Source organism: Dasypus novemcinctus, chromosome 3, assembly GCF_030445035.2.
Source record: "Dasypus novemcinctus isolate mDasNov1 chromosome 3, mDasNov1.1.hap2, whole genome shotgun sequence".
Classification (NCBI taxonomy): domain Eukaryota; kingdom Metazoa; phylum Chordata; class Mammalia; order Cingulata; family Dasypodidae; genus Dasypus; species Dasypus novemcinctus.
The window spans coordinates 93,735,672-93,807,760 of NC_080675.1; the positions used below are offsets into that span (position 1 = coordinate 93,735,672).

Here is a 72,089-nt window from a genome sequence, read left to right on the forward strand (position 1 = left end):
TTAGTGACTTTAAGTTACCTTAATGATTCCTGTTTTGCAAAAGAATAATAGGAATCCAAAATGTGCATTGTCATCATTAATGGTTTTCTTATTTATTTTACCTGTATAGTCAGTGACAAGGTTCACTGTTATCTTAAAAATATGTAACATGAATCCACAGTTTTAATTTATTCTAACTCCTACAGATTTAGGAAGTTTTTTGATCAGAGCAGTGCTCTTTAAACAGGCATGCTGATTTACAAGAAGCATATTGCATTTCACCTTTTCATTGTTTAAACTTGCTGCAGACCTTTGGCCCCTTAAAAATGAAAACTTAAAAAAAATTATTATAAAAACTCTGAAATATGCCAAAAAAAGAGAGATTAATAGCATGAATACCCACAGTCACATCACCTAGATTTAACAATTGTTGTTTTCCATGTTTGCTATTTATTTTGCTTTAATATTATAACATAAATTACAAACATCATAATTGACTCCTAAATATTTCGTGACAATTTAAAGAATATTTTCCTATATAATCACAATACCCTTTCCATCTAATGAAGTTAACACTATTTCCTTAAAGTTATTTAATAGCCAGTCCAGAGTCATCTCTTCCTATTTACCCCCAAATATTTATTATATATTTTTTTTCAAAGAAAGATCCATTTAAAGATTATGTATTTCATTTAACTTGTAAATCTCCTTAATCTGTAATATTTCCACTTCAAATGATCTCCCCCATTTTGCTTTTACTTTATTATTTTATTATTTTATGACATTGATTATTGAAAGGCCTGGGCCTATTATCCTGTAGAATGTCTCACCTTTTAGACTCATCTAGTTGTTTCTTTGTGGATTTTTAAAATATGTTCTTTTATCTCCCTTAACTGCTGTTAGATCTAAATGTTTGATTATGTTTATTTTTTTGGCAAGAATATTTCATGAGTGATGTGTCTTGCATATTGCATTATACTAGGATGCACATAATAACTTGGTGAGGCTAAAATTAGTCACTAGGACAGGATGGTGATGACAAATACGTCTTTTCGCAGTTACATATTTCCTGTTGGAGCTAGAAAGTTATCTGAGACTAACATGTTTGAAAACTTTTTTGGGAGTTCTTGAAATAATTTTTTCTGCACAATTTATTTCTCTTTTTCTTTTTTTAAAATAGCAAATCGATTTCATAATACATATTAATAAACATACAATTCATCCGGAGTGTATAATCAATGGTATTTGCTATAATCACATAGTTGTGTGTTCATCACTTCAATCATTATTAGAACGTTTACATTATTTCAATAATAATAATAAACATAAACAGATAAACAGGAAAACTCCTCACCATCTCAATCTTTCTTTGTTTCGCCTACTGAACGTAACTGTTGTTTCTGGCTATTTATCCAAAGTGTATACTCAATGGCTCTTAAAATAATCACAATATTGTACATTCATCGTCTCAAAAATTTTAGAACAATTACTTCAAAAAGAAAGACTCCATGCCCCTTAGTATTCCTTCCTTAGACCTATATAGCCACTAATCTCCTTTCATCTTTATAAATTGATTTATATTTACATTTTATTTAAATGGACTCATACAATATGTAGGACTCTGTGTCTACTTCACTTAGTATAATTTTTTTGTCTGATATTAATATTTTGTACTATTGACCTACATTTGTTTACTTTCCAAGAAAAATGGTCTTATATATGCAACTCTAGTATATTCATATTTCAAATAATATATTTATATTTCAATTAATGTTAATAATAGGGCAATCATACAGTATTTGTCCTTTTGTGTCTGGCCTTGCTTCACTCAACATAATGTCCTCCAGGTTCATCCATGTTGTCATATGTTTCATGACTTCATTTCTTCTTACTGCTGCATAATATTACATCATCTGTATACTCCACAATTTGTTTACCATTCATCAGCTGATGGACATCTGGGTTGTTTCCAACCTTTGGCTATCATGACTAACACTGCTATGAATTTTGGTTGCATGATTTCTTTGTGTGAAGCAAGAAGCTAGTCATATTTTTTCTTTCTGTAACTGTGAATGCCCCCATTCTCCTTTATCAGAAAGAAATGTTACAAACCCATTACTATATGCTGAAAAATAGTGTATTCATCTGTCAAAAGTACCAGAAATCTGTTGGCATTTATAAAGGATATTTATTTGGGATAAAATCTCACAGTCTCAAGGCCATGGAAAGTTCAACTCAAGGTACCATAAGAAGTACTTTCTCACCAAAGTCAGCTGCCATGTGTTGAAGCAAGATGGCGGGCCATCTCTGCCAGGTTTCAGCCTTCCCTTCTGGGCTTCCTATATCAGTCTTGGTCTGGGGCTTTAACTGTTTGAGCTTTCTCCTTTCTGTCACATGGCAGGATCAAAATGTCAAAGTTTTCTCTCTTCCCACATGTCTTTTTGAGAGAGTGCCCCTTTATATGGTCCCACAAAAGGGGTGGGGACTCTACCTGAGTCTTGCCTTACTGATGTGGTTGAATCAAATTTTAACAGGTAGTTTAGTCAAGGGCCCGGTAACTGAATCAAACATAATCAAAGTGTATTATACCCAGAAAGGATTAGTTTACATACATAATGTTTCTCTTTTTGGGATTCACAGAAACAATCTTAAACTTTCTCAAATACCATCTAAAAGAGCCTTCCACCTTAGAAAATTAATAATCAAGAATGTTATGTTCCATTTCTGGACTAAAAATTGAATTTCATTAAAATTGTATCTCTGTAAATTGTTTATATCTCCTGAAAATGGTCTCCTTTGCTTCATTTTGATCATGTTGGTGTATTCCATCCTTTAAACCATAAGCCCAGTTATTTTAGACGAACTGGGAAGGAAACATAGGTATAGATTTCTTCCCTTGTGCATTGTTTTTGCTCTCCTAGACTTAAAAATAGCAATTGGACTTGGTGTGCTACCTGCCTGGCAGTTGTGACTCCAGGATGAAGGGATCATAATTAATAGATCCCTGTGCTCGTGAATCAACATATGCAGGATCAAGGGAAGAGCCAAGGAGAGCCCAGGCCTCACAAGCTCTCAGATCTGTGTTACTAACAACGATTGATCTTCTGAAGTGACCAGAAATATTACTCAGTTCCTGGAAAATAGCCTTCAAAAACACATAGTTTAAGCAGGTGGGCTTAAGGTATGCATTTGCCTTGGAATGAGGGATCTTCTTGGTGGCATTAGATCAGAAATGGAGATTTCTTGACTCTGAAATCATATTCCAATCATGCCAGGTCTTTCACTCCCTCCAAGGGCCAGCTCAAGATTCATCTCTTCCAAAAAGCTCTTCCCAGCTAACTGTACCCGAAAAAGATTTCTCTCCCACCATCTGTTTGCTTACTTGTGTATTTCTAATTAGTCCTGTTTTATATATGAAGAGTCTTCAATTTTATCACAGCACTGGGCCATTTGTCCAATGCTGCTTAATAATGACCCCTCTGGACACCCCTACTCTCTCATTCGACAGTTTTCTCAACAGAACAAGGCATATGAACTGCTAAGGTTTCAGGATTCAGTGTCAGGGTTTCATCTTGTGGAGCTTCAAGTTGTGGCCTTTAGAAATACATTTTTTCCAAAGTTGGCTCTCTGCAAGCATGTCTTACATTCCGGTGAGATAGAATTCAACCCACAACAACCACTTCTTGAGTATATGCTTTCTTTTGTACTAGGGATTAAGTTCTTTGAAGCAAAGGATTATGTCATTCATTGTACACCACTATGTGACCTGGTATCCAGGCACTCAAATTGCTGTTATTCCCATTCTCCTGACTTCTCTTGCATCACCATGGGTATATTTCATAAAAATTATTGAAATGTGTACTCGGGATGATCAATTACTGATGACTTTGGTGAAACTTTTCCACGTTCGGAAACTATTGCAGTCCAGGATTTGGAGCAAAAATCTAAAGAAGGAGCCAGAGGGAAAGGGGGCTATAAGCACATGTGTTACTTCCCCCATTACACTCAGAGGACTCTTCCTGGTCCTGAGACATGCACAGTGGTTCCTAGCTGTTAGTTTTTGCACAAAGACTTAATACATTTGAACCTCTGTGGTACGTAGTCACAGTGAAATACAGCTGTACAAAAACTCTCTTCTTGTTCCCTCTCCTTGGCATTTTGCCAGCACCACCATCTAGAATACCTCAGAAATCTCCTTTCACTGATGCTATTGTTGTGGTTAAAAGCCATAAAACTTAGCGGTACAAAATTATTACAGTCACACAACTCAATAAGGAAAACTCTAAGAACCTAAAAATTAAGTGGGTGAAGGATATGAACTGATCATTCACAAATGAAGAAAGTCAATCATTTTTTTTAAAGATTTATTTATTTTATTTATTTCTCTCCCTTCTCCGCCCCCCCCCACACAGTTGTCTGTTCGCTGTGTCTATTAGCTGCGTCTTCTTCTGTTGTTGTCAGCAGCACGGGAATCTGTGTTTCTTTTTGTTGCATCATCTTGTGTCAGCTCTCCATGTGTGCAGCGCCATTCCTGGGCAGGCTGCACTTTCTTTCATGCTGGGTGTCTCTCCTTACGGGGTGCACTCCTTGCGCATGGGGCTCCCCTATGCGGGGACTCCCCTGGGTGGCATGGCACTCCTTGCTCGCATCAACACTGCACATGGGCCAGCTCCACATGGGTCAAGGAGGCCCGGGGTTTGAACCCCAGACCTCCCATGTGGTAGACGGATGCCTTAACCAATGGGCCAAGTTTGCTTCCGAAAGTCAATCATTAATTAACAAAGTTGGAAAAATGTTTTAACCCTGTAGTAATAAAAATGTAGATATAGCATCAACAAACCATTTTTTTGACAAATATTAAAACAATTCTTTCTTGATTTTTTTCCCAGATACTCCCAATACTGGCAGGGTTGGTAAAAACATAAACGACTATATTTTTTACTGGAAATCGATTGGTCATCAACAGAAGGTAAAACTCTTCATAGCAGTTTGAGAAAATATTTCTACTTTGGGGAATTTAATATATGAAAATATTACTTATGTTTGAGTATAAAATATATTATTATATACACAGAAGAGAGAGTGCTGTTATATTTGATTCCTTATAATATCTCTCCTTTGCAATGCTTTCACTCAATTATTTTATTTTGAACAGTTAAGTACAGCTTGCTGAAGATACATTAACCTGAAATGATCTCAATCAGTGCTATTTCCTGCATGCGTATGGAAGTCAGCTGATGAAATTAGAGGAAAAGAAGACAAAATAATCACACAAAAATTTAGTAACAGTTCTTGGGATATTCCTTCAAAATTGAAATGGCTGGCTATTGTTTAAACAAGTCCTTCAAGTAAATGTTTTGTTGTAGAGAGCATGAATCTTCTTTTTATACGTTAAATGACAAAACAACACTCCTAATGTGAGGTGAATAGGTATTGTGATTAAAAAATGTTTTTAGATATAACTTCATATGTGGATTCATGATGGCACTTTATTCAAACAATTTAGACAAATGTGAGTTTGATATGTTGTGGAAATTGAGAATTTGAAAATGTGGCTCTTGTGTTGACAAATAGATAATTTAAAAAGCTTGTGAAAGATTTGAATAAAATTATTTTATGAACTATGAGAATAGAAAAAAGCAGTATTCCAAAATTAATATGTTGGTTTGTATAATATATGATTTTAATACATATTTGTGATGAAATCAATGTGTTAAAATTATAAAGTGGAGAATTTGACAATCTGATTTGTAACCCTAAGGGTTTGTGCTCTCAGGTTGGACAAATACCTTTATTTTTGATCTTCAAATTGAGGAAAATAGAGGCTTGCTTCAAATTTGCTATTTACATAAATGTGTATGTATATACACATACATATATGAAGTGTCCTTATATATATATGTATGATAATTCTAAGTAATGAAAAAATATAAGAACACAGATATTCATCTCAACAATTTTTATAATAGAAAAATTGTAGAAGCTACCTAAATGAACAATCATAAGAGAATTGATTAACTATGGTATGCTTCTAAGATTGAATATTAATGTATCTTATTAAAAGTACAAATTAGGAAAAGTATGCAATAGTATAGGAAACTGATTATATAATGTTAAAAAGGATACAAATGCATATGTGGGGTAAGATTACATATATAGAGTACATAGTAATATAGGCACTGAAAAAGAAACGGAAGAAATGTAGCAAAATATTATCTTTAGTTGCTTTTTGGTGGTGGTTTATTTTTCTTTCAATACAGAAGTCTTAATAATAGAGTATAGAACCCTTGGTAGGAAAGAAGCTCAGGCCATTGAATTCTAACTCCCACTAAGTAGACAATTGTTCCAGTGTAGACATTCACCTTGAACTTACTCTCTGACAAGGCGACTCCTTCATTGTTGAATGGATGCCACTTGTTACAAAGTGATTCCTTCTATTGAAATGAATCTTTTTTCCTATGGCTCCAATTCTGCCCTCTGCTGCAGTGTCTTTCTCCATGGTCAGATTAATATTCTCTTTGGGTGAGAGCTCCAGCTGGGCCTCTTCCTGGACACGGAAACAGAAGGGCCACTCTAGGAGACTCCAGACGAGTCTCCTTTTATGATCCACATGGAGCCTCCAACCAGATGCTTCATTTTGGGCAGAATTTCCTCAAGCTTTGAAAATTCTGCCATATTTGCTTCAGTCTTTAGCTTATGGTCAAGATCTTGGTTAAAACACAACCTTGCTCCCTCTTTCCCAGAAAAGTTCTGTTTTCATCACTACCCATTCATGTAAATTGGCTTTGGGTCATTTCTTGAGATCAGAATTTGATAGGAGGAGAAAGAAAGAATATCACAGATATAATGGAGAAGTGTGTCCAAAAAAGAAAAGGGTACAGAAATGTGAAATGGAGCCATAGATGACCTACTTTGCAGTTTGTTTACAGTTTGCAAAGAGCTGGGACCTGGCAGCCTTCCTTTGTTAATTGCCAAGACTTTGGGTCATTCTAGCCACAACTAAGTATATATATATGAATTCTGCAGGCACATTCTTTGAATTCTCAAATTTTCTTTCTTAACATTTTCTGGGGAGGTCAGGTTAACAGCACTTCAATTGATAAATACCGAGAGTCCAAAACAATATTTTCTCTGGCACTGAGGTCTTTGTTTCCTCTTCTTACACTTTGAAACTTTGTTCTTCTATTTCCTATCATTTTTAGTTCTACAAAGGAAGCAGTGCTGAGCAGGGGCCATTTTTGGGGACATAAAAGTATAAAGACTTAGAGCTAGTCAGGGAATATTCTCTTTTAGGAAGTTGTAATGCAAGGGCCTCCTCATAAGTCCTGGCACAAGCTAGGAATGATATTCTGATCAGCAGAATCCCCAACCCATTACGGTACATATGAGGAGACTCAGTGTTCTTCTGCTCATGGCTTAGAATGCTTGTCCTGTGTATGAACATCAGGTGAGACTCAGAGTTAGATGGACAAGGCCACGATATAGGAAAGGATTATGTCAAAGTTATGGGTGCATCTGCAGATTTTCCTAAAATCCATGTAAAGTTGGAATACCAAATTTCCAATCATTTCTTTATCTTTGTCTCAGGCTTCCTAAATCTTAGTGGTAACCTCAACTTTCTTAATTCTGAAAGAAAGAGATAAATCACTGGAGATGTTTAGGAGAAGTCTACCAGTCTCTCCCTTCGAGCAGGTGTGAGATGCTTGATGGGGTCCCATGTATGGGAATTTCTAAGCAGCTGATTCTCATGCCCTGCTCTGGTCGATGCCTTCTGGGTAGTTGGCAGTTGTAACCCACATCCGTTGTGAATTGGCACATTGTCATCAAGGTTTGGTTTCTGAATTGGGAAGGAACTCAAATGTTGGGTGTTAGGGGTACAGGGAACCACAGGATGTGCATATTCTAGGCCTCTGGTGCCTCCCAAGGAAGACACGTGTTTTGCATCAGGCAGCTGGTGAGCAGTTGAAGTCAGCAGTGGAAAGAGCAGTGCCCCAGCACTCAGGGCCCATCTGTCCCACCACTTCCCACCTCTCCCTTAGAATGTGGGATTTTCTGGGTTGATTAGCCTATCTGTATATGTCACATCTGACTACTAGAATCAGTGTGATGATACAAACATTTCTGAGCAGGGAGATCTTTGCTCCACAGACCAGATGGCTTGGGTTGTTGAAGCCATGAAGTGGTGGCAGAGCTACCCCATCCCTTCTGCGCAAGCAATCCAATGAGAGGGCAAGTCTTTGTAGGAAGAAAGCTTCTCATTTTCTCATTAAAATAGAGGTTAGTGAATCCATGTTTGCACTGATAGGTGAGTCTCAGTTTTCAACACACAATATTCTGCAACTGAGAGAAATATGTTGAAATGAAAATTTAGAGTGATTAGAGACCTATTCTCAGAACATTTCACTGGAGAAAGGGGAATCTTTTACTCTGGAATCATAGTCACTTACCTTACTTTTTGTCACCAGAGTAGCACAAAACTATGTTGACTTGTTTCAGGTTGCTTAATTTTGAGTGGACTAAGTCAGCCATAAATATGTTGTAGATTGAGGTGTGATATTCAGAAAACAGAAGTTGACCAGAGAGTTGGAGTTGTCTAAGGTGATAACATTTCTTTTTTTCATTGAAGGCATGTGATCTGGACAGCTCCCATTACAGTCCACAGAACTGGTACACTCAAGTCTTTGCCCTGGAGCTTTATAGGATGCATATATCTGTGGAATCTAAGATTCATTTCTGAGCCTTTACAGGAGTATATATCAATAGCCCAATGTGTTCCAATTACAAATTACAATGTTCAAGTAGCTGGACCTGGATTTAGGTTTTTGTTCTGTAGTTTGCTGATGGTGTAAATTGAGGTAAGTCACTTAACCTTCACACAAAACAGACTTACATTTACATCTGGTCTCTAAATATTGCTGGAAAAAATAAAAATGAGATAATGCTGGGGAAAGTGCTTAATTAAGTGCCATACAAATGTAAGTTGTTATAATTTTCATTACTATTTCACCTTGTGCTTTCACTATTCTCATTGAACTTTTGATTGGATGCTTGATGAAAGAAAACATGGCACCAAATGATCTTTTATTGGGAAGGGAGTATAATCTCCTTGGGTTTGCATGGGAAAAAATGTATTCTAGAGTGGGATGATCTGATCTGCATGTTTTTGGGTGAGTGACCCGAACAATTTCTCTGTAGTGAAGTTCTTGGACAGTGTTGTCACCATTTCTCTGTGTGAATACCAGCGGGGCACTAGAGAAACTCCAAAGTTTTTCTGAACCAGACCCCTCCCATGGTGATAAAGTCAATGGAATTTAGACTCAGTACCAAAATGCAGCTCTGGGGACAGAGCTCTGAAAAAAAAATCCCCACAAATGGCGCAAGGTGGTGCTAACTTTCAGACCTTCATAGTTTGCAGTGGGACTGAGAAGCAAACAAAACAGGTATAGGAGGAAATTTTGCATCACTTCCCCTGGAGATGCAAATGGTCTGGAATGATTGCTGAGTATAAGACTTAGGGTGAGGAAGGCAGGGAAGGAGAATAGCGGGGCACTAAGAGGTGGAAAGTGAGTAGGGCATCAATACTCTGTGAGTCAGTTTCAAAGAAGAACAGATGATTTTAATTAATGGGGACTCAAGGATCAAGAACAGAGGAAGACATTTAGAAATAAATCCTGCAGAAGACACCAAAGAAATGACTGGATATGGAACAATAACATCGACAGCATTTTTATCTGATGTACCACCCCAAGGTAGACCAGACTTAGTTCTCTGCTCTTGAGGGCTGTCTGAGGCACAGAGAAATGAAGAGGAAATCTCTCCATAGGGGTTTAAAAAGGAACTGAACATTTAACTTATGCATTGGCCTTGTAATGGAAATGAGAATGCAAAGGAAATCCCTTGTGTAAGTTTCAGAAGCAAAATATTGAGAAATACAAATAAGTCAGGGTCCTTATAGAAGAGGAGGAAATTTCATGCATTATAAATGGTCAGATTTAATATCTAAATCTGGAAAATATTGGAACATAGAATTTGCCATAAGAATATTGGTAGCAACATTTCAGGGAAGTTGGGTGCTGGCTATCTTGGCTTGAATAAAAATGGCAGCTGCTATTTTGGGTGAGTTCAACCAGGGAGACACAGGAGACAATTAGTCTCGTCCTTAATTCTGTTGTTTAGCAGAGCCTTTGGCTCAGAAGCACATTGAGAAGTCTTGAAAATTCCAGGCCATTAAAAAATTTTTTTCATGGTAGCATATCTACAACATAATATTTCCCATTTTAACCACTTTCAAGTGTACAATTAAACCATTTGATTTTAAATACCACACAGTGCAATTACTATAGCTGAGGAACTTGCTTTTCTAACCTATGCAAATACAAAGTGAAATACCCCATACTGGAGACACAGACGACTCACAGCAAGCCCTGCCTAGGACCTCATTAATATCAGTTTCTCAAGTAGCTTATAAGGTTGGATTCTGAGGCTTTTTCATACTGCCCCAAAATATAACCAAGTAATCTGTCTGGTTGCTTGGGAATCAATTGTTTCTTACTTCCTTGAAGGAATATTCAAAAGCAGGGGTTCTTAATCAGAGGTCCATGGAAAAATTTCAGGGAGTCTGTGAGCTTGAATTGAAAAAAATCAACTTATTATCTTTATTTTCTCTGACTGCTAATTGAAATCTAGCATTTCTTTCACTTATGTATGTATGCAATTAATTACAGTAGTATTCATTTCATATCACTTTATAGTTGTTGTATACCTTGAAAAATCACTTACGCTCATCCATACCTCAAAATTATGGTAGTTGTTAAAACTGACGTTAGTTGAAAGACTCTCTGCTGGGAAGTGGACTTGGCCCAGTGGTTAGGGCATCCGTCTACCACATGGGAGGTCCGCGGTTCAAACCCCGGGCCTCCTTGACCCGTGTGGAGCTGGCCCACGTGCAGCACTGATGAGCGCAAGGAGTGCCCTGCCACGCAGGGGTGTCCCCCGAGTAGGGGAGCCCCACGCGTAAGGAGTGCACCCCGTAAGGAGAGCCGCCCAGTGCAAAAGAAAGTGCAGCCTGCCCAGGAATGGTGCCGCACACACGGAGAGCTGACACAACAAGATGATGCAACAAAAAGAAACACAGATTCCCATGTCACTGACAGCAACAGAAGCAGACAAAGAAGAAGACACAGCAAATAGACACAGAAAAACAGACAACCGGGATGGGGGGTGGGGAAGGAAAAATAAATAAATAAATAAATCTTAAAAAAAAAATAAAACTATCTGCTGCTACATTCTGAGAAGGGGTCTGTGACTTTCACCTGACTGGCAAAGGGATCCATGGAACAAAAAAGATTAGAAATCCGTGTTCTAAAGGGTTCTTTTAGAAAACTTGGGAAATTGTAAGACTAAAGACAAGCCACAGCCTGAAGTCCACACTGCTGACTTGAGCACAGATGGGGAATGCTAACAGCCAAGAAAATACGAGGTCTTTGGCTCCTTTCCCAGAACTGCCAGGGTAAGACCTTGGCAGAAACTCAACAGGAAACTGAACTTAATTTGCATATCCTTTTATACATGGGAGATTAAAAGCTTCAACCTTGAGTGATCACAGTTTTTGAGAATCACGATGAGGCATTAAGAGGAGAAGTGTCCCAAGGGAGGTGAGCTGGAGGCAAAGCAAGGTAGGTGTGAGGTTAGCTATGACTTTCAATCCCCTTTGATTAATCATGAGTGTATTTTGTTTAGTTCTTTTTTTGGTTTTACCCTTATTGGGTCACATAAAGAAATTCATTAGGAAGACATCAACTCTTCCCAAACTTTGAGCGTCTGTCAAACTTGATCCCTGTTATTTTACAGCTCCTTCTTTCTCTTTCTTGTTGGGTTAAGATCTATACCTGTTAGTGCTGAAGGAACCTTAGAGATTGTCTTAAACAAACTCTTCATTTTACAGAAGAGGAATCTAAGGCTCAAAGAGGTTAGCTGACCCGTCCAAAGTCACACAAAAAGTTAAGAGTTCTGATTCTGAAAGGAAATTTTTTCCTTAGACTGCTAGCTCTTCTCAGTAGGTACAAGTTTCCTCAGAAAGATTGCTTCTTTCCAGTGTGTGATTGACACAAATGCCGTTCACCATCCTCTCCCACTAAAACACACATTTCTGGCAGGAGATAGGCAATGATTCGCCAGCTTTTCTTCCCAATTCCCATAGATCAAGGCCGTGGAACCTATAGTTTCTTAAAGAAGAAACCAGAGAACTGGAATGAGGATATGTATCTTTGGATATGTATCACTTAGGGGAACTTGGTTCTCTTGGCAATGTACTACGGTAAAACCTCACCCCTCATGAGTTGGTGACTAATTTTTTATCTTCCCTTTTAAGTTTGGGACAAAATGTCTCTATTCCTACAAGGGTAAATCAATTAAATGTATCCTAAGACTAGGGAGGCTGTAAGGCTGAGCATCCTCAAAGGTGGGTAGGGCAGAGCTTTCTAAAAGTTGGGTCCCCTTTGTCTCAGGCATCTGAGTCTGTTGGGAAAGTCTGTTGGGAAAAGGTTTGGCATGAAAAATCCATTCTTTTCTTACTTCTGGTAAAGCTGAGACAGAGCTGGGCCACTTTTATCTGGTGCAGCCAAAGGGCAGGAAGGGACACATATTGTTAGGAAGCAAGAGCCTTTTCATGAGGGACTTGCCTTTGGGACATTCACAGTTATTAGTGCAGGGGAAATTTTTAGAGAGTTAGAGAGAGAAGAATACTCCTGATGAAGTATTTTTATGAAAAATGTTTGGGCAGCACCCTTGGATTTCTTAGTTTGGAAAAATGCTAGTGGTCACTGGCAATGTTCCTTCCCATTCTAACTCTTTCAATCTTTTCTCTTTTGGGTTAAAAAAAAAATCACTGTACTTCAGACAGTTAAGTGTTGAGGGGAAAAGTATATTAGCACTAATGAGTACTCTTGGTGTGCCAGTCACCCAAGTGCCAACTCTATGAAAGAGGTATATTATCCCTATTTTATGGATGAGGAAATAGAAGTTTAGAGAAATTAAGAAACTTTGTTTGAGGACCCAGAGCTCCCAAGTAGAATTGTGGTTCTCACTCATTTTGTCTGATTCCAAAGCCCATGCTGTTATTGAAAGGATTCATGGGTATATACAAAGACATACGCAGTTTACAGTCTGAATATTTAAATTTGTTAATTTTATGATAGCTGAAAGGAACTTGTCAGTAGTTGGATGACATTGCCGATTGTTTTTAACTTCAATGCATATTAATATTTTTGTGAATTATAAAGTATATTTATTTTTGTATATCGCATTATTTATCTGCAACATATACTCATCTATTTAAGAGAGGAAAAGGCACCTATTTAAATTGTGCCACGAGACCCTTTGCTAACACAGTACGGACATTTTCATGTCTCCATGATTGTGTCCCAGCATAACCACTTACCATCAGTATGGCCCTAGGCAATGCCTTAACCATCTTCACCTGTAAAACGGGGCTAATGATAGCCATGGGGTTATTGTGAGAATTAAACAAATGTAAACATGTAAACGATTTAGAACACTGGTCCCTTCCAGTGTTATATCAATTCCCACTTTTTTTACTTGACAAATGAGCCCAGAGAAATGAAGTGATGGGTGCAACTTCTTGTATGATATTAATGGAACACAGGTTCCAGTCTAGTAGTTCCCCCCCACCCCCACCCCATGTGATAAACTCATCATGTGCAGCAATTAAGCACTGTCTGATTTCTCCAAACTCACTCAGAGAAATTCAGAAATGTACCAGGCCTATGACTCTTTGTAAGGGGCTGGCCAGTGCTGAGCATAACACTGCCATTTTTAGAATATTTTAGCACCTCCTTTTTCTCCACATCATTGTCATATTCTTTGCTCTTATTATGAGAAAGAAAAGGGAGGTTTTATGTCTCAGAATGGAAAGGAGGGAAAAGGCTGCCTGGCAGGCAATGGCCATGAATCCTCAGCAGAGAGAATCAGAGAGGCACAGTCCTGGGGATAAAGGAGCAGGGTCCTTAGTGAGCGGAATTCACACAGATTGAGATGAGAGAGAAGGAGACCAGCCTTTTTTGTTTCACCCAGAAACACGGATCAAGTACATGCTATGTACACGATTTGATGCTAGGCAACTATGGGGATAAAAAAAGATCCGGGGCAGGGCCTGAGATGTCAAGGAAAATCTTTAGAAAGAGGTAGAAAACCAAGACTGAACTGCAGTCAAGTCATCTTGGGTTCTTAGGGGACTCTGTACTCCCCAAACACAGATTAGGCTTCAAGTCACCAAGACCCTATTAAGGGGCTCAGTTTCACTGGAGAGAGAGTTTTCAGCTGCCTGGACAGGAGAATAGCCCAGCAGGGATGTGCCCTGGATATACACAGGTAATAGAGTGATTTCCTGTGACAATCAGGTGTCAGGCAGTGGTAGAAGGAGTTCTTGGCCAGGAGTTAGGAGATCTGGGCTCTTTGGTTTGCTCTTAGCTGGTTGTGTGATCCTGGGAAAGTTGTTTGATTTCTCTCTTCCTCAGTTTCTACATCTTCATCTGAACAGGTGGAGCTAGGTGGTGATTAAAATCTTGTACCCTCTGATACTCTGTGTGTGGGGGTGTGGAGGGAATGGGGGTGTGGGACAGAAGAGAAGGGTATCCTTCATAATGAAAGCATGATGATAGTTTTAATAATGGGAAATGGTCTAGCTGTGAACTCAAGATTTAAATTGATTCTTACAACAGAGGAGTGTTATTGTTACAAGGCCACCTCTGATTTCAGCTTAGAACCTTTGAGGTTCTTTATGTCCTTATTTATAAACTCGGAGCATGAAATCCTTCTTTACCACTTGAGAAGACCGAGGCAGTTAATTCTTTATCAACCAATCATGAGTATAACTTGTGCTGTGCAAATGCTGCTGAGACCTTCATAGAGGAGGAGGCCTTTGAGGTGACAGTGCTTATGGCAGCACATAGGCTGCATCTCCTTGGTGCCGTTCCTGTGGGTGCTGACTTCCCTTCCACTGCCTCCAAGTAATACCCTCCCTCCTGTCAGGTGCCAAGTGCAGGCTGAGACTGACTCAGGGGCCTAGCCTGGGCCTTGTGGTCCCAGCACACGCAGCGGCCTGGGAAATTGAATCCCTGAGGCTTTGCTAGGGCCTGTACAGACACTCCAACTTCCTCAGGTTCATCTGTGCCTGGCTTCCTGGAGAAGAGGAAAAACTGAGACCCACACTGAGGTGAACACATGTTTTATTTCAGCCTTGGGAGACCCACTGATCTACAAGTGTGGGTGAGGCTGCAGAGTTTGTCCTGGGGCTGCTGTAAAAGAGTCACCTTGGGAACCAGCAAGAAAAACACGTGTTCCAGTTCGTATACTCTCCTTTTCCAGTTGGAAGTAAACACTCCTCAATTCATAGGGTGGAGAGAATCAAGGCAAAAGGCTCAACCTGATATGCCCCATATTCCATTTGTCAATGAGCCAATTCTTCCACCTTCTCTTCCATGTTCTAAGTTTTGACCTTTTTCGGAAACCGCGCCCCCCCCCATCTTAGTGCTAATTAATGGAATCCCATCATTCGGTCTTGGAAAATGCAAGTCCTTCAGACTACTGGTGAAAGAGCTCTCAGCAAGATAAGGAAAATCTGTTTCCCATTCCCTCAAGCTACATGAAAGCTGGTACTATTATGTGTCATAACACTGCATGAAAATGCTTTTTCTAACTGAGGAGTCCTGCAGACACTTAGACTCCAAAGTTTGGGTTCTCCTCTCCTCCTTCACACCTTTGCTGAAATGCTACTATCTCATTGTAGCCTTTCTTGACCACCTGATTTAAGATTGTAACCTAGCCCAGACCTTCAGACAACACATATAGTTGCTCTTCCTGCTTTTTTTTCCCCCAATGGCAATTGTCACCATCTAACATACACATTTTACTTCTGCATCTTATTTTTTATCTATTTCCCCTAAAATATCAGCCTCGTGAACTTCCGAGAATGGGGATCTTCATCTATTTTATTTATTGCTGTATTCCCAGTGTGTCTAGAAAAGCACCTGGCACCAAGAAGACACTCCGTTTACTATTGGATGAATGAATAAATGAACGCTGTTACATTCTGTGAATGCAACTTTAACCTCCAAAAGGCTATACTTTGGATTGGTTTCTTGGTTAATAATTGATTGTCCTAGGAATAATATTTATACTGACATTTCTTTTTCTGAAAGTTATAAATACTCATGAAGTATTGTCCTTAAGTCAGAAGAGGAAAATTTTAATTCCCCTATTCTCCCACATGTGTGCAGGTAAATATAAAACCTACAATTGTTAGCTTTCTTATTTAAGCCCAGAGTCTTGGAATCTGGTCTTATTTAAATTAATACAAGCAATTGAATTTTGGCTTGACTTCCTTTGTCCTGTCACCAGATCTTTTTCCTACCAAGGATTGTGCCTTGGATGGTGCACTGTTCCTCTGGCCGGCTGCTGGCTTGGGAGTCCTTGAACTTCCAGGGCTTGTCTTCAGAGAATTCCTGCAGTGTTTGATGCATGCCGCTGTACACTGTTATCTTTCAAAACCTATGTGTTTGCTGAGAAAACCGCAGAGACGCCAGTGGATTTTGCATTCTTGAAGAACACCCAAATCACTTGGTAATAGTGAGTGTGGTGGCACTGGTGGTAGGGTGAGGGAATTAGGAATTGCCCTTTTGTTTAGGAAAATGTGTTAATGTGTCTTTTAGTTATGAAACAGCATGCCCTGGTATGTCCGCATGGAGAGGTGAAAAGAAAGTTTGCAAATTCCTCTGTGAATAAAGTAGAAATGTCCAGCTTTTCCCTTGGCAGCCCAAGATTCAGGGTCTGGGGCCTTGGGACTCAGAGGTGAGGAAAGGCAGTAAGAGGACAAAGCCTGACATTCTCCCTGCTGTATGCCCTCCACGGGAATGTCTGAGGAACTTAGGAGCATTGATGTCTGCTCTCCAAGAGTAAGCTATTTGGTATTTTAGAAGCCTCTATTATCAAACCTTTAGAAAAACTTGTTACACTCAATAGCATTTTGTTAATGGATAGACGAAGCTCTGGGAAAGCATCTCAGAGGGCAAAATCAGTACCAGTCTTGCAATATCACTGCATTCCCAGCATCCAGCATCCAGGAAGGCATGTGGTATATAGTATTCACTCATTAAATATTTCCCTTCCTCATTCATTCAGTACATATATTGAGGGTCTATTACATGCCAGACATTGTTCTAAATGCTAGAATTAAGATAATGAATGAAACAAACAAAAGTCTGTACCATTATGGAGCTTGTATTCTAGTGAAGTGTTAGATAAAAAAGAAATAAACATGAAAAATATGTAGCACAACAAATGGTGGTAAATACTATGGAGAAAAACTAAGTAGAGGTGAGGGATGGTATTTGCTGGAAGAATGAATGAAGAGCTCTAACAGCAACAGGGAAAAAAATCAAAGCCATGTAATCCTAGCATTTCAATTAATATTTGGGCAATAACTTGAATTAAAGAGAAGAAAAGAAGGCTTGATTATGGAGTTTTCTTCACCTTGTTTGTGTGGAAAATTTATCAGCCAGGTCTTAACTGTCATGAGACACTGCAAAGAGGTGAGACTGTACCTACAGGGGAGAAGGTTTGCTTTTGAACTCAGTTCTCTGCTTTGCAAGTCAGCTTCTGAATGTTAAACCACTGCAGTCTTTTCTGATGTGATTGCTCATTTTTGAGCATATAGAATTGTGGCTGTCAGGTCTCAAGTCCTTTTGCTGCTTTGGCATGTGTGATAATAAGTTGGTGACAATGTAAGAGACAAACTTGGACACTTTGCTTCTCAGTAAAAATAGATATGGCAGGTGAAGTTAGCAATTCTATGAACCTGCCAAAAATCCATGAAATTTCTCCAGCTCTCATTGCACTAGCTCCAGACTCTTATGGCTGCCATTGTAGGCAGGCCCCTGAGAAAGGAAGGAAAAGGCACTAAGTCTACTACCACCACTCGAGACTCAGAGGGAGTCTAGCAAAGTGTTTCCTTTGACAAGCAATGGAAGGAAGGAGTATGTGAACCCATTTCCTATGTTGTGGCCAGGAAGAAAAAGTTGCTGATGTAGTGCTAATGAGTGGGATGTAAATGTCAGAGGGCTGAGTAGCAGCTAGAGGATTTATGTAACTTGGGAGAACAGTCTGGAAGCTGAAATTGCAACTGGTATTTTAGAGCAGGGGTGAGAAAGGGAGGAGATACGGGTGGTGAGATATCCCTGCCCTGTCTCTGAGGCCTGGCCAAGGAGCCAGAGGCAACCTCTGCACAGTTAAGATGACTGGAATTCACACACTTGTGCTTAGCTCATCTTCAGTTCAGATACTATTACAGATGATTAGTATTCCCCTAGCCCAGTGCCAGGGCAATCGGCCTTCAGGTCAGATCCAGATCCTGCTTTTGTACCATCAGGCAAGCTACCTACCTCTCTGATGCTCAGTATCCCCACCTGTAAACCAGAGCTGACGACAACCTCAGAGTGTTGTCATAAAGACTAAGGGATTCTGCATCTGTAACGTGGCTGAAACCTGGCCACTAATTTAGTTCACTTTCTCCTATTCCACATTATAGTTTGTTCTTTTTAAAAGTGATATGTAACATTTATGGAATAGCTACTATGTGCAGTGCTTTTTATTTATTTTCTGTCTTTCAAGCTTTAAGACAACACTGTGAAGTCTTTTCACTCATTATCCCCATTTACAGATGAAGAGATACCAATGATTTTAGAAGATAGTGTGAAGAATTATGTCAGGGTCACAAAATCTCAGAATGAGAAAACATGTGAGAGGTTGTCTGGGACCACTGCTCCCCTGTCCATCGCTTTGTCAGACGGTCACAGAACAGAGCTTGAACAGGTCTAGTTGCTAGGTCTAGATGGTGGTCATGCCCACGAGCACCACATGCTGAGTCCTCTAGAGCAGACTCCAGCGGCAACCTGTCACTTTCCCTTACTGGATGTAGTACACTGGGCAAGGGTTTTAGCTCTCCTGTGCCTTAGTGTCCTCCTTTGTAAAATGGGACAATAATAAAAAAATGCATTGTGAGGATTAAATCATGTGGCACATGTACTTAGAACATGTACTGAACATATAACATGCACTCAACAAATGTTAGCTACTGTTAGCTATAGTTATTAGCTAAAATGCAGTTTTATGGGTTTCTCCAGGTGATTCTCCTACTTCTCCTCAAAAACATTCTTCCCATGCTCTGTCTGAAGGACCCATTGGATCTCTTACTAGGAATCCATCATGCAGGCCTTATAAACCACTATTCCAACCTCGGCAACACTGAGATTTCAAACTGGGAGAATTATATCATCTCAGTCTTGGGGATGCAAGCTGCCTATCAATTTTTCAAACAAGATAAATTGAATATGAGTAGCAGTCAATGGGCTTGATGAATTATTATGGCCTCTTCATAGCGACTTGAGCACATCTTAAGAAGATTGGGTTCAAATTCCCTCTCCAGAATGTGAAACCCAGGGTGCCTGATAGGGATTCTGCCCAAAGGCAGGGTCTACACTCAGAGTTTTACAGACAATCCAATCAAAGCTCTTATTCAAGTGGGTGGAGCAGTGCGGTAGAAGCTAGGAATGAGGCCTATTGGGGTGTAAAGCAGAGAGATATTCCCTGAGGGGCTGGAATGTGGCTGTTTTGGGAGATAATTGACAAGAATTTCATAGGGAAATCATGGCTAAAATGCATGGAACAATTTATAAAATTATTAAGAACAGCCAGATTCCTGGTGTATTTGGTTGGGAGAAAGCTGGGCATCAAGCAGGATTATACTTTGGAATGTACATCTTCAGTCTATGCCATATACTAAGCATTTAGGGTATATATCTAAATCTTTAATGAAGCTCTAAGGAAATAGCTCAGAGTGTGTGAGCAGATGCTATGATTCCTGGTTTGGGCTCTGACTCTCTTCTCTCCTGTCCCGCCCTGGACACACTCCACTGAGGGCTGCTTGTCTGAGCACTGCAGAAGTGCATGGCCAAGCCCAGTGTGACTGAGCCTAACAGAAAAGCAGGAACACCAGCCTTCCCTGAGCACCATTTCTGAAACTATTTATGCAAGAGAAATGCATGGTGTGTTGGAACTGCTGTTCTACATGGATCTTGATCATTTTTGAGCCACTCAGAAGCGGAATTGCAGCAGGGTGATCATCACCGGCACAGTAGTAAGACCCTTCATCTTTCAGTGATGCCTCACGAATCTCGAGTACAGCCAGGTTGTTTGAACTATAAACGCTGCCACGGAACCTGCTCTGGAAACCAGGGCCATACTTGCCCCCTTCTCGGTATATGAAAGTCAGTGTACTGTCCTGGGTCGTCCGGTACCAGTTCATGTAGTAGTTACGCATCGCTCCTCCTTCCATGGAGCACTTGAGGGTGACAGACTTTCCCACAGTCACGGTCACTACTTGCTTTTCAGGCACCAACACAATGGCTGACATGACTCCTGAGAGAAAAGATACAAGGGAGGGGCTGAGATCATTGAGTAAGTGGACCTGCCCATGAGAACCAGGCCCTGGAAACCTTGATGCCACCTTGTTGCCGAGCTTTGCTTGGTGGAGGTTTTGGGATCTGCCTTACCTGCCCAGAAGAGGCTGAGATGGATGAGACAGCAGATCCTTTGCATGGCTCCACTCAGGGAGAGCTCTGCCTTCCAACTAGCCCTCGAGCTGGTCCCTCTTCTGAGTCAACAGGCTCTCAGTGACACATTTGTGCCCGAGGAAGCCAGCCCAATCAGCTCTTTCCATTCCCCAAGAAGGGTCTTGCCAATCTCTGAAGGCTCACAGGGTCTATTGCCACCTTCTAGACCAATAATGTGGGCCAGATAAATAAGACCAAGTGAGAGGAGGGCTAAGGCAGCTTATTTGTTTGATTATAGGGCGGTTTGCACTTCCTGCCTTACAAGTTCATGGTGATATTGTTGCTCCATTTTCATGTCAGATATTCATGTTGGACACTCTGTGATGATATTAACGGTTAATGCCAACAAGAATAATTATTGATATTTAAAGCCGTAATCAAAAGAACCATCAGATGATGAGATTGAAAGAATGTGCACAAAGACTCTGAGGATGATATAATGATTGTTGTGTTGGCAGCAAATGTCCTGTAGGCAAAGTTAGATAAGTGTGTTTCAGCCATGTGTAAAGGAAAATCTAATGAAGCATTGTCATCAAATTTGAGCCGGAGTTTCTTGGTCTTTACTGAGCTCATCGACTTTCATTTTTGAAGGGTTCTTATGTCATCTTTGTGGAATTACACAAAGCAGAAGTATTGTTCAAAACTCAGAAATGCAATCAACAGCACTGAAGTATGTATCTGACTATGATTAAAAAGGAGAAATGCTAAATTGTATATATAGTAACAGAATAAAAATAAAGGAGAAAAATCCATGGAACTATACTGCACAGTGAACCTTAAGTTAAACCATGAACTTTAATTAATAGTACAATTATAAAAACGTGCTATCATCAGTTGTAACAAAGGTTTCACATCAAAGCAAGGTGTTGGTGGTGGAGTGGTGTATGGGAATCCTGTATTTTATGCATGATTTTTATTTAAGCCCGCAACTTCTTTAATAGAGTAAAAAAACCTCAGAAACCACACTCCGACTCTGTTTATGACAACCTAAATTTATACGTACTTCAAAAGAGGGGAGTGTTTAAATTTTAGGGGCCTACACTTGATTTTCAAACAACAACCTTTGAAATTCTGAAATCAAGCAGGTAAATGAATAATGGGAATTGGAGAGTGCAGGAGAAGCTGCAAGAGGCAAGCTTGAAGGTAGCATCTAATATCTGTGGATGAGTCTAGGACCTAAATTCCCATGCAATAAGGACAGACCCACCTAAACTTTCTTGGTTTCTCCATTGTAACCAGGACCAGAGTGTACTGGTAAAGGTAGATAGAGCAAGCCCAAGTTTGTTGATCTCCTGGATGTTGCTCTTCCCACCACTGCCCCACCTCACTCTGTCCAACTGTGCATCCTATTCACCATTCCTGAATGACCATTAGCAGATACTTAAGGTCACTTTCTTTGATTTACACATTGCACCATCAGCATGAACCTGCAGGACATAATGGTGCCCACTGTATATAGTCCTTTTAATATTGCTGAGGGCAACCTCTCTGGTCCTATGTGCTTTATCTTTTTATATCAGCTTGCCTCATTCTTGATACATTCTATAAATGTAATCATTCTTGCTATGTGCCAGAATGCATATTGACTGATGAATGACAGATGTGGTCTCTTCTCTTATAGAGCTCATGTTTTAGCATGAGTCAGTCATCACTTAATTTGCATAACTTATGCCACTATTGCAGCTAAATACTCTGAAAGAGAAGGAGAAGGATTATAAGAGCATGTAACAGAGGCTGGGATCTGGTCAGGAGGCCAGGGAAGGCTTCTTTGAAGAGGTGACACTGCAGTTGAAAGCTGATTCAAAAGCAGAAGTTACAGAAGTTACCCAGATGTGTTGGATATTGTCTGTTTGTCCCTCCAAGCCACGCTCTACTTCCCTTTGTCTACTAATACAAAACTTAATGGACAGCATCCCTCTGGTTCCTTGCTTTCTGGCATCCCATTTGGTTTGTCCAATGGAAAACACCATCAGAAGATTGGAGTGAAGGAGAATGAGGTGAGATATTTATTACCCCAGATTCCTTCCTTCCAGGCTGCAGGTTGTTGTGCTGCCTTTCTCTGCGGGAGGCTACAGCTCCTCTGCTACAGCTGCAGGTTCTACAAATGGCTCCTCCCTTCCATATTCCAGGGCTGGGGTGGTAGTGGCTTCCCTGTTGCCAGTTCCTGCCCACTCATTGATTCACCATCTATTTTTGGCTTCCCTTAACCCTGCCCAGGCCTTTGTAAATGGCCCTTTCATTAGACTCTTTCTAATCATCCCCTTCAAGAGTGTTCTCTCTTTCTTGCAGGGACTCTACCTCCTATATCAGGTATATGGAGGGAAAGGACATTCTATATATAAGAAATGAGGGCATGTAAGCAAAGCCCTGAGGTGGTATGAAGTACCATGGGCTTAAAGCTATGCTAATATCAAAAAAAGAGTTAACAGGACTCAAGTAAGCTCCTCTACCTGGGTAATTATAATTGAATTATCTTGAACTATTTGGGAAGCCATTCTAAAAAATCTATAGAATATGCTTATGTTTATGACTGTTATATATATCTGCCATACATTAGGAGTAATTTTAAGAGTTTATTGTTAGTGGGCTAAAACAACCTTCCTGTAGGCCTGACTAAGGGAGAGTTAGACAGACAATAAGTCAAAGTTAGAGGTAGAGGATGGTAGGGGAGGAGAGAGGAGGGGTATGAGTTGGTAGACGCGTGAGGCAGAGCATGGCTAGAAGAAGTGCTCCACTGGGCCATGGAGAGTCAGGACCTGCCATGCACAGCAGGCCTCAGCCTGGGCAGGAGAAGACGGACTAAATAAAATTATAGCCTCTTTTGGGCTGCCCCTGATAGGCTTATTCTTATTTGGATGGGGATGGTTTCTGCTAAAGGGAACAAGGCAGAAAAGCCTGGCAGGGCCCTGCCCTTGGACTCTGGCTCTGTGTAGGCTGTGTTCCTTGTACCTGATCAGGCATTCTGTCCATGTCAAGGCCAGTGATTAGGCCACAAGTTCTAAGGCCCTGGGAAATGTGTGTCTCTTCATATGACTTCTGGGATGAACTGATCTCCTTGTAGTCTGTAAAATGGGGAAAGAGAACCCATATGTTTTATGTAAGGAATGAATGAAATTACCTTTGCAAACACTTGGATCAATAAATGTTAGTTTCCTCCTTCCCCATAAAAATAATAATCTGACCTGAGATTTGACCATTCAGTAGGTAAGACAAGAGCTGATAGCAAGGCAGGGGGCTTTATCTACCCTTTCCCATAATCTCCATCAGTCTCCCACCCTTTGATATCTTTCCCAATCTTAGGTGATATGAAAATACAGCCTCAAGACAAGTTCCTGAGGCATCTTCCAACTAGATTGCCACCCCTCAATCCCTCCTTTGTGGAGATGCAGAAGCTGCTTTTGTAAACAGTGCTTTATACACATGTTCTCTTGCACTTGTTATTTGGTCTGTCGTTATTTCCTGTGTGATCTCCGAAAAGCACCTGTTGAACCCACAGAGGGCCTCAAAAATGCTAATTGAATTGAAGTAAATTGATTTCTTGTGCCCACAGGATGTCTGACCTGAAAGTGTGCTGCTTCAACAAGATGTTAGGAGAGCAAAAGGATACCCGTGGGGAGATCATTTCCAAAATGATAGCCACAGGCAGGACCTCCAGGTCTTTGGGTTGTGACTCTGAAGATAGGCCATATCATTATGGGAACTTCTAGTTCCTTCAGCCTTCCCACATTGATGTTATAGACAGGGGAGAGTTAAGAAAGGAACTGGTCGCCCTGTTACATAAACTGCCACACATGCTTCTGGCTTTTCTAGTCATGTAAAATGGCTAGAGAAAACTGTAAGGAATTTATAGTTACTATTCTGTTTTCAGGACTGGGTGCTGGTTGGGAGCCTCAGACAAATCAACCAACACATCTGTAACCAATTGGCCTCATCGGGTATAGAAGGACAAATTAAAAATCTGAGGGTGGAAGGGACCTTAGCCTTCACTAAGGCTCTTTCATTCTTCATTTCCCCATAACCTCAGAGCTGTTTTTCTTGTTTTTCGAATCACTTCTTCAAACTCTCTATTTCTTTCAATTTGCACAAATCACTGAGGAGCAGGGGGCTGCATTATCCTACCTCTGCTCAGAGGGTGTGTGACATACAAAACTGGGCTGGAGGAAGTCCTGAAACCTGGGGTCCTCTTTCCTTATTGCCAGTTGTAGTTCTCAAGAGGCAGCTGTGCTGTAGCAGGGAGACCACTGAATTTAGACTTGAAAGATCTTTACTTACATGCAAGTCACTTAACCTCTCCATACCTCAGTTTTCTGGGCAATTAAATGGGAGTTATACCTGCCTGTGGCTGTTAGTAGTTATGAATAAAGCGTGATCTTCAGTTAGACATGCATTGTGGGTCAGGGGTGCAGTGTGATGGGTGGGAAGGGCAGGCATGGCCCTGCCTTGAGACAGAGGAGGGGCACTGTGGATGGGGCAGCACAGTAAGTCTCCTCCTCTCTCTTCCCTGCAGCTAGGAGAATCTTCAGGAAGAACTGGTTGGTTGAATTCTCAACTCTCCCAAGAAAGGTGAGCTGGAGGCCAGGACCCATAAATGTGAGGGAGCCATTTGGTTTCTCTTATACCACTGCACAATATAATTATTCACCTCTTCCTTTGTCATTTGTCATTGTACGTTTTTGCTTGATCCCTGAAAAACTAATTCAAGGTTAAAGGAAGATAGGGAAGCTGAGGATCCACGTTAGCATTTCAAGGGACAGAAGTAGCACTGTGGGATTGCAGAGCCAACTGTCATTTCAGTCTTCCTCCCCACCATCCCTGGGGAATTTCACCGAGGGAATAATTTATTTGGTCATTGGGCAAACACCCACTGGTTTCTGTGGTATACTGAGTGCTGTGCTGAGCCTGGTGTTTCTGGCTCTCAGAGGCTCACCAGGCCCAGGAGCTCCAAGTCAGCTCTTACCTGCACAGCAGGGCAATAGGGCAGCCGGAGGGTAAGGGGTGTGTGATTCCACTGGAGGACTGAAGGACTTTCTTTCTAGTATCGGCCCTTTCCTTCCTCATTTTAAACCTCAGTGTTTCAGTCACTTGTCTGGGTGCTCTTGGGCTTTGCCTGCAGACAATGAGGATATGAACCAGAGTCAGCAGATCTTCTGTTCCCAGAGAACAGCTTCACTCAAGTACACACACTAGAGATCCTTTTCTTTGTGCTGGAAATGGCAGCATCCTTCTCCTAGAGTGAGGCTAAGACTTTGGCAGGGGGATGTTGATACTTAGCTTCAGATTCTCAGTGTGTCTTTCCCCACTATTGTGGATGCCACTTTTATTTTTTGTAAGCAATGTATTTATTTTGGATCTTTTTGTTTATACACCAAGGAAGTTGCTTCTTAGGACAGCAGATACTACATTGCCAAAATGTCAGTCTTCCATAGGATGAGAGCTCTTAAATGTAGCACAGGATTTAACTGAAAACATTGCATCGGATTTAAGTTTTAGTAGCAGTTAAGTGCCTACTATAGTACTTCGCCCTTATCAAGGTTGATGCCAAACTCTTTCTAGTTGTGTTTTTTACAATACAAAACAAACATAATAGAAAGATGGAGTTAGTGGAGCAGGCAATGGAAATTAAATGAGAAAAAGCAAAACAATGCATGAGAAAGATTTAATGGAATATTATGAAATTATTTGCTGAAAGAACAAAGTAGGATAAACTAAAAAAAAGAAAAAGAAAAAGAATGGGTTTGGATTAGAGGAATATGGAAGCAGAGAAAAGCAGGAGAGGCAATTTGGACAAACACCTCTGTACAGTGGTTCTCAATCTTGGCTGCTGTATTAGTCAGCCAAAGGGGTGCTGATGCAAAGTACCAGAAATTTGTTGGCTTTTATAAAGGGTATTTATTTGGGGTAGAAGCTTACAGTCACAAGGCCCTAAAGAGTCCAACTCAAGGTAACATAAGAGGTACTTTCTCACCCAGAATCATTGGCCACGTGTGAGAGGAGGATGGCAGGCAATGTCTGTGAGGGTCCAACCTTCCTTCTTCTGCTTAAGGCTCTGTGGTCCCAGCTTCTTCCAATCTCAGCTATAGGCTGGTATAGGGCTTGTCTCTTTCCGGGCTCAGCTGCAGCTGTAGGCTATTAGGCTCATCTCTTTTCCTGGGGCCTCTGCTGTGTCAACAGAACGGTCCCTATTCCTCTGTTCTTCTTCTCTATGTGTTTACTTCCCAGGCTCCAGAATTTAAACTCCAAACTCCCTTCTCTGTGGTGCGGTTTCTCTGTGAGTCCCCACCGACCAAGGGTGGGACTCAATGTCCTACTGATGTGGCCCAATCAGAGCCTCAGTCATTATTAAATCAAGTAAAAGTGAACCTCTGAATCCAATGTAATCTAATATGCCCAGAGGAACAAACCAGTTTATAAACATAATCCATTATCTTTTTCTTAATTCATAAACAATATGAAACTTCTACAACTGCACATTGGGATCACCAAGGGAGTTTTAGAAAATACTGAAGGTTGGATGCTACCCCCAGGGAGTCTGATTTCATCTGGGCTGAGGTCTGAGCATCAGGATTTTTACAAGTTCCTTAGGTACTTCTGATGTGCAACCAGGGTTGAAAACCACTGTGGAACAGAATCATTTTGTCAAAGAAAGAATAAACTTCGTAGGTAAATAAAGGCTTGAGAGTATTGTTCCTTGAGAGTGTTGCCCTCAAGGAACAAGGCAAAACCTGTGAGCAGGGGTCACCTGTGACCACAGGACTGTTAGGTCTTCTGCATCTTGTCCTTTCTTCATGACCGGTGTGGACCCTCACCAGCTCTCTTCCTGGTGACTGTTTCCTGTTGGCCACTTATGAATAGGGGAGTGTGGGCATCTTAGGCCAGCATCAGCCATCTTCCTGTTCTCTAGAGCTCTGACAACAGGGCTTGCACTCAGTAAGTATTTGTTGAGTCAGTCAATTAGTCTGTGTCTTTCTGGGTGCTTCTGTGCTGTTTGAACTGAGCTAAACCTGTGACCCTTGGTTCCTTATCCTAATCCTGCCCTGACCTCCTGATCCCAAAGTCTCTCCTACCCAGCTTCCTTCTGAGAGGTAGAGTTCACCAGGGGGAACCCCTACCTGGGGTTCCTTACACTGGGCTACCCCCCATTGGGTGTGTGGGAAATGGAATGCCACCTGTAACACAGCAAACACAGAGTAATGGTTTTTTTGCTAGATTTCAGCTTTGTGCTCTCCTCCACTCCCTTCTTTACTTTGTTTTTGTCCTGTGATTTTCAGGCTCCCTCCAGACCACAAGCACCAAGAAGACCTGCTATTAAGAGTGAAAATGTATCCAGGTTCCTGAAGTGGCCACCTGCTTTTCGAGGCAGGTGAATGACCTCTCCTGTTCTCCTGGAATTGCTGACTTCACAATGAAGATTTGCTGCCACAGACAAAGCTGTGGGGAGAATGTAAAGTTATGCCACCTCCAGATACAGAAATCCTCTTTATTTTGCCCTGTGTGCTGGAAACCCCGTGGGGGCCTGGCCATCCTCAGGAAGAACACAGAGAGGCCAAAACAGAGGCTCTCATGCTGAGAATAGACTAATCTTATGCCTTGGTTGGCAGAAGCCCTTCTTTAAAAAAACAAAAACAAAACAACAGTAGTTTGGTACTTCCAACAAAACCCCAAAAGAGAGGTAAAAGCTGGAAAAACCTGGATTGGGAGCAGGTGGGTCATTAGTTTTAAAGGGCCTGCAGTGACGCTCCTCCCCCTTTGGAGTAGTTTTCTGCACATAAGAAAAAGCCTTCCCTACCTTCCTCCTCTGAAATGGAGAAAAGAGTTTTTGCTCAAGGTTCTTGACTAGGAACAGGGCTGGGGGATAGGGATAGGAAGAATATAACTGCTTTTTTCATCCTTTGGTGGTAGGAGCTTACCAAAAAGTAGAGGGTGGGTGTTTCAATGCGTCTAGGGAGCTCCTTAGTTCTGGAAGTAAGCAGCTGTGGATTTAAGGTCTTATCAAATCCTCCAACCTGCCAATTGTCCTCAGAGTAGGGGAGGTGACATAGCTGGGCTCTCCCAGATCCCCAGGGAAGTGAAGAAAGGCCTCTCCCTGAGCCCTTTGCCCTCCAGTCAAAAGGAGGAGGGAGCAGTGGAGGGCTTCTCTGGGAATGAAACCCCTCAAGTGGGTTAGAATAAGATGACCCTGTTCTCTGAGTTGCTGCCAGAGGAGGGAAAATGTCGAGCTGGGGACGCCTTGCACTCTTCCTCTCAGGAGCCAACACAGCCTGACTCTCTGGTCCAGTGGCTCCCACAGTTACCAACTAAAGCTTGTGTCTTCAAAGCTCCTTTTTGGTTGGCCAGACACAGTTCCACAGGCACCTCCTAGTTCTTAGGCTCTGAGCTAACACATCTACTGCTTTGGCTGACTTTTTATCACAGATTCAGATGAGGATGAAAGAAGACCAAAACAAGGGATTAGCTCTAAAGCCATTGGTCTCACTGAGGAAACCATGGAGCAGAAATGTGCAATCACTCTGGAGTACTTCTGGGCAGGCAGCGGTGTGGATAAAAAGGTGGCCATGGGAGTGCCTTTGGGGGCTAGAAGAAGAGAGTTCTTAACCAAACTAATTGGAAAAGTTGGTGGCTATGCAAGACGTTTGTCCTATTGCAGGTTGGTCACTATAACCCAGAATTCTTGTCCTGTTCCAGGAACTTCACCCACTTTGCATCTGCTGAGGGTCCCTTGCCATGACCTGTATATTTTTGACAATTGGGATTTTGTAGTATTTGGTGGAAAGTGGGACAAGTATAGAGGCGAGGATGCCATGACTAGAGACACCATAAACAGTGGTTGTTTTACAGTCACCATAGTTCTAGATTAGAATGTCTAGATTAGAATGTAAGTGCTGTTATATACATCATGTATATGACAAGTTAAAGCACAAGTTAAAGCACTCTTTACATTGAGCTGTGTAATGAATACTTAGGATGAGTAAATGAAAAGATGATTGAAAGAATGACAAGCTATCCAGTTGGCAAGGCTTTAATTGCAAAGTCATCTGAGACTTAGCACATGTGCATGACTGAGTATGGGAATTTGGGAAATCACCAAAGGAGGACAAAGGAAATACTCTGTGCAGCAGACTGCCCTTGCATAATGAGCAATCTTAGCATTGATCAAATTGAAATAACATTCTGAGTGAAATCATGGTACGTGACCAATGACAAGGTATTAATCTAAACTGACAGCAGCATCCAGGCAGTGGTGAAAATCAGGGATGTAGGACAAAAAAGATGCATATAGAATGGCATGTGCCAAGAAGATGGACTAGAAGAGCACAGGGAAGGAGGATTTGGTGAAAAATTCAACTGACTCTGTCAGAATACCTTATTTTTACAAGTGCCAGCTCACATCCCAGATTGGTGGCTCAGAGGCTGAGCTGAGGGTCACGGCAGCAGGATGCCAGGACAACAGTTTGTCTCCTCTCACAAATCTGAGCTGCTGTGTTTATGTTGACTCACAATGTGGCTGGGGACCCAGCTGGACTGTCTACCAAATGCTGAGCAGAATCCCTAATGCCACCATTGGCCCAGAGAGCTCCTTGCTAATAAATATTATAGTGTGAATTATATGTTTATCCTGAGAAGTGTTATGGGGAAGAGAAACACTAGCAGAAAAAGAAAATGGATAGTTTAAAATACTGCAACAGTTGAAAAATGTTTATTTTTTCACAAGGAATGAAATTCAGACCATGTTCCTCTTATTTGGATTGACTAAATCCTAAGCTGCAAGTATGTGGAGACCAAGGACATACATTTTTTAGGGCAACTAAGATGAGAAAAAGTAACTTCTGGAGATATGCATGAAGGGGTTGTATGATGAAGACTATGTCCATATTATAATCAGGGCTTCCCTTGTGCAGTAATCAGGGACCTTGGCTCATTCAGCTATCACCAAGTCAAAAAAGGCTCTTTTTTGAATGTAGCATTAAAAAAATAAATAAAGACAAAAAATAAATAAAAAAAAAAGACTCTTAGCTTTTCTCTAGACAATTCTTAAGTTTCATCAGTCCTCTTTTTTCCCCCAAGGGCATATGAAACCTAGCTGATTTTGCCTGGTGGAAGAGGCTTCGGAGAGGCTTGCAAAAGAGCAGGATGGAAATTGAGGTGTAGGACCAGAGGTACAGTTGCCTCATGCTATTATTAGAGCTGCTGCTGAAACATCTTTGTGCAATTGAGAAAACCTTCCTCTTTGGACCTCCTATTGGGCACTGAATCCCAACTGAAGAGTCAGCATTAAGGGGTTGAATTGCTGCTTTGATTGGCTGGGAGTGTTTTAGGTGAGCTCCTTGTCACCTTCTTTTTGTCTTTTCGATTTAGTCAGGAGTAGATGCAAGAGGGAGTAATTATGAAGAGTGAGTGATATATGTTTGTAACATAACAGCATTGCCAGATTGGGTATATGTATATAGCTAATCTATAATGCTTTTGTGGCAGCTTCTGTGACTACAAGGAATGGTATTAGCTCAATTTGGCATCTAAAAATATAAGTATTCATCTTATGCCAAGGTATATAGATCTATTCTCTCATTTGTGGCTATTCATTTGGAAGTACAGAAGGACGAGGCATTATTTCTTTAAATAAAATATTCCCTTTCATTACATCTGTGTCTCAGTGATCCCTAAAGCAGAAATTCAGTTCAAACATTAAATTCAACAATCATACATTAAATGCTACTATGCAATGCACCATGGAAACTGAAGATGAAAGAAACCAAGGATCCTTGCCCTCAAGAGGTTTATAAATTAGGGGGAAGGTAAGGGAAGTATCCAAGGAATCATGGCAAAAGAAAGAATGCAAGACCCAAGAGAGGTAAGTGCTAAGGTGGTTCAATTTTGGGGCTATTATATCCTCAGAGGAGAGTTTTGCATTAGAGATATATGTTTGGAAGTCAACAGCACATATGTAGACTTCAGCACTGTGAGAATGAATGAAACCACCGAGGAAGAGAAAGAGAAGAGGAACCCATGTAAGAGCCCTGGTACTCAAATAATTAAAAGCCAGACAGAGGAGGAGGAGCCAACAAAGGGACTGAGAAGAGAGACCAGGAATGTAGAAGAAAATCAGCAAAGCATGGCATCTCAGAAATTAAGTGTAGAAAGCATTTCAGGAAGGAATGGATGGTCAACAGTGTTGAACAGTGCTGGGAGCCTATCTGGTCATCTGTTATTTGTGTGTCTGTCTTAAGTCTGTCTTCTCTCATCTTTAACTGATAAGTATAAGAGGGTAGGAGCCACATTTGTGCCTGGCACAGTATTTGGTACAGAGTAGGACTCAAGATATATTGATTGCATAAAAGAGGGAAGGAATAAAAGCCAGTCTGAGGATTGTGGCATTTAATATGATAATAAGAATTGTGAATATTAAGAGGAAGCTATTAATACATAGCATTCCCCAAAGTGACCAGGGAATCCTTTTTAATTGCCTGACAACCATTAACATCTTGAGGGACAGTAACATTCTAAAGAACAATTTGGCAAATGCTTCCCAGAGATTTTTTTAAAAAACAATTTTAAAAAATGACAAAAAATCAGACCAAATTATTTTTAGTTGCCATGGGGAAGAAACTCCCCATGGTGGAGCCAAATTACATTGGTATAGCCAAAAGAAGTTGGTAGGTTGTATTATTATTCTGAAGTGCTTGATTCCCCCCTTCCATGTTCGAGGAGTATCAATTCCTGCTCATTCAATGTGTGTTGAAGTGCCTCTTGTGAGAAAAGTAAAAACCCTTGCCAGTTGATCTTGGGCTTGGCCATGAGAAGGTCTTTAATTAATGAAAGTGAGTGAACACAATATATGCCATGTCTGAGCAGAAGTTTTATGAAGCATCCTGGGTTTCTGCCAGCAGCTCTCTTGTTCCTTTCTCTCTGCCATTAGAACAGCATGTTCCAAATAGTGACTTATCCTGCAGTCTGGGTTCTGGAATGAGAAGCCACATGCAGAAGGGCTTAGCAGCTAACTTGTAGTCACCAACTTGTAGTAAAAGAAAGAACAAAAAATAAATATTTAATGTTGAGATCTTGGGGCTGGTTCTTAGCATAGCAGGGTTGACTAATAGAATGAGAAGATATGGAAGGCTGATAGGAGTATAAGAGCTGTTTCCTTCCAGAGCACCTAGAAGAAGAACAACTCCACAGAAGAAGCAAGAATCAGAAAATGTTACAGTTGAATTTTTTCTACATTGCAGGAGAAAAGTTATACTCTTACTCTGACTATATGCAACTTCATGAGCTGAAACAACTCAGTGTAGTTCCAGATAAGGACTTAAAGATCTAGTTTATATTCTAAGGTGTGGGCAAATCTCAGGAGAATTCACAATATTTCAAATTGAAATAAAACCAAAGAACAACACACAGAAGTGCAAGCTCATGGCCAATCCCACTGGAATTATTTTCCTACCTATAGAGCACATTACCTTCTTAACAATTATTCAAGGAATAATGTTCTTCTTTATCGTTCCCCTACCCCTTTCCTTTTTCTTTTTTTTTGTTTAATCCTTTATCCTCTCAACCCATACTAATGCCATTTTGGCTAGTCTGTTTTTTGGTGTGTATAAGAGCAGTATTTTGGAAATCTCTAAGCTTTAATTGGAAAGGAATTTGCTATATCCTGTAGTTAAGAAGCACCCATGAAAGCTCTGATAGATGTTAACTTCCCCACAAAAAGAGATTGTGTCTATTTCAGGATTCATTATTTTCTCATCATTTTCTTTTTCTGTGAATGTCATAATCAAAGATCAGTGAGTCAGAGTGTGTGTGTGCATATGCATGTGTGTGTAGAATGAGGGTAGTGGAAACAGTTGAGGATGCTCATCTTTTTTCCAAGGTCATTTTAAAAAACTTCCAGATCTCACTGACTGCCATAGTAAACAATGCCTCAAGCAGCCAAAGGGGTGATGATACAAAATACCAGAAATTAGTTGGTTTTTATAAAGGGTATTTATTAGGGGTAGGAGCTTACTGCTACCAGGCCATGAAGCATAAGTTACTTCCCTCACCAAAGTCCCGTTTCACGTTTTGGAGCAAGATGACTGCTGACATCTGCAAAAGAGGCTTCCTGGGTCCTCTGGGCTCAGCTCCTCTGTTTTCTCCACAAGGTCAGCTATAGACTATGAGGCTCTCTAGGCTTTGCCTTTCTCCACAAGGTCAACTGTAGACTATCAAGAGAATGGCTCTGTTTCTCTCCCTGAGGCTCCAGCATCACGATCAAACTCCAACATCAAAACGCCAACATTAAAAGCCCCTTAACTTTGTCCTTTGCCATGCCTTTTATTGTGAGTCCCCACCCACCAAAGGGTGGGTACTCAATGCCCTACTGGCACAAGAGGCTTACATAATTACTTAATCAAGTAAACCTCTGAATCCAAGATAATCTAATATGCTCAGAGGAAAAGATCAGTTTATAAACATAATCCAATATTTTTTTTTGGAATTCACCAATAATATCAAACTGCTACAAGCAGGGATGTTCCTGAGGGCTCTGGAGACATCAGGACACTATAGGCAGGGCAGATAATTCCAGGAAATTGGCATCCTGTAGGTGGCCTTACCTTGGAATATATGTTAACCTATCTCCCCAATGTAACAGATTTAGACTCTTATAATTTCCCTACATGTGGCTCTTCTGTCCCTTTAATATGAACTTATAATTAGTACTATACCCAATAAATATATGTTCCAGAGACTTAAAAGTTGGTCTCTTTATATGTCATTTGAGCCCTGAATCTCAACAAGAGTTGTAGCCAATACCTACTCTCCAGATCATTGGACTCACCCAAGACAACTAACAAAATGATGATGGACAATGCCAATGGCAAAAAACAGAGAGTATCTACAACTGTAAGCAAGCCAGTTCCATCAATCTGCCCCATGGGATTTAAGCCTCCTCTCAATTAGAAGCAGCGTGGACATCACCATTCCCAAATCCTCAGGATTGATAAATGAATAAACACAAGGGGGAAATGCAACAATGGACCAAATAGACTTGTTATTTTTCTAGTAATGGAAGAACTTGTAGCATTGATAAAAAGATAATGGTCACCAGAGGTTCTGAGGGGAGGGAGAGGAAAGAATAGGTTTAACATGGGGCATTTTGGGGACATTGGAGTTGTTCTGCATGATATTGCAATGATGGATATAGATCATTACATATTTTGTTTAAAACTATAAAAATGTGTGGTGCAAAGCGTAAACCATCATGTAAACTATAGACCATGGTTAGTAGCAATGCCTTAATATTTGTTCATCAATTGTAACAAATATACCACACTAATTAAAGATACTATTAATAGGGGAAAATGTGAAAGGGGGAGGTGGGGTATTTGGGAATCCCCTGTATTTTCAATGTAACTTTTATGTAATCAAAGACTTCTTTTAAAATACAGTAAAGTAAAGTAAAGCAAGCAAGCAAGCAAGCAAGAAAGAAAGAAGCCTCCCAAGCTTATCTGACTTCAGGAAAGCTGGTGTTTTCTCTGTTATGAGCTCATGTCACTTCTTTTTTTTTTTTGTGATAGCTTTCCTGTCACTTCTTCTGAGACAACTTCCCCAGCTCTAGGCCATCACTTCCTTTTCTATGTTCTCAAACTCTGCTTCTCCCTCTGTTAATAAGTCTGATTTTCATATTTGTCTCTTCCCTTAGAAGGACCACCTTGAGGACAGAAAATGAGCTTTGGTCGTATTTGTAACTCAGCATATGGCACAGCACTGGGAATGTTGTACATGCTCACAATATTTGAGGGATGAGACTACAAATCCCCATGATTATATACTTGTGCATTTTAATAATACAGCAACTGAAAGTATCCACACAGCAGCTCATCATAAGCCCAGGCACTCTCTGTGAAATTAATAATCATATGGACTTCCCAATCTAATTTCCTAATAGCTGGCCAGAATCCTTGGGCAGGTTTTACTTATCTGTCCCAGGGTTCTAATGTGGGAACTGACTTATACCTACGGAGGACCCTCTGACCCTGCTCAGCCTCAGGTGTACCCAAGATTGTGCTCCTGAGTTCGCCAGGCAGCTAGAGGATGGGTGGAAATCAGTGGCCTCTGAGAATCCTTGACCTCCAGCTCAGGGTGACCTAGGGTTCTTCAAGACAACTCCAAAATGAGAATAAACAAGGCTGGGAGCCTACTGCATCCCAGAATCTTCAAGTGATCACCTAATTCTTGGAAATCTCTGTGGTTTGGGAGGGCTTCAGTACTATCTTAGGGAGTTCTTACAGTTTAGAGGGAAGCCGTTCTTTTATAGGGAGGCCTGCTAATGGATGAGGGTCTATACTATCACATGTTCACTTGATGTGTCATTCTGGTCAATGTAGAGTCTTTGATACATTCTTGACTTGAATTTCAGAAACTTTATTTCCTGGAAGGTGGAGTAAGCAATGTGAGGAATTGCTACACTTGGCTTTGTCCTGACCACTAGGAAAAACTGGTTGGGAGCAAAAATATAGGAACCTAGAGGAATCTGATCATGAAATAAGTATAGGTAGGAATATGCTATCAAACAAAGGGAAGTTAAAAAAGATTCAGAGAAGGCACATACGATTCCCTTAACAAGAGATTCCAAAAGGGAACACACTTCAAGAGGCTCTAAAGATTGTTGCAAACAATTTTGAGGAATAAAGCAGGGTGGCTGCTCAGGAATTCTCTTTTGGGTAACTGAGGAGGTACCGAGGATTGTACATGCAAAGCAAGTGTTCGACCACTGAACTACACCAGCTCTGCAGCACATACAAAAGGTAGAAGGAAGTCACTGACCAAAGGACAAACAGAGGAGTTTCTTGACTCTTTATGGGAAGAAGCCATAGACATAATACACCTTGATTTCTGCCGGGCACTTGACAAAGTCTTTCATGACATTGTTGTGGAGAGGATGGAGAAATGAAGCTGAAGAGAAAAGTCTGTTCATAGCAAGTTGAGCAACTGTGTCGAACAAAAGTTGATTAATGGATCAATCACTCTGAAGACAGATTTCAAGTAAAAGACAGGATTCTCTGCTGTTGAACGTTTATAACAAGCGGGGATGGAGGAATAGAAGGTATTCTCACTAGGATTGTGAGTAACACAGAGCTGCAAAAGAGAGCTAGGTATTCATTCATTCAAAGATCATGATTCAAAAATCTACTCTGGAATACTAAATGCAGACATAAAAAATGAAAATCCACAGCAGTACAAGCATTTAGTTTTGAAAAATCTTACAGTACATACAATTGTAGACCAATCTTCAAGGAGATTTGTATGATAAAATATCTGGGATTTTTAGTGGACCATGTGTTAGTACAGGGTACTATGCAAATTAAATCTTAGACTTAAATGATTGAAGAATAGTGCTTAAATCAAGGAGGTGACAGCCCCACAGTACTCTGATGAGGGCACTACTGTCCTGGTACCCCTCTTAGGAAATCCATTGACAAGTTAAGGTTTTCTAAATAGGAACAATCAAAACGGTTAGGAGTTCTGGGAAATCTCTCATATTCACCAAATCATTCATTCAGTCATTCATTTGTTCACACAAGTACATTTAAGTGTCTATTATTTGTCAGAATCAAGGTAAGCAAAACCAGATATGCTTTTTTATTTCACAGAGCTTCCAAACTAGTAAGAAATAGACATTAGTCAAATATTAATCTTATTAACGACTTATCATTACAGACTGATACGGGAAAGCATATTTAATTAAACAAAAAATACCTCTTTGTTGGGAGATCCCAAGACATGTCTGAGGAGCTGAGGAATTGATGTGTAAGCCTGGATCCAAGGATGGTAGGAATTAAACAGGTGCTGAGGGGATGCGAGAAGTGTCCCATAGAGAGGAAACAGTATGTGCAAAGGCCCTGGAGTGGGGGAGAACCTGGAACATTCAAACAACGGGAAGAAGGTCTGTGTTTTGGGATCTTGGAAAATAAGGGAGAGGGGTGAGAAGTGTGACTAGAAGGCAAGTAGGGGCCAGACAGTGTCTGGTTTTAGAGGCTAGTTCAAGGATTTTTGGTTTTTGCCTATCAGCAATAGAAAGTCATTGGAGGGATTTATTTTATTTTTTAGAAGTTTTACATTACATAAATGATACATTGAAGATATAGGGGAGTCCCATATACCCAACCTCCTCCCCCTCCCACACTTTTCCACATTAACAACATCTTTCATTAGTGTGGTACATTTGTTACAATTGATGAGCACATATTGAAGCATTGCTACTAACCATGGTCAGTAGTTTGCATTTATAGTTTACACTTTGCACAGTACATTTTTATAGGTTTTGACAAAATGTATAATGGCCTATATTCATCATTGCAATGTTATTTAGGACAATTCCAATAGTCCCCAAATGCCCCATGTTACACCTATTCTTCCCTCTCCCTCCCCTCAGAACCTCTGGTGACCACTGCCTTTTTTAACATTTTTATCAGTTATACAATCTTCCATTGCTAGAATAATAATAAGTGTACTTTAGTCCATAGGTGCATTCTTCCTTATGTTTGTTCATTCCTCAATTTTGAGTATTTTAGATGGTGATGCCCCCTCTGTTTCTGACTGAGAGGGGTTTTAGATCCCATGGGGCAGAAGGAAGAAACTGTCTTGATTGCAGTTGTAGATACTCTCTGTTTTTTGGGATGGATATTGTCCATCATCATCATTTTGTTAGTTTTTCTGGGTGAGTCCAATGACCTGAAGTAGGTGGTGCAACATTGCTGAGATTCAGGGCTCAATCAGTATATGAACAGACCAAAGATTTAAGTCTCTGGAACACATATTTAATGAGTATTGTGCTAATTATAAGTTCTCGTGTATAAGAAATTATAAATGAGTCTAACTCTGTTTCATTGAGGAACATATATTCCAAGTTGAGGCCCACTGGCAGGGTGCCAAATTCCTGAGATTTTCTGCCTTGCTTATAGTGTCTAGATATCTCTAGAGCCCACAGGAGCACCCTTATTTGAGGCACTGTTTGCTGTGGCTGTCAAAGAGATACTCCTGAGACATGCATAAGTGTAACTTCTGGAGTGACCCTCTGACTCACTTTGAAATCTCTTAGCCATAAAAACTCATTTGTGTTTAATATCTCTCCCTTTTGGTCCAGGTCTTTTTCCAAATGCATTGGTAGTTGGAACTTGGTAATAATCCTTTGGTGCCAGGGAGGCCCATCCCCAAGAGTCATGTCCCATGCTGGGGGGAAGATAGTGAGTTTATAAGCTGAGTTAGGCTTAGAGAGAGGCCACATTTGAGCAACAAGGAGGTTTTCAGGAGGTAACTGTTAGACAATGAATAATACTAAGCTAAGTTTAAATTTCACAAGAACAAATTTTGTAAGTTCAAACATCTATGTCAAGGGCCTGGCATATTGGTTTGTCCTCCTTTGGTAGGTACTGCCCATGTACTCTTGCCACTCTAGGGATTCTTTGCTGGTCTATTAGAGAATGTAGCATGACATCCCAGGATGGGAATTCAATATTCTTTCAGTTATTGTGTGGCTCTCCACCCACTGAGACAACACTCCATGATCACTTGAACATATTCATATTCCATAAAGTCATGCCCCAGGTGTACTCCTCTCTGCGCGTCTCCCCTTCACTGACACCCTGTACCAGCGATCTTCCCCTGCCATAGTTGTGACCCTTCTGCAATCTAAAACCCTCCCCAAAACAAAGTAAAAAAAAATGATTAAAAATAATAAAAGACAAAATAAAATAAAAATTAAACAAATAAAATACAAAAATAAAAAATAAAAATTTTTTTCATTGTGTCTTTTGTCACCATAAGGTATGTTATCTTTTATGTACAGTGACAATTTCTTCTATATGTACCCCCAGGGTCTTATTTTTTTCACTTTAATTTCAAAGAAGCTTTAGGTTACAGAAAAGGCACATAGGAGGAGGCAGGGCAAGATGGCATCTGATGAGTACATCTCATAATCTCTCCTGCAAAGAAGCAGCTGAGTAGGATCGGAGTCCTGCTGGACTGGACTGTTTCGGGTGCTTGCAGGGCAGGAGGTGTCTGGACGTTGATTTGGTGAGACAGTGACAGAAGTGATTCTTGCAAGAGGTAGAATTTTGGGTCTCTTACATGGAGGTCAGAAGTTGTGGGTAGGACCCTTCCCCCTAGGGCTGGTGGCCCGGCTTCAGTGATCCCTGAAAACTTTGTTGTGCTGCGCTGTTCCCAAACCCTGAGTGGGCTGTTTTGGGGGCTTGCAGGGCAGGAGGTGTCTGGATGCTGATTTGGTGAGACAGTGACAGAAGAGATTCTCATGAGAGGTGGAATTTTGTGTTTCTGACATGGAGGTCAGAAGTTGTAGGCAGGACCCCTCCCCTTAGGGCTGGCGGCCCGGTCGTGGTGATCCCTGAAAACTTTGTTGTGCTGTGCTGTTCCCAAACCCAGTGTTAACCAGATGCCTGGTTCCCAGGTCTGTATCCCCTAAACCCTGGTAGCCCATGCTTCAGAGACTCACACACCTTGAGCCTGCAATATCATGAACTTCCCATTCCCAAATCCACCATGCCTGAAGTCCATCTGAGGTCCTTGATTACCCTAACCCTCCACGTTTTGTGTTGTTGTTGTTGTTGTTTTTTCTCTCCTTGAGCTTGGAGGAGTATACCAGCTGGCCTGGGGAGAGTCTGGGAAGAAAGGAGAGGTGAATCTGCTGAGGAAGCCCAATTTACCTAAACGTCCAGGGATAGGAAACTTGGTCTGGGAGCAGGTGGAGTCAGAAAATCAATTAGAACTCCCCTAGCACACCGAAGGGGGAGGGACTGTAGGACGTGCTATCCAAGCTTCCAATAGCATATTTGGGGTTTCTGGTGAGGTGTAGGTGCTCTCACACTGGAAATAAAGAGTCATAGCCTCCTTGGTTGAGTTGGTTCAACAAGGACACACTTAAATCTCCTACCAGACCTCTCAGGCAGCTTTCCTGCTGCCCTGGGAGAAAGAGAAGTGAGGAAGGGAGAAAGGGGGAAGGTCAGATCCCTAAGCATTTTATTTAACTGCAAAGAGGATTCCGAGCTTGAAACATTGATTCTTTTTTTTTTTTCTTTTTTTTTGTTGTGGTTGCTAATATTGCATTGTCTCCTGGTCTTTTCTCCCATTTTATCCCCCAAGGTCCTTTTTCATTTATTTAGGTTTTTCTCTTTTTCTTTTCTTGCTTGTCCCCCACTTTACTTTGCCCCCCTTCTTCTCTTTTCTTTTTTTCTCTTTTCTCTCTTTTTCTTTTATTTTCTTTATATAATAGGTGCTGCAGGGAGCACTTCACATTTCCTGTGTTTCCTCATCCTCCATTTCCTCTTTTTTGTGTGTATTGATTTTGGCCACCTACACTATCCCTTTTCCTCTACATCTTTCTATCCTCCATCATCTACTGTTTCTCTTACATTCCACCTCCCTTTCTTTGGCCCCCAAATTGTCTGACTTTATATTTAATACCTTTGTTCTATTTTCTGTCTTTTATCCATTCTTGATATTATTGTCTTTCTTTTCTCTTTCCCTCTCTCTGAAAACACTGCCCTTTTAATTCATACTATATTTCTCCCCTTATTCAGTTGACTGTCTCATTATAGGTACTCTACTTACTGCTGTAACTCTACACAACTTACATGAGTCTAATATCTATTTGCCTAGATCTCACATTGCTGCTCTGTTAACATTTATTACCAATACTACTTTATACATTTTCTTTTCTTACTCATTTTGCTTTCCCTGGCCCTAATGTTTTCCTTCAAAGTGAATTTAGCCAGCAACAAGAAAATAGAGTAAGAAGAACAAAGTGACAAGGAGGAGACATAACACTTACACACGAACAACAACTAATTAATCCCCAAGACTAAACAAAGAAGCTAAGGAAGTGATTAAACCCGTCAAGATAAAATGATGACCAGACAGCAACAAAAACTACAAACCAAACCAATAATCAGGAAAACAGGGCCAAATCCAATGAACAAACTAAAAACCAGGAAGAGGAGCAGAACATCAGACAAGTAATTAAAGATCTCAAAACATATATTAGAGAACAACTTAATGAAGTAAAGGAAGAGATTAACAATATGAAGAAAACACTTGGAGAGAATACAGAAGAAATTGCAGACATACACAAAAAGATAACCGATATGATGGTGATGAACACCACAGTTCAAGAAATCAGAAATACACTCTCGGCAAATAGCAGCAGATTAGAAGAGGCAGAGGAGAGAATTAGCGACATGGAAGACAGTACATCTGAAATCAAACAGTAGAACTGATCGATAAAAAGATAGAAAAAATCCAGCTGGGAATTAGGGACCTGCATGACAATGCAAAATGTACAAATATATGTATTATAGGCATCCCAGAAGGAGAAGAGAAGGAAAAGGGGACAGAAAGGGTGATGGAGGAAATAATGGCTGAAAACTCCCCAAATCTACTGAGGGAGACAGATGTACATGTCCAGGAAGCCCAATGCACACCAAACACCATAAATCCCAATAGGCCGACCCCAAGACATATACTTGTCAAATTACCCAATGCTCAAGAAAAAAGAAAATTCTAAAAGCAGCAAGAGAAAAAAGAACCATCACAAACAAAGGAGGCTCCATAAGATTACGTGCTGATTTCTCATCTGAAACCATGGAGACAAGAAGGCAGTGGTATGATATAGTCAAGGCACTAAAAGAAAAATATTTCTAACCAAGAATACTCTACCCAGCTAAGTTAGCATTCAAAAATGATGGAGAGTTCAAAATATTCACATATAAACAGAAATTAAAAGAGTATGTCAAAAAGAACTCTGCCCTTCAAGAAATACTAAAGGGAGTTCTGCAGGAAGAAAGAAAAAAAAACAGAAGAGACAGAGTTCGAGGAGAGTGTAAGAGCAACAAAAAAAGACAAAAAAAGATGGAAAAAAACAAACAAAATATGACAAACACAAGTCCAAACAAAATATGGCTAACATCAATAATTCCTCAAAAGTAATAACACTGAACGTCAATGGATTAACCTCACCTGTCAAAAGATTCAGACTGGGAAATTTGATAAGGAACTATGACCCATCTATATGCTGTCTACAAGAAACATATCTTAGATCCAGGGATTCAAGGAGGTGGAAAGTGAATGGCTGGAACACAATCTTACAAGCAAACAATAACCAAAAAAAAAAGGCAGGAGTAGCTATATTAATATCAGATGAAACAGACTTTAAGTGTGAAACAATTGTGAGAGACAAAGATGGATACTACATATTAGTGAAAGGGATAATCTTTCAAGAAGAATAAACAATCATAAATATTTATGCTCCTAACAAGGGCGCTTCCAAATATGTGAGGCAAAAACTGGAAAAACTAAGTGAAAGAATAGATGCCTCTACAATTATAGTGGGGGACTTTAGCACACCACTATCAACTTTGGATGGAAGATCTCAAAAGAGAATCAAAAAACAAACAAAAATTTTGAACAGTATTTTAGAGGAGCTTGACCTAATAGACATATACAGATCATTACACCCAAATACAGCAGGATATACATTTTTTTCAGTGCACATGGATCACCCTCCAAGATAGACCATATGCTAGGCCACAAAGAAAGGCTCAATGAATTCAGAAAGATCAAAATCATACAAAATAATATCTCTCACCACAGTGGAGTGAAGCTGGAAATCTGCAAGGGCCAGAGGCACCAAGATATGGAAATTAAACAGCACACTCTTAGAAAAACAGTGGGTCAAAGAGGAAATCTCAAAAAAATTAATAACTACCTTGAAACTAATGATAATGATAACACAACATACCAAAACTTATGGGATGCAGCAAAAGCAGTACTGAGAGGGAAATTTATAGCCGTAAATTCATACATCCAAAAAGAAGAAAGAGCAAAAGTTGAAGAGCTAACTGCACATTTGGAGGAATTAGTAAAAAAACAACAAAGTAACCCCAAGGGAAGAAGAAAGAAAGAAATAACAAAGGTAAGAGCAGAACTAAATGAAATAGAAAATAAGAAAGCACTTGAAAAGATAAACAAGACCAAAAGCTGGTTCTCTGAGAAGATCAATAAAATTGACAAACCCTTAGTGACACTAACAAAGAAAAAAAGAGAGAAGATGCAAATACACAAAATAAGAAATGAGAAAGGAGATATCACCACTGACCCCACAGAAATAAAGACTATCATAAGAGGATACTTTGAAAAACTATATTCCAACAAAAATGACAATTCAGAGGAAATGGACAAATTCCTAGAAACACATAAGCAGCCTATATTTATGAAAGATGAAATTGATGATCTCAACAAACCAGTCACAAGTAAAGAGATAGAATCAGTCATTAAAAACCCCCCAACTAAGAAGAGGTCCAGGCCAGATGGCTTCACAGGTGAATTTTACAAAACATTCCGGAAAGAACTAATGCCGATCTTGCTGAAACTCTTCCAAAAAATCAAAACAGAAGGAATATTACCTAACTCATTCTATGATGCCAACATTACCCTAATCCCAAAGCCAAACAAGGACAACACAAGAAAGGAAAATTACAGACTAATTTCTCTAATGAACCTAGACACAAAAATCCTCAACAAAATACTTGCTACTGTATTCAACAACAATTAAATGAATTATATACCATGACCAAGTGGGATTCATTCCGGGTATGCAAGGATGGTTCCACATAAGAAAATCAATCAATGTAATACACCATATAAACAGATTGAAGGGAAAAAATCACATGATTATATCGATAGATGCAGAAAAAGCATTTGACAAAATACAGCACCCTTTCTTGATAAAAACACTACAGAAGAAGGAATACAAGGAAATTTTCTGAACATGATAAAGAGTATATATGAAAAACCCACAGCCAACATAATTTACAATGGTGAAATCCTAAAATCTTTCCCTCTAAGATCAGGAACAAGATAAGGATGCCCACTCTCACCTCTTCTATTTAACATTGTCTTAGAAGTACTTGCTTGAGCACTGAGGCAACAACCAGATATAAAAGGCATTCAAATTGGAAAGGAAGAAGTCAAAATTTCATTATTTGCAGATGACATGATCCTATACATAGAAAATCCTGAGACGTCTAAAACAAAGTTTCTAGAACTAATAAATGAGTTTAGTAAAGTCGCAGGTTATAAGATCTATGCACAAAAATCAGTAGCATTTCTGTACACCAATAATGAGGAAGCTCAGGAGGAAATCAAGAAACAAATACCATTTACAATAGTCAATAAAAAAGTCAAATACCTAGGAATAAATTTAACTAAAGACATAAAAACTTATACACAGAGAACTACACAACACTGTTCAAGGAAATCAAAGAAGACCTAAATAAATGGAAGAATATTCCCTGTTCATGGATAGGAAGACTAAATATTATTAAGATGTCTATCCTACCAAAACTAATCTACACACTCAATGCAATCCCAATAAAAATCAACACAGCATTCTTGAAGGAACTAGAAAAACTAGCTATGAAATTTATTTGAAAAGGAGAGAGTCCCTGAATAGCCAAAGACATATTGAGAAAGAAAAATGAAATTGGAGGAATCACACTACCTGACTTCAAAATATACTACAAAGCTACAGTAGTGAAAACAGCATGGTATTGGACAAGGAGAGACACACAGACCAATGGAATTGGATTGAGAGTTCTGATATAGATCCTCATATATATGGTCATATAATATTCAATAAAGCCACCAAACTCTCCCAACTGGGAGAGAATGGCTTATTCAACAAATGGTGCCTGGAGAACTGGATATCCATATACAAAAGAATGAAAGAGGATTACCAACTCACACCTTATTCAAAAATGAATTCAAGGTGGATCAAAGACCTAAATATAAGAGCCAAGACCATAAAGACTTTGGAAAGCAGTGTAGGGAAGCATCTACAGGACCTTGTAATAGGAAATGGCTTCATGACCTTCACACCAAAAGTATGAGCAGCAAAAGAACAATAGATAAATGGGACTTCCTCAAAATTAAAGCCTTCTGCACCTCAAAGGAGTTTGTCAAGAAAGTGAAAAGAGAGCCTACACAATGGGAGAAAATATATGGTAACCATATATCTGATAGGAGACTTATAACCTGCATATATAAAGAACTCCTATATCTCAAAAATAAAGACAAACAACCCGTTTAAAAATGGGAAAAAGATTTAAACAGACACTTCTGCAAAGAAGAAATACAAATGGCTAAAATGCACATGAAAAAATGCTCCAAATCTCTAGCTATAAGGAAATGCAAATCGAAACTACGATGAGATACCATCTTACTCCCGTAAGATTGGCAGCTACGAAAAAAAACAGAAGACTACAAATGCTGGACAGGATGTGGAGGAATGGGAACACTCATCCACTGCTGGTTGGAATGCAGAAAGATCCAGCCACTCTGGAGGACAGTTTGGTGGTTTCTCAAAAAACTAGCTATAGATTTGCCATATGACCCAGCAATTCCACTGCTGGGTATATACCCAGTAGAATGAAAACAAGGACACAAACTAACATATGCACACCAATGTTCATAGCAGCATTGTTCACTATTGCCAAAAGTTGGAATCAACCCAAATGCCCATTAAAAGATGAATGGATAAATAAAATGTGGTATATACATACAATGGAATACTACTCAGCTTTAAGAACAAATACACTACAGACACATGTGATATCATGGATGAATCTTGAGAACCTTATGTTGAGTGAAACAACCCAAGCATTGCAGGACAAATAGTACATGATCTCAATGATACGAAATAAGTAAACCAAGTTGCCTCAGAGAGCTAGAGACTGGATGATAGGCTTAAAGGAAAATGGGGGGTAGAGGAAGGATGTAAGCTGACACCTACCTGGGTGAAATCTATGATAAGCTGGAGGTAAGTATTTGTACAAGAAGGGATAAAATGGGGCATCGGATTACCTTTGGGTGGGGCTTTGTGGGCTTGAGGGGGCTAGGGATGAGAGCATGGGTAATATTGCCCAAGAAATTGGGGGGAGGGTGGGGAAACATACTAATATAGGAGATTTTCAGGTATTTGGTTGAGAGTACAATGCTGAGAAAACTTTTTAAAAAATATAATAAGGAAGGTTACCTGTTTAAGATGCTTAAAGGGGATAATCTGATGCAGGACAGGCTTCTAGGGAGTGTGTGAGTGCTTATTTTGCCATAGTGGATTATATCATTGGATAGAGACCCATATAATGAGAGTGAAGGTATACCCACATCCTGGGGAGGACTGATGTTTTCAAATAGAGGGAATTGTATCTCTCGAGAGAAATGGTGGCTCCCAATGCAGTTGAGCATGTCAAGCCCTCAACACTGTTGCAAGTATCTCTGAACATGGCCCTTCAAGCAGTGAAGATTGACTGTCACTGTGGACCCTGAGGGGAGGGGGAAAGAGGTATTGAATAGATGGAATCAGTGTAACTCTGTGGGTAATAGAAGTGTTCCAGAAGATTACACAAGGATGGATATAGGACATGTTAAATTACACCAAAAATGTATAGGGCGTGATAAGCTAAAATGTAAATCATAATGTAAAACATAATATAACTAAAAATTTAGAAAATTGTATAGTCTAAAATATAAACCACAATGTAAACCCAAATGTTACCTTGTTTGAAAGCTTTTGTCTCAATATCTGTATATCAGTTTCAGTAAATATAGTATGAACATGTAAAAAGATTATTGCTGTGGAAGGGAAAAGGGTTTTATGTTGGATATGTGGGAGTACTGTATATTGTATATACGAATTACTGTGATCTAAATCTTTTGTGAAGATAAGCTTAATAATTAGGAAAAAAAGAAAAGGAAAGGACGTAGACACTGAGGAAAAGACGGAAGAAACTGTCTTACCAATTTGCATACAGGGCAACACTTATTGCAGTGATGGAAGGCCAAACATCAAAAACAAAGCTTTCGCATTTTTAAATTTTTTGATATCCCAATTTATTTTTACCTTAATTTTTCTAAATTAATATGTATTCTATATCTAACCTTTAAACTCATCACTATAGTCCATTTTACTATTAATGGAGCCTGGCAATATATTGGGCTTCATTTTTGAAGAAGTTTTGGATCACAGAGAGGTTCAACAATGTCAGGGGAGGAATACTGGTGTGTGATGTTATTGACAGGGAACACATGGTTAGCAGGGAGTTCTCCAGGGCGTATATCCAGGGTACATAAAAATATTTGGATATTTTCATAGTGGTTACAATTAAAAACAACAACTGAGGGAGTGCTGAGTTCCTAGCCAGGGAGCTCTATCACAGTTGCTAAAGGAACAGCAACAATTCCCCAAGTGCAACGGCAAAGACCATAAAAGAAGGAAGGTCCAACAATGAGCCTTTCATACTAATGACTATGCTTGTAAGCCTGTTCACCTGAAATAAGAACAAGGCATAGAGCTGCAGGGTGCCTAAGAGTTACCTCCTGAGAGCCTCTGTATTGCTCAAATGTGGCCAGTCTTGAAGCCAAACTCAGCATGTAAATGTGTTTCCTCCCCTCCACCCAGCGTGGGACATGACTCCCGGGGATGAGCCTCCCTGGCACCAAGGGATTACTACCAAGTACCAGCTGATGATGTAACTAGAAAATGACCTTGAATAAAAGGGTGTACTCAGACCAGCAGAATATCTCAGTCTACATATAATACCAGGAGTTAAAAATGCTTTTTGACCTCAATAAAAGGGGGAAATGGAAAGGACAAATGAGTTTCTATGGCAATGAGTCTCCAAAAAGAGCTGGGAGGTTATCAGAGGGGTTGCCTTTATGCACACCTCAGCAGAGTCCCAGAGACAGATAAAGTAGATTCAACCCCGGGTATTGGTTCTTCTGAGGGCTACAGAGACACACAGGTTCTATGGTCATGGTGTTCAGTGTCATGTCAGTTGGCCCTACTTTGGAGTTTGTGTTTCTGTGTGATGGAGCTGGACTCAGATGTGATCTTTGTCCACAAGCCTCTCCTGTTACTTTTACCTGATCTGTAGTTGGTCCTGGGGTTTAATGTATACCCAGGGGACTTGAATCTCTGAACTGACCATATGATAGTCAGGCCCTGAGCCTCAACAGACTTGCAACTCCCACACTCTGGTTTATTGGAGTTACTCCACTCAGCTAACATGGAGGTGAAGAAGGCCAACCACCACACCAGTGAGTCTAGAGTGCCTACAACTGAAAGCAGGAGAATTGCATCCAGCATCCATGTGGAATCTAAGCCCCCTCTTGATATAGCTGTGGAGTGGACACAACCATTCTAAGGTCCACAGGATGGAGGAATAGAGTATGGATTAGAGTGTACTTACTGATATTCTATACATAAACTATTGTGATTAGTAATTGAAGAAAATGTGGCATTGGCGTGGAGAAAGTGTCCATGGTGGCTGCTGGGGGTAGGGAGTGGGAAGATGTGATGTGGGGGCATTTTTGGGGGTTGGAGTTGTCCTGGGTGGTGCTGCAGGGACAGTTACTGGACATTGTATGTCCACCCATGGGCCACTGGGTGAACTGTGGGAGAATGTGGGCTATGGTGTGGACCATTGACCATGAGGTGTAGTGGTGTTCAGAGATGTGTTCACCAGGTACAATGGATGTCTCATGATGATGGAGGAGGTTGTTGTTATGGGAGTGGGGGGTATGTGGGGACCTCATATTTTTTAAATGTGACATTAAAAAAATAAATAAAGACAAGAAACAAAGAGTAAAACAAAACAAAAGAAAACAAAAAGTTACATAAAAATATAGGGGATTCCCCTATATCCCACTTCTTCCTCTTCTCACAATTTCCCTTATTCATAACATCTTACATGAGTATGGTACATTTGTTACAATTGATGAGCAAATACTGAAGCATTGCTACTAACCATGGTCAATGGTTTACATTATGGATTAATTTTGTACCATACACTTTGATAGGTTTTGACAAAATTTATATTGGCCTGTGGTCATCATTGCAAGAGCATGCAGAACAATCCCAATGCCCTAAAAATGCCCTATGTTCCATTAATTTTATTCTTCCCTCCCCCTACCCTCAGGACCTACGGTAAGCACTAAGTTTCAATTTACAAAGAATAAGGTTCATAGTTACATGCACTAATATTGAGGGCTTGACATATTGGTCTGTTTTCTTTTATTAGACACTACCTATGTTCTCAAGAGATTCTTACCCCTCTAATTGAGAACATAGAAGGACACCCCAGGATGGTAGTTTGATAATTTTCTTGTTTACTCTGTGGGTTACCCCCCACTAAGCTAACACACTATGAAAAGATGGAACATTTTCATATTCAGTAGAAGCACCAGGTATGTTTTATCCTACATATCCCCGACCTCTGATGCCCTGCACCAGTAACCCTTTCTTGCCATATTTACCGAAAGAATATTCCCACCATTGTACTATTAACTGCAGACCTACAAATACCAAGAGTTCACCTTCCCTTTCTCCAGCTCAATGGATAATCCAACCCAACCCACCCACTGTACTCCCCCTCACATTCCAGCATGCGGACTACCTTCACATTCCTGTACCAACATCATCACCCCCATCTATCCCCTTCCACCTTATTTTAGGTCTTGCCCCTATTGAACATTGGCTCACCACAGTCAGCTACCTTTTTGTCACCTGATAACCTATCTTCCATACTCTAGCTCTGTGAGTTTGCTCAATTTACTTAAGTCCAATCAGTGAGGTCATGTTATATTTGTCCTTCAGTGACTGGCTTACTTCACTCAACATAGAGTCTTCAAGATTCATCCATGTTGTCCCATGTGTTAATACTGCATTCCTAGTTACAGCTGAGTAATATTCCATTGTATTTGTATACCATAATTTGCTTATTCATTCATCCATTGATGGATATTTGGATAGCTTCCAACTTTTGGTAATAGTGAATGCCACTGTGCATATATCTGTCCCTGTTTTCCAGTGGGATTTCTGGATCATATGGCAGTTCTATAGATAGCTTCCTGAGGAACTGCCAAACTATCCTCAACAATAGCTGCACCATTCTGCATCCCCACCAGCAGTGGATGAATGTCCCCTTTCCTCCACATCTTCCCCAACATTTGTAGTTCTCTGTTCCCATCTCCCCCAGCTGTTTTTTGCTGTCTGTGTCCATTCGCTGTGTGATCTTTTATATCTATTTTTCTTTTTGTCTTCTCTTTTTTATTTTCTCTTCTAGGATTCACCAGGATTCGATCCTGGGGACCTCTGATGTGGAGAGAGGTTCCCTGTCACTTGCACCATCTCAGTTCCTGGTTTCTGTTATATCTCACCTTACTTCTCCCCTTTGTCTCTCTTTTGTTGCATCATCATCTTGCTTTGTGACTGACTTGCATGGGCACTGGCTCACCACATGGGTACTCAGCTCACCATGTGGGCACTTGCTCGGGCACTCAGCTCACTGCATGGGCATGCTTTTATTTTATTTTTACCAGGAGTCCCCAGGGATCAAACTGGGTTCTCCTATATGGCAGACAGAAGCCCAATCACTTGAGCCACATCTGCTTCCCTCTCTGTTTTTTTATTTTTAAATTAAAAAAATTTTATTTTATGTATGCCTTTCTATTTTTTTTTAAAGATTTATTTATTTATTTATTTAATTTCCCCCCTTCCCCCCCAGTTGTCTGTTCTCTGTGTCTATTTGCTGCGTCTTGTTTCTTTGTCTGCTTCTGTTGTCGTCAGCTGCACGGGAAGTGTGCGCGGCGCCATTCCTGGGCAGGCTGCACTTTCTTTCGCCCTGGGTGGCTCTCCTTATGGGTGCACTCCTTGCGCGTGGGGCTCCCCTACGCAGGGGACACCCCTGCGTGGCAGGGCACTCCTTGCGCGCATCAGCACTGCGCATGGGCCAGCTCCACACAGGTCAAGGAGGCCCGGGGTTTGAACCGTGGACCTCCCATGTGGTAGACGGATGCCCTAACCACTGGGCCAAGTCCGTTTCCCGCTTTCTATTTTTTTAATAGCTGCCAGTCTAAAAGTTGTAAGATGATATCTCATTGTAGTTTTGATTTGCATTTTCTGAATAGCTAGTGATGTTGAACATCTTTTCACATGCTTTTTAACCATTTGTATTTCCTTTTTAGAAAAAGTGTCTATTCAAATCCCTTGTCCATTTTTAAAGTGGGTTGTTTGTCTTTTTATTTTTGAGATGTAGGATTTCTTTGCATGTGCTGAATACTAGGTCTTTATCAGATAAATGGTTAGCAAATATTTTCTCCCATTGGGCAGGCTGCCTTTTCACTTTCTTGACAAACTTCTGTGAAGCACAAATGTTTTTAATTTTGAGGAGGTCCCATTTATCTATTTTTTCTTTTGTTGTTCATGCCTTGGGTTTAAAATTTATGAAACCTCCTATTACAAAATCTTGTAGATACTTCCCTACATTTTCTTCTAGGAGTTTTATGGTCTTGGCTCTTATATTTATATCTTTGATCCATCTTGAGTTAATTTTTGTATAAGGCATGAGATGGTGATCTTCTCTCATTCTTTTGGATATGGATATCCAGTTCTCTCAACACCATTTATTGAATAGGCCATTCTGTCCCAGTTGAGTGGGCTTGGTGGCCTTGTTGAATGTCATTTGGCCATATATATGAGGATATCTATCAGTGCTCTCAATTCAGTTCCATCAGTTAGTATGTCTATCCTTATACCAATACTACACCATTTTGACAACTGTAGCTTTGCAATAGGCTTTAAAGTCAGGTAGCATTATTCCTCCCATTTTATTTTTCTTTTCCAATATGTTTTTGGCAATTTGGGACCCCTTGCCCTTCCAAATAAACTTAATAATTAACTGTTCCAATTCAGTAAAAATGCTGTTGTAAGTTTTATAGGGATTGCATTAAATATGTAAATCAATTTGAGTAGGACAGACATCTTAATGAGGTTTAGTCTTCCAAACCATGAACATGGAAAATTCTTCCATTTATTTAGGTCTTCTTTGATTTCCTTTAACAATGTTGTGTAGTTTTCTGTGTACAAGTTCCTTTTTTTTTTTTTTTTATGGATTTTGTAAAAATATTACATTAAAAAAATGAGGTCCCATTCACCCCTACCACCCCCACCCCACCACTCCCCTCCCAGCAACCCTCACTCCCATCATCATGACACATCCATTGCACCTGGTAAGTACATCTCTGGGCATCTCTGCACCCCATGGTCAATGGTCCACATCATGGCCCATTGTGTACAAGTTCTTTACATCTTTAGTTAAGTTTATTCCTAGATATTTGATTCTTTTAGTTGCTACTGTAAATAGAATTCTTTTCTTGATTTCCTTCTCAGATTGCTCATTTTTGGTGTCCAGAAATGCTATTGATTTTTGCATGTTGATCTTATATCCTGCCACTTTACTTAACTTGTTTATCAGCTCTAGAAGTCTTGTGGTAGATTTTTCAGGGACTTCTATGTATAGGGTCATGTCATCTGCAAATAGTGAAATTTTTACTTTTTCCTCTCCAGTGTGGATGACTTTATTTCTTTTCCTTGCCTAAGTGCTCAAGCAAGTACTTCTAACACAATGTTAAGTTAGAGCGGTGACAGTGAGCATTCTTTTCTTGTTTCAGATCTTTCAGGGAAAGCCTTAGCATTTCACCATTGAATATGATGTTAGCTGTGGGTTTTTCATAGATATGCTTTATCATGTTGAAGAAGTTCAGAGCAATGACATACTCTTATTCCTAGTTTGAAGAGCTCACTCTGGCTGCCTTGGAGAGGAGAGATTGGAAGGTATCAGAGACCAGATAGCTCATTCAAAAAGCTATCGAGGGAAGCAGTTTGGCCCAATGGATAGGGTGTCCACCTACCACATGGGAGGTCCAAGGTTCAAACCCAGGGCCTACTGACCTGTGTGATGAGCTGGCCCATGTGCAGTACTGATGCACGCAAGGAGTGCCGTACCACACAGGGGTGTCCCCCATAGGGGAGCCCCACGCGCAAGGAGTGCACCCTGTAAGGAGAGCCACCCTGTGCGAAAAAAGTGCAGCCTGCCCAGGACTGGTACCACACACACGGAGAGCTGACACAACAAGATGATGCAACAAAACGAGACAGATTCTGGGTACTGCTGACAATATAAGTGGACACAGAGAGCAGACAACTGGGGGTTAGGGGAAGGGGAGAGAAATAAATTTAAAAAATTAATCTTTAAAAAAAAAGCTATCGAGATAATTCAAGGGGGAAAATGGTAGTTTGGAACAGGGTGTTAGTAGTGGAGGATGGAAAGGAGTGAATGGATTTGAGATGATGGTGCTGTTCACTGAGGCAATCTCAGAAGAAGACCAGATTTAAAAAGATTTTGATTTTAGTCTTGCAGATCAGTTGAAATATCCTTGAAACCTCTAAATAGAGATGATGAGCAATAAATTGGGCACATGAATATTAATTCATGTACTCAAAGCATATTTACTGACTACCCATTTTATTTTAGCATTCTATGCAACAGAAAAATACATTGGACAGAATTTTATGGAAGAGGAAAATGTATTAGACTTAAATTCTTCTCTCAAGAAGCTTAATATTTATTATATAATCATTAAGGAATAGTTGAGAGTGTTGGGTATAGAGAAATGAAGACTTGAGGATTTGGCATGTTAGCTGCTCCAAATTTTTTAATATGTGAAAGAAGAATTTAATCTATGTTGCTCCAGAAGATATAACAGATACCAAAATATGAAGCTATGGGGGCAGATTTTGATTTGACATAGGAAATGATTTTTGAAAATAAGAACTGTCATTGAAAATATTTGAATGAAGACTAGATGATCATTTATTCAATCTTTAATGAATAGGTAAATTGAATGAGGGATTCCTGAGTGACCTTAAAGATCACTTTGGGCTCTAAAATTTAATTATTCTAAGTTTCTGCTTGAAATCCTAATCATTTGAAAAGGAAGGTCACAACTTGGATTTCATTGAGTCCATTTCCCTTTGGGCATTACACTCTCTGGGCATTTTCAGGTTGCTGTTATGAGTAATTCCTTCAAATCTGTGACACATTCAGAATGGACAATGAGTTGTGTGATATAAGCACTCTCCCTTGGCTGAGTCAGTCACCTCCTCTCTGATCCAGAGGAACAGGTGTAACTGCATGTTTTCAGATTCCCTTCTTTGGTCTTGCCTCTTGCTTGATAACACATTTCCACAGTTTTGGAAGGCCTGTTGGTAAGTGTAGCCTGTAATGTCACTTTTTGGAGACAGGGTAACCTCCTTCTTGCTGTCTTTTGGCAATTTGCTCCTTCTTTTCTGTCCACACAGGGTACCTAAGGAGTCCTTTGCCTTGGAACTTGATGCAAGTGGCATGTCTGTAATCATACCTCTAGAGTTGAACTCAAAGACTGTTTAAAGAATGGGAAGATATTCTCTGGAATTTCTTTCTACTGCTCTGGGCTCTTCCAGATGAGCCTTTGCCACAATGGATAAAAATTACAGAAAGCAGAACTTTGGGCACTACAATAATATTAATTTAACTAACTCCCAAGTGCCTTTAACAATGAGGGGGGAGAGAACACGGACATTACAAAAATAATAGCTGATGTTCATTTCATTCATGTGGCTTTGGGATCTCTAGAGAAACCCCCTCATCAGTGTCCATACTATGCTAGGGCTTTGGTGGCCCTCTCTCCACCTAAACCTAAGACTTAGGCATTCTCAATGAACTGCCTGTAAGCTCAGGAAATTTCTCCAAGTGTGTAACTTTCATTTTTGTCTTGATGATTTCTTTCTTCATTGTTTTGTGCCCCAACTCTCTCAGATTGTTACTGGGCAGTCTGGCTGCTTAATGGGCTTTTCCCCAAGTTATCCTCCTTCCTTGGCTCCAGATTCTGTTTTTCATGCTCACTCCAAATCCCTCTCAAGTTCTGAATTGCCTTACAATATGGGCTAGAACCTCATGTCCTCATCTCTCTTAGTTTGCCACAGACTTTCCAATGCAAAGTACCAGAAATGGGTACTTTTATGATGGAAAATTTACATACAGTTTTGAGCTTGTAAAAATTTCCAAATCAAGACATCATCAGAAGAAAGGAACATTAGATGTACTAATCAAATGAGCTAATCAAAGTCCCTTAACAAAACTTAATGTAATCAAAGGGTCTCACACCCACAGTAACCGATTAGATCAAAAACATAAAAAACAAAACAAAACATAATCTTTTCTGGGATTAATCAAATTCAAACTGTCACATCATCCATTCTGTGGAAGAAAAGACCCACCAGACACTCACAGTCTCACTTTCTGTCCCTCTTCTTCCCCATCAGACTTAATCAGGCCCTAAACATCCATGTTCTTTTTTCTGACTCCATCTTGAGTTGAAGGTGTATTGCACATGGTCCTGGGTTGCAGTGGCTAATTCATAAGGGTACATGGTGTGGCAGACTGTTCACTGGCTCAATGTTAATTCATTTCCTGATCTGCTTATGGATGAATGAGATATGGTCACGTTTAGAATTTATGCAATACCTTCTTCCAAGGAACATACAAGGGCACAATATCACCTCATTGAGAATATTTATTATATTAGTAACACACAAAAAAATCTGTAACCTGATTTGGGCATCCCAAAATTGTTTATCAGTGAGTCTCAAACCTGGCTGCACACCAGAATCCCTTCTGATGTGCCTTTTATAAATATGGATTATTGGATGGCATTTGGGAAAAACTAATTTATATTTCTCCACCCCCATGACAGTTTTCAATCATGATACATTCCCTAGACCAGTGCTTCTCAAGCTTTAATATGCATACAAATCACCAGAGAATCTTGTTAAAATTCTAATTGTAATTCACTTGATCTAGGACAGAGAATGAGATTGTGAATTTCTAACAAACTCCCTGGTGATGCTGATGGTTTTGGTCTGGGGACCACACCTGGATTAGCAAGGTCTTAGACCAGTGGTCTTCAGATCTAGGGTGGGGGTGTGGATTGGGGCAGATGGGTCTTGAACCACAATGGGAGTTCACTAAAAAATACCAAGCCCAGAGCTCTATGCCCATACCAATGAAATGAAAACCTATGGAGATATATCCCAGACACTGGCATCTTCAAAGAATTTCCTCAGGTGATCCAAATATGCAGTTGGAATTGAGAATCATTGCTCTAGAGATGCCTTGACCACATCTAATGTCCATTTCTCTGTAGTCTGAGCAGGAGGCACCTGGACACATCTTTCTTGTATTAAAAAACAACAGCTCCTATTCTGCTTACTGCAGAGTTTCACCAAGCATATCCTTGGATCACCTGCATTAGAAACACCTGGGGTGCTTGCTATATAAATGTGTATTCCTGAGCCTGTCTCCAGATAGACTGAATCTGTATCTCTCTGGCTTGGGCTCAAGATTTCTGCATTGTAAACCATCTCTCAAGGTGATTTGTATGCACATTCAGGCTTTAGAAATACTGGATTACAAGATAAAATAAAACTCTCTAGCCTTGTAGTTGGGTGTCTTTAGACAAGTTGCTCACAACCAGAGTTTTCCAGCTCTCTTTCCCTGCTTTACTGTGCTAATCCTTTGTTTTACGTAGTTCTAAAATGATCCAGGTGATCCCATCTCCTGGTAATCCTTTCTGTGTAATCTCCTCCCCTTGAGGGTAGGCTGGATTTACTGAGTAGCTTCTCCCAAATAGCATGCAGTAGAAGCTATGTGACATTCTGTCTAAGATTAGGTTACAAAGCAACTGTGGTTTCCATCGTGGACACACTTTCTCTCTTGGAGCCTTTGCCTGCAGGAAGCAAGCTGCCTTGTGCATAACCTTATGGAGAGGCCATGTGAGGTCTCCAGGCCACCATGTGCCTGAGTGATCTTGAAAGTAGCTCCTAACCCATTGAGCCCAGAGATGACTGCAGCTCCAGCCAACACCTTGACTGTAGCCTCATGGAAAACTCTGAACCAGAGGACTCAGTAAGCCACACCTGGATTCTTAACTTACAGAGCCTATGAGATAATAAGTTGCATTTTAAGCTTCTAAATTTTGATATAATTTGTAATAGTAGATAACTAGTACACCCAGCTTGAAATACCCTGTCTCCTCCTTTCCACTTATTCAAGTCCCACTCTTTCAAGCCTCGGCTGCTCCAAGAAACTTTTTTCATGTTTATTGGTCCTTTTATGAACTCATATAGCTTTGCACATGAAGTCAGTAGCAGTCCTTGTTGTATATATAGTATGTGCTGTATTCTTTTGTAATATTCTTTTTATAATTTCTAAAGCCCTAACTTATAAAATAAATTGTAAACACATTGATAAAAAATAGATGTGCCTTATAATTCTTTCTATTCCCATGAGCTCTCTAGTGCCATGAATATAATGAGTAACTTATAAATATAGGTGTGCTGAAGATAATGGTGCATTGAAAGGGCATTGAATAAAAAGCATCAGAATTGAACAGAAGGCTTTTAGTTTTAGTTCTCACACCATTTCTACTCTGTGTCCTAATGCCTGATTATGAACTTTGTGTGGAGAGAGGATTCCAGATACCTGTGAAGAAAAAGAGTTGGCTACTAGAGTTAACAAGATAAAAATTCTTCCTTGATGGTTATCAATGTTTGTATCTGTACGCCCTCCTGCTTGCTAGTCTTTTCAGTAGATTCTTTCAGGTTGAGGTGCCCTGTTCCATATTGTTGGCTCCCTGCTGTCCCATGGCTCCTGGCTCACTCATTTTCAACTTGGGTCTTGAGAACCATTTTTTTTGTTCAGTTGATGCATGACCAACTCAGAAATCCCACATCACTGCAGTATTGCCTCCAAGATCTCTCTCAGCAACTGGCATGAAGGAAGTCAGTGCATTATCTCTCTCTGCCCACCCTATGGGTCCCCAGGACTCTTCTGTAGTCAGGGAAGGATATAAGGTATTCAATACTTGACACAGGTATGGAAACATTTCAGAAAATGACTCTATTCATCCTTTTTCATAAAGAGGAGGAATTAAAACTATCTCTATTAGCTTTGGAAATTTTGAATAGGATGGTAACAGAAAACCATCTTTGCTTTATCTCGTTTATGCACACAAGTGCTTTCACAATAAAGTCTCTGGAATGAGCTACAGTATTCATGATAGTAGAAATTCTGTTCATCTCAGCCTCCCTCCACAATGAGAGGGACTTCTCAGTATTTGAGATTACTTTTTTCCAACTTTTCCTTAGAGGCTTTGTGACAGACAGGTGCAGGGCCCCCTGGGTCTCTCTACACAAACTCTAACACAAACCGCCTCTTCTGCGGTCCTCAACTCTAAACCAACTGCAAAGATAAGGCCCTTATTCCTCCTCAGCTCCTAGCCTCTCCTATCAGATGTTACTGTTGAAGTTATCAGGTGGCCTCATCTCAGGTGTGGTGAACATGCTAGATAAAGAAAGGGTCTAATTGAAGCTGCCACCTCAGTTCTGGCCCTTGGGTTTCTGAGGCTACTAGAGACAGAATTGTACCACCGTGGATATCGGCCCCACAGTAGTAACTCCCAGCATCTTTTGTTGTTGCTTTCAGAATTTCAAGTATGAATTGATTTTTTAAAGTATCCACTTTCCCTTTGAAATTATTCCTTGAATCATCATTAGAAGTATTGCTTAGTCTGTATACTAAAATGAGGGAGTTATCTTCATTCTTCTTATACCAGCTCATTCGATAGTTCAAGTCTCCTGTGATGTTGCAATGAAAGGCAGCCGTGTTCCCAGCTACAACTGTCAGAGTTTTGACTCTTGGTTCCAGAATTATATCCAATGAGACATCTGGAAGGAAAAACCCAAAATCAGAGAGGCTATGAAGGACTCCTCCCTTTCCAAGGGGTTGGAGTCTTAGAGCCATTGCCACAGCAATGGTTTCCCCTTTGAACTCTTAGTGAATTGCACCAGGGACACATTTCCCCAAAATTAAAAGGCCCAGAATCCTGTCCTTACCTGAATAGAACATGGTGAGGTAGAAGAGGGGATGGATCCACAGCATGGCCTCCTGGAGAGGGAGGAGGGTGAGTGTACTGGTGCTCTCCCAGCTGTCCCTGCCCAGCTCAGCAGCTGTCTGCCTATGGGAAGTCTTATCTGTTACAACAGTGGTTTAGTGTTTGTCACTTCCTCAGAGATAGGATGTGGCAGGTCTGCAAGGTCACAGGTTAGGTTGTATATTCAACAAACATGTGCTAGCTATTGTAGGCCAGCTACTATTTGGGAGACATAAAGGTGAATAAGATATGGTTCCTGCTTTCCAAGAACTCAGTTTTTGGGGGAGATAGACATATAAGAATTAGAAAGGTCTAAGCACCAGAAAAGAGGTGGGTACAAAGTGCCCCTAAAGCATCAAGGAAAGAGCTGCCTCTTAATGGGATATTCAGAACCCTGACCTGAGCCCTCCAGGTTGAGGAGGACTTTGTCAGCCCAGGCTTTGTGAAGCCATTCCCAGGAGAGAAAACCCCATGGTGAAGGCGCGGAGGCATGAAAGAGCAAACCAGTCTGCAGGTTATGGTCATGCTGCCTCCAGCTATCTTCTGGTGCACATCCCCTCCTCTCTGACCCTGCCCTAGTCTAGGCATTCTTCTGTGGTCTGGATTATTGCTATACTATTCCATAGGTCTTCCTGCTTCCACACTTGTCCCCTTCTTATCCATTCTCCAAGCAGCCATAAAATCCATTTGCTTCAGACCAAAGGGGGTCAAGCCACACCTCTGCTGAAACTCCTGCAGTGGCTCCCTTGGCCTTTAGGGGAGTATGTGGACCCTGTCATGGTCACATGACCTCCTGCTCTGCTTCCTTCTCCCATGTTACTTTTGGACACTTCCCTGTCTGCACTGACTACTTCAACCACACAAAAATACTTGCAGTTTCAAAGATGTTCTGTACCAACCCATACGCCCAGTTTTTGCACTGGCTGCTCCCCTTTCTAGGAAAAACCATGTTTTCCTTCTCCTCCTTTCCTTACCCCTACCTGGGGAGTTGTCCTCCTGGCTCACTGAATGTGTTGGATCATGGCACATCTCTATTTTAACTTGTTTTCTTCTTGCATTGGACTTAAAGATTCTTTAGGGCAGAGACTGGATCTTATTTATATTTGCATCCCAGTGCCTGGCACAGAGCTAGCTAATATTAAAGACTTAGCAGATATTTGCCAGTTCTAGCAGGATTCCTGTCTGGAGCCTCCTGACCCTTAAGGAACCTTGAGTGATGTTCATCTAGTGAAGGCTAGGATCAGGAAGGGATTTTCCAGGTCTTTCACCAATTGTTCTGGGTGTAGGGAGAGACAGGCACTCTACAACAGCATGGTAGTTCCTACCTGGGTAGAAACCATTTGTAATAGATTGTGGCTTAAATTCACCTGGTGGTATCACTATTCACATACCATCCACATGCAGTAGGAGCACTGTTTTTGCAGGTCTAATAATCCTGGGTTTGAATCATGCTTTTTACCTCACCAATCACTGGGCAAGTTGCCTCTCTAAGTCTTGGTTTCCTCATCTGAAAATTCTAGTTATTTTGCAGGGTTGTTTTGAGGTTGAAATGAGAGACTACATATGAAGCACTTGTCCTTGCTCTTGACACACATTTGTAGATCCACTGCAGATGCTGTTTTTTTGTACCCCCTCCCCACCCCCCTCATCTCATCTGCTTTGCTATGGAAGTGTTAGCTCCCTGTCTAAGCTATAGTCAGTAGAGGGGATGCAGTGTTGGTAATTTCAAGCCAGGCACAGAACAGAAAATTCCTCCGAGGGAAAGAGGTGTCGGCTGAGCAACTTTAGGCTATCTGTAGGACTTTGAACAGGAAAATGGATGAGCTGAATGGAGCCATGTCAGAGATGGATGGGCTGTGTCAGTAACTTCTATGCCCTTGGGAAAAGCACTGTCTTTGGCAGCTAAGGATGGAGGCCAAAAACAAGCTAGAGCCCTAGTTGTCTTTGTCCATCTGGAATGAATGAAGAAAGAATAGGAGGACTTTAAGAAGAAAAAAAGACTACAAAGTCAAATCAAATCAACCCATACTGGCTACTATGTGCCCAGCCTAGTGTCATTCTCTCTCATGGCCTCTGCCACTCCAGGTCTTTGGTATCAAACATTTACCCATAGGATCATTCAAATATTAGTGGGAGGGGGTGCCATGACCTCTCATTTTCTTTCTTACTGTAAGCTTCAGGGCCTGCTTTGCCTTTGATTTGAGAACACAATCCAGTCTCTTCCTACCACCTCTGAGTTTTTGAGTGAAGAAAAAATTAGTGAAGAAAAATCCTTTCCTTTATCCCTTTGTCATTACTCTTGCACTTCTCCCATAATGCCTGAGTAACGGCAAAGTCAGACTCTGATGTGTGCCCACAACTTATCTCTGTTTAGCCTTGGCAGTTATCAGCTGTTTGCCCTGCTTCTAATTTCTGTCTTTTCATCGTCTTTGCTCTCTGGCACAGGCTGGTTGGACATGAGACAGACCAACAGGAACCAGAATGAATGAAATGAGAAGAAACCGCATTTGTGTTTGCCCTTGGGCAGGACGCTGTTCGAGTCAGGACCTGGCTGAGGGGATCCCAGGACTGCCCTCTGTGTGGGAGCAAGTGTTTCTTCTCCTCAGTCTGACTGATTTGGGCTTGGAATGCTCAGAGTCCTGGGATTACTTGGTTTCTCTGATTTGTGTTACTGAAATGTCTGGCCCCACTGGTTGTTTTAAAGCAAACACGAGATATTTTTGGAAATTAATGAGAAATTTCAATGGGTGTCAAGGAAAATCACAGTGTTGTTTGTCTCTAAAAAGATTTTGGCTGCCAATATTCCATCTGCAACTCACTTACCCAGCTGTGTGGCACTGAATGAAGCAGCTGCTGAGCAAAACAGCATAGAGGGGAGTTGGGGCTTTTTTGAATTGTCATTCTGTTTCTGTTACTGACTTGGGACCGTGGGGGTGTATATTACCTTTTCCATATTTAATCTCAGATCAGGGTTTAATTCCTTTATAACTTTTCCTGGCTTCTCTCATCCAACTCATCCTGAAATCTACAGATCCTAATTCCAATCTATCCTCCTGCAACACTCCCATAATTATTGCAATAAGGATTTCTCTTGCTTTCACATGTGTCTGACTTGGTTCGTCTATTAGGTTGCGAGCCCTACTACAGAATAAGCCCTTGAATGGCAGAGATACTTGGTGAACCCCTGTTAACTAGTTTAACTTTCTTGCTCTCCTTTGCTTCTGTGACTGTCCTTCAAGGATCTCATAGGGAGATTGGAAGGGTCACAGGTAGATGATGAGGTGGTTGGGATAGATATTCTCAGGTATTCCATCAGCTCCACACACTTTTCCTTTCAATTCTTATGAATCATTATGAGGAGGCTGACCCTAGGGTAGTATTCTCCAGTCAATGCACAGCTCTCTAATATTGACTTTGTTCTTCTTACCCCAAACTTTCTTTCTTTCTTTCTTTTTTTTTTTTAAGGTACCTTGGCTAGAGATTGAACCCAGGACCTCATAAGTGGGAAGGTGTTGCTCAGCCACTGATGCGCAAAGGCTCCCCTGAGTTGATTTTTTGTTTGTTAGCTTGTTGTGTTTGTTTTTGTTTTTAGGAGGCCCTGGGAACCGAACCTGGGACCTCCCAAGTAGGAAACAGGCACTCAACTGCTTGAGCCACATCCACTCCCACCCCAAGCTTTCTTTACCTTTTATGGTAGGGGATTTTGAAAGGAAGAAAGATTATTTCCTTCACTAAATCTTAGAAAAGAGTAATAAATGGAAGTATTAGAGACCTGGGAGACAGTCACTGGAAGCTCCTATTTCCCTTATTGCATGAGACATGGAATTGGTCTTTGAACTTTGGCTTTGGGGAGGAACTACTGAATAGTTTTCTTATGGCACAGAGCGCAGTGGGGTTACCAGAGTTACAGGTATCCCTAAGGAGACCTAAGACTCCACATTAACAGCTTTTCAGGGGATGTGTCACCAGCGACCCCAAGGTGTTCTGGTGAAAGAAAGACCAGAAGGAAGAGGTATGCACCAAATATTCGCTGGGTCTTTGTCTGGTCAATCAGGGTGGAGATTTTAAAATCTGGCTCCAAAGACAAGTTTTGCAAAGTGTCTTCCAGTTCTTTATTCCTGGAAAAATCTCCTTTTCTGTGTTCTCCTGTGCTCTTGAAGGGCTGCTATTGGGACAAGGGAGGGGGTGGGTGAGCGGGCATTAGTGCAAATGTTTGCTGCAAATGAGAAAATCAGCCAGACAGCAGAGGATTAGGGTGTCCAGTGATGAATAAACACAGGGTCCAAAGCAGCAGGAGACCTTGTACATTCAGATAAGGAAATCAGGAAAGCCCTCAATCGTACTTAGCCCTTCATACTAAAGGTTTGCCTTGGGTGGTCCCTTGACTAAGCAGAGCCTGATGTAGATGTGTCTTTGAGAACCTACCCACTTCCAGAATTTTGGACTGGTCCTCATTTGACAGTTTCTTAGAATGTCTAATTTGTAATCTTGGAGGTGGGATTTCCTTCAGGTCGCAGAGCGTACCTGTTATGTTGATAGACTAATTCCTTTAGTCCTTTATTTTTATTTCTGGATCTACATTTATACTTGATTCCCTAATTCTTTCTTTTTAATGAGTGGGCCTACTATTGTATTTTAATATTTTACAAAGTCTATATTTGCTTATTTTATGAGGGTCAGGCAGAAATTAGTTTCCTCTGTTTTTTTTTTTTTTTTCCCAATGTTGGAAGCTCTTAGTAATTTATCATCCGCCAGTGAAAAGGGTCCTAACGGTCTCTTGAATTGTATTTCTCTGAATTTACAGAGTTCCTACTAGATGGAATATTATTGTAGAAAAGAATGTTAATTGTCCAAGAGATGACTTATTTTTTCTCAACAATTTCTTTAAAGGCTCAAACCAGACCAATAATAGGGATGTGAAAATGTAGTAATCATTATTGTCATCAACAAAAAGAGCAGCTGATCCATGCTGAGTGTTCCTACATGCCAGGTGTTGCTCTGAGTGCATTACATTTAAGAGCTCACTTAATTCTTGCAACAAGCCTATGAGGTAGGTATTATTGTTATCATTGTTGTTTTATAGATGAGGAAAGTAAGATGCAAAGTAACTTGCCCAAGGGTATATAGCTGGTGAGTTAGTTTGGCTTCAGAGACTGTAATTGAGTTCTTTCACTGTATTATTCTACATCTATCAATCTAATCATCCATCACCTCTCTATCCCTCTATCTCTTTATCCCTTATCTATCTATTTATCCATCTATCTATCATCTATCCATCTATCTACCTACCTACCTATTATCTCTATCTATAGCATCATCTATCTAATCTATCAATATAATTTAATAGGCTTATATATATATATACCCAACATACATGTATTTATAAATGCATTCATACATTTATATATATATATATAAAAATGCATACTTCTTTTTAGGCTTTTAGAAGTGTTGGTAGGTTTTCAAGTGTCTGTAATTAAAATACTAATTGCTGGTCTTGATTATTTATGTGTTCAATTCATTTGTAACTCTGGTTATGAGGGATTGTGCTTTTATTTGTCAGATGGAATAGTCAAGTAATCAAGTAATTGAACAGAAGTAACATTTTTATTTCTCATGGTTTAGCAAGATAAAAGTGATAAGATTCTACCTGTTGAATACATCTTATTTTGAGAAGTGCTTATTTTATATCTTTGTACCCACCCCCACTGCTCTTAGTATGTATATCAATTTGCAAACCATAAGGGTCCCTTACTTTTGAATAAATAAATTGAGAATGAGTGGAGGAAGTTCAAGGTAACACTGAATGCCCTGAGTCTGTTTTATGCCTGCCGGAGGCTTACAGTTTTTGTTCAGTGTGACATCCAGCATACATCGCGGTGCTTGTACTGCACAGTAGTAAATGGCTTTGTCTTTTGGCTGCACATGTTTAATGGTTAAGTTACTGGAGGACAGTTCTCTGTTCACAGACAGCTGGTAATGTCCTGATTCCGTGGTGTCTTGAGTGGCATGGTAGATATAGGTAAGCCTTTGGTTTGCTTTCTGCAGATACCAGTACACAGAGTCATAATTACCATCAAGAATGTCATATTGGCACAGGAGCGTCACATCTGTCCCAATTATGGTGGTCATGCTGGATGACTGCATGATTTTGGCCCTGCAGGAGCCACCTGGGGAAGAAAAACAGATAGGAAATGAGGAACGAGAAGTGGTGGGTGAGAAAGCTCACCCATTTCCCTACGGGCCACTTACAGAGCATGGGCAGCACAATGCAGAGAAGCCGGTACATGGGCCCCTCTGGTGCCTCTCAGCGCTGTTTACCACGTAGCCTGCTTTGCATGCACAAGGCACTCAGGCCACCTTATCTGCAACAGCCATGTGGCTGCTTCATTGCTGCAGCAATAAAGGAAAAGGGTCCTTGGGGGTGGTTGGAGCTCGCACTCTTGAGAGAAAGAGGCATTCTGATTCGTTCAAAGGCAGCAGTCCAATAGGTCTCTTAGAGAGGGCTCTGGTGCCCCTCGGCCACATGGGGCCTGTGTTTTCAGCATCTGCTCCCATTCCCTTATCAAACCCAGGAGGCTTATTCTCTGAAAGGAAACAACCAGGGAGATAGTCTTTTATTGAAAGACATTTGGTGGGTCATTATCTCTTGGGTCCTTGCTCCTGAGTTTCTGGAATCTCAGGTGCACAGAAGGATGAGAAAGGTAGGAACAGTCATTTTTTTCTGAACACACTGTTCCTTCTCTTGCCCATCGGGCAGTTTCTGGTTCTGGAAGTTGTTCTTCAGAAGACAAGCAGGAGGAGGCAATTTGTTCATTTTTAACTCATTACTCAACCAATCAACCACCCAACAAATATTTATTTAGTGCTACCTGTATATTAGCTTTTGGCTGATGTTGAGGATACAATGAAAACAAAAAGCTGTCAAGATTTTTGCTATAATGGAGTTTAAAGTCTGTTGATGATGAAAAAGAGGTACAGCCTATCAGATAATATATATGAAACTGGGCAGGGGTGGGTGAAGGGACTTCTGGAATCTGCATCTATCTAGACAGGGCTTTCTCTTAGTTGGTTGTAAGTGCCTCATACAGGAGCTCCGAATTTTCCCTGGCAAGCTCTGCCTCATCTAAGGATCACAGGGTCCCTTTTCTGCTTACTTTTCTCTTAGTCCTTTTCCCATCAAGAAAACATTCCATTTGTTGACCCTACAAAGTTTGAGAGTCCCTGACTTAGCACTGTTCCTCTATTTTTGGAACAGAATCTGCTTGGTTATTGTTCCCACTGTGAAGACAACTGCATCTTTTGTGTGAGGGTTTCCTTTTCATTTTGTACACAAGGACTGCAGAGCCAGAAAATTTTAATTGAGGATAAATAATAGAGCTGTCTTTATAGCCAATCTTATTTTGGGACTGGGGGCTAAGGGAGGTCAAGAATTCTTTCTCTTTTATCACCCTTCACAAAGCCTTTAGCTTCACTTCCACCTCTGCTTCTCTTTTACCTTATTTCTTTCTCTCTCTCTCTTCCAAGATAACTCATCTATCTGCAAAGATATACTCAATGTTGAAGGTATAAAAGAACAATGAACAAAGAAATCAAGATACTCACCCCAGGACCCCTGGTCTGAGGGTTACACAGAAGAGAACAGGGGACAGCTGTGGCCACACAAACACACATAGACATGGGGAGGTGGGGTCCTCCAGAGGCAGTGCTGCATGGTGGCCCTGGAACCCACTAAAGATTCCTTTGGGAGGCTGTCCCTGGTTGTGAGGGGAGTGTCACACCCAAAGTGATTTCACTGGGAAAGGGGTCTGACTGGATGGGAAGGTCAATGACTTGTGATAGACCTTCCCTGGATCTAGGTCTCCTCGACCCAACCTAGAGAGAGGAGAAAAGAGAATTTAGAGTAGAAAAAGAATGTTGAAGATGTTCAGCTAAGATTTCACATACAAACAGGAATCAAATGGTTACATGCATAGCAGTTGGGTACTTATTCACACAATTAACTTTATAAATAAAGGAAGGGGGAAGTCAACTATGTAGTGAATTTTGAGGGGCCTGAGAAAACCCCAGCCTCCAAATCTCCTTTATTGGTCCATCATGGTGCCTGAAATCCTGCCATTGGAGATGAATGCTTTGGGTCATAGAAACAAAAAATATTCCTGGGAGGACTGGTACCTTTAGTCTTCATACACTAAGAAATGAGTAAGGATTAATTTCTGAGGGCAAGGCCCTAGGGCATGGCACATTATCTTCTAGTACCAAACCAGGATGCTAGGGAAAGACCATCTCTCCCTTCTCCTTCACTTCCACTTATCATTTGTCCACCTTTGAGGTGTCTCTTGAATCTGTTTACTCTCTTTCAGGAACTTCTGATTCTTCTCAATTGTGCATCTCAGTTTTTGCTTTAACTTTATATCTGCTTTCACTGCTTTTAGGCTCAGAATCCATCTTCCCATCCAGAGTGATCTTTCTGAAACATTTTCCAAGTACTTTCCCTTTTATGTAGTTCTGATTCCTACCCATTTCCCATAAGATAGAATCCATATCCCTTAGCTTGGTTCACAAGTTCTCTCAGGCAGGCCAAAATCTACCACTTGAACCTCTCCTCTGCCAGCTCCTACAGGCTCCATCCCCAAAGAGTGGCCTGGTCCCTAGACATGGTCCTACACACCTCCTTGACTTTGTTCAAGCTGGTCTCCCTCTGCCTGCCATGTCCTTCCCCAGTCCTTCCATTGGTTGAAATCATAGTTTGAACTTCCACTACAGAATCTTTCCTAGTCCTGCTGAGCCAAACTAATCTCTCCCTCCTTTGGTCAATTGGGCATTGCGCTCAGTCCAAGATGCCTGACATGAGAAATTGGTGATATGTGGGTGTGTATATGTTTCCCTCTGGAAAATACATGTCTCTCTCATCTCTAACTGCTTCTTGGAAGGTCTGCATGCGTGAGGAAAATGTAGGTTTCTGAGGAAATTGATTTTCAAGATTTTGCCAAAATGCTTGCCCAAGGTGCAGTCTAAATGCAGCAGCCTAACTTGAACCCTGAGAGGTCAACTGTTGGACTCTGAAAAGAATGCAAGAGGACCTTTTCTGGTTGGATCATCCCTAGGGAATGTAATAAATAATCTGGCCTCTACACTGAGCAATATTTGGAGTCCACAGGCCTTACTAGGGTCTTTGGTGTTCAACAAAGTAGTTTGGCATCACCTGCCCAGGGGCTAAGGTTTTTTATACTGCCACAGCAGCATAAAAATAAAATCTACCAGTTAATGACCAAGGCTGCTGGCCTTTGTTGCTGTAAGAATGAACTATGGTATCAAGAGAAACAATTTTGGACATGTCTCACTTAGGCCAAGGTGAGTGTCAGTGGGTTGAAAACTTGGAAAAAATTCTGGGCTCTCAAAATCATAAGACAGGAGGGTCTGCCATCAATGTCAAACCTGGACATCAGACCTGATATTAAGGCCTCAGGTCTTGTTCACCCACCAGAGATCAGGACTTGGGAAACAAAGCCCTGAGGCAGGTCTGTATTTGAATGCAGTGAACTAACCCTGGAGACTTTTCTTGCCTCCTGAGTCTTATGTACTGGGTCAATCTCTGCCATGGAAATTTCTGTACATTGCTTTTTTCAGTATAGAACAAGGGCACTACCCTAGAGGCCTGTTCCTTAATTACATTAAAGGCATCTGGAGAAAGAACATAGTATATGACACGCTTAGCAGATGGTCAATTCATCTTCCATGGACAGTGATAGACAAATGTTATCTTAGGATTAAGTTTTTTTCAATTTATTTGCTCTCAGAAAAGTATCTTTGGTTTTTTTATGAGAAAGATGAAAATCATGTACTCTGAGGACCTAGGTTTGAACTGTAAGGAGATATTAAGTTAGAAATACTAATATAGGGATGTCTTATAAAAGAGACCTTCTTTTCCTCCGTCCCTTTATCCCTTCCTCCCTCCTTCCTGCAGCAGGAGAACTGCTCCTTAAAGTGTTTGTGTTCTGTAGGTAGAAAAGAGGCTCTTAATTAACTTTAGTGCACCTTTCCTGTGTCAAGAAAATTAGAATAAGGTTGAAAATGAGTTTATTCACATCTAAAACAAGTATTCACTCATTCTTTGGGAGTAAAATTGAATGCAGATGTTGAAAACTGACATGGTAAGTCTTCTGTTAAGGAAAATAAATTGGTGTCTTTTTAGTTAGAATTAGAGGCACATGTTTTCTAAAATATGAATTTAGCCAGGGCAATTAATGTCTCACACATGGTACTTTAAGATCTAATAACACAGTTGAACACCGTGTTTGCCTTACTGGAGCCATAAAGGCTAGCGTCTATCTGAGATGGTGGAGAAGTAGGTGGTGAGCTTCCTGGGAGGAAATGGTTATTTCCACTGTCAATCATCCCAGGGCAGGAAAGAACTAACTTTGGACTAAGAAGAGAAGACCTCTATTCTCTGCACTTGGAGATGTAGAGACACCTGCAGATTTTTATTGAGGGCATTGAGCTGATCCCTGATGTGTGGAAGGCTGCTAGGTGAAAGGGAGAGTCTCAAGTGGATTTTGGGTCTCAAAACACGCCTTTCTTCCTCTGTTCAAGCATGTAGCTGCACTTTGAATAATTAAGGGAGCAGGCTGTGTCCACACTGACAAGGAACCTGTTAGGGTGGGGTGTGTGGGAAGAACAGTCTGGAGAAGAGTCTCATAGAGGACACAAAGTGGCCTGAAGAAGCACTCTGGCACAGTTCTGGTTCAGTGGAGTTGTTGGGCCCAACCTGGACCCATCATGGGACATGAAATTCCTGCAAATCATCTGTAGGACATAATGGACACACCATATTCCGCATGATAGGGACTGTTGGTCCTTGTAAATTGGATATTAATGAAAAATGATCTGTATTTTGTAATCTATGAGCTGATGAGGTCTGAGGACACATGGGTGACATAATGAAGACCTTTCTGAGAGCAAGAGACCTGAAACTCTTAAAGTGGTGTTTGTAATAACATTTATAAACCACTGGTTTAATTAACAACCCGACCATTGTTAGCTGTTTACAAGACTAAGACAGCTCAGCATCTGGTGGATGCCAGCATCTGGAGGATGACTTAAACAGTGAGAGTTATAAAAGCTGGAAAACATAAAAAAATCTGAAAATGGCCAATTCCAATTTATGCATAGTATTTATGTATTATATATTCATTCATTCACTCAGCAAACATTTATTGGCAAGCACTGTGCTTGCTGCCAGAAATGGAGAGATACTGAGTAACTGCCCTCAAAGAGCTTACATCTAGACAGGTGAAGACAAGTAGTACTCTGTGTCCCCTAGTTAGAGAGACAGGTTGTTCCTGGTTAATGACATGATGAGGCAAGTTCTTTCAGTCCCTTTCCCATGGGATTGTGTCACCCATGGAGCCAAATCTGCTTTCCAGTGAACTGCCTTTTATTCCTGTGATCACAGGAACAGCAGGAGCCATTGTCACAGACCTGGCTTTGCCACTGGCCTAGGGGTGCTCTAACAGCCCTTGGTTTTTGGCTTCCAACCAGAAGTTGCATCCTGAAATGATAGTGCAAAGTGGGAATGAAGATGGAGCAGAGCAGAAAGATTTGGCTGGACCAGCATTGCCCTCCAGTGGTCAAATGCATGAATGTGGGAACATCGAATTCCTAAAGTGAGGTTCTAAGACGGGGTGTTTGTGGAGTAATGAGGGGGTTCAGGAATGACTTCCCCAGATTGAAACTGGGGAAAAAAGAGTTGGAAGCCATAAGTGAGAAATTGAAGTGAGGACTGAGATTCATCAAAGACTGGGCACCTAGGGAGGTCTGTGTAGTGAGAACCAGACAGAAAGACCATTTCGATTTCACAGACAATTTGGATACTGCCAGGAGAAATAGGTTGACAAGATGACCACAGTGCCTTGGGTGTGTGGGAGGATTAGAAAGCATGGTAGACAAGGTGGTTTCCTAGAGTTGTGCACCCAGTTCTCTCAGTCTATGCTTTTCAAGTTTTTTGGAAGACATTGATCTAGAATTACTACCCTAGGATTCATAGGCAGTCCAGGGACCAGCCCAAATCCCCTGAAACTGGATGCAAACTTTTGTGTGTTTATGAACTTTTTTTTTTCCATTAGATTTACAAAGGGTTCCCATCTGTAAGAAGGTGAATCGTCTACTGGTAATCCTCCTGGGACTTACGTATTCTCAGTCTCCCCATGCCACACATGTAGATGGTCCCTTGATTAGGCTTTGAAGGAAGTTTCTTTTAACATTGAGTCTTTCCCCATTTCCTCCCTTCTGATTGGGTCAGAGTCACTGGAAGGTGTCCAGCATACCAGGACACTGTCTTGTCTCCCAGATCACAAATTCAAATGTGGATACTGAAGTAGCTTGGGCAGCCTGCTCACGGCACAATCTGCACCTAGTTCAGCATTTGTTTTCTTCCTTGTGTTTCTCCTTAGCACTCAGTGACTAGCAGATATATTGTCCTTGACCCTCAGAGGTCATGGAGGCAATAGAATTTCA

General features: G+C 40.7%; 1 long non-coding RNA gene across 2 annotated transcripts; it reads left to right on the forward strand.

Moving 5' to 3' along the window:
- The first annotated feature begins 11,413 nt into the window (after nt 1–11,413).
- LOC131277968 (uncharacterized) lies at nt 11,414–31,298 on the forward strand. Of its 2 annotated transcripts, none has more exons than XR_009185045.2 (4): nt 11,414–11,658; nt 22,527–22,660; nt 25,171–25,226; nt 27,932–31,298. It is a non-coding gene; the product is annotated as an uncharacterized lncRNA (long non-coding RNA). The 2 variants fall into 2 exon arrangements; XR_011648392.1 differs by having other exon boundaries at nt 11,555–11,654; nt 22,347–22,660.
- The last annotated feature ends 40,791 nt before the right edge of the window (nt 31,299–72,089 follow it).